This window comes from Prionailurus viverrinus, chromosome E1, assembly GCF_022837055.1.
Source record: "Prionailurus viverrinus isolate Anna chromosome E1, UM_Priviv_1.0, whole genome shotgun sequence".
In the NCBI taxonomy this organism is placed as follows: Eukaryota; Metazoa; Chordata; class Mammalia; order Carnivora; family Felidae; genus Prionailurus; species Prionailurus viverrinus.
This window is the reverse complement of record NC_062574.1, coordinates 49,078,152-49,147,368: the sequence shown is the minus strand read 5'-3', so window position 1 is coordinate 49,147,368 and position 69,217 is coordinate 49,078,152. Positions and strand designations below refer to the sequence as shown.

At 58.5% G+C, this 69,217-nt stretch overlaps 3 long non-coding RNA genes across 13 annotated transcripts; 2 read left to right on the top strand and 1 right to left on the bottom strand.

The window, feature by feature from the left end:
- The first annotated feature begins 29,703 nt into the window (after positions 1-29,703).
- LOC125152030 (uncharacterized) lies at positions 29,704-37,745 on the top strand. 9 transcript variants are annotated; one of them, XR_007147019.1, is made up of 8 exons: positions 29,704-29,760; positions 32,381-32,422; positions 32,982-33,116; positions 33,458-34,033; positions 34,970-35,115; positions 35,868-36,309; positions 36,433-37,007; positions 37,598-37,745. It is a non-coding gene; the product is annotated as an uncharacterized LOC125152030 (long non-coding RNA). The 9 variants fall into 9 exon arrangements; XR_007147020.1 differs by having other exon boundaries at positions 33,658-34,033; positions 35,868-37,007; XR_007147012.1 differs by having other exon boundaries at positions 35,868-37,007.
- Positions 32,272-36,904, bottom strand: LOC125152034 (uncharacterized). Of its 3 annotated transcripts, XR_007147024.1 has the most exons (3): positions 36,236-36,368; positions 34,254-34,424; positions 32,272-33,987 (listed from the first exon to the last, which is right to left on the bottom strand). It is a non-coding gene; the product is annotated as an uncharacterized LOC125152034 (long non-coding RNA). The 3 variants fall into 3 exon arrangements; XR_007147025.1 differs by lacking the exon at positions 36,236-36,368 and adding an exon at positions 36,770-36,904 and having other exon boundaries at positions 32,272-34,424; XR_007147023.1 differs by having other exon boundaries at positions 32,272-34,424.
- A 9,159-nt stretch (positions 37,746-46,904) lies between the features above and the next one.
- LOC125152029 (uncharacterized) lies at positions 46,905-48,432 on the top strand. The gene is made up of 3 exons (XR_007147011.1): positions 46,905-46,996; positions 47,167-47,372; positions 48,184-48,432. It is a non-coding gene; the product is annotated as an uncharacterized LOC125152029 (long non-coding RNA).
- The last annotated feature ends 20,785 nt before the right edge of the window (positions 48,433-69,217 follow it).

The window sequence follows — 69,217 nt, the reverse complement described above, 5'->3', positions numbered from 1 at the left end:
CTGCTTCCGTGGCTTTCCACGCCACCCGCGTGCAGGGTGGGCCACGGGCCAGTCCAGAGACCCTGAGCGAACCCTTCCTTCTCTGGGCCTCCGTTTACTCACCTGGGAAATACGGGGCTGGACTACATCCTTGCTCCCCATGTCAGGAGCCCCAGAGATCGTGGATCTCGTACCGTGAGGTTGAAGTTCCCTTCTTTTTAAAATTTTTATTAGTTTTTTTTTTATTTCAGAGAGAGAAAGAGAGAGAGAACAAGGGAGAGGGGCCGAGGGAGAGAGAGAGAGAATCCTAAGTAAGCTCTATGCTCGGTGCTTGATCCCAGAACCCTGGGATCCCGATCGGAGCTGAAATCAAGAGTTGGACGTTCAACTGACGGGGCCACCCAGGCGCCCCTGAAGTCCCCTTCTGTTTAGAGTTTTTTGGTGCTGTCTTGAAACTAAGCCAGGGTCACCTTCCCAGCTGGGGTCCTGGGTGGGGACACTGCCTCAGCTGTACCGGCCCCCAGGCCACCGCTGTTTCCACATGTGGGTCTTATTATTGTTTAAGTATGGGGAGCCGGCAGATCCGGGGACAATGGCCATTGAAAAGATAGTTTGTGACTCATAGATCCCAAGAGGAGGGGGCACGCCCTACCTCGCAGGGCCATGGGGGAAGCACCAGAATTGGTCAGGAGGCAGAGGGACAGAGGGAGGGCGTGACCAGCAACCTGTGTTGTGGTTTTCAGGGGGAAGGAATGGGCGAGGCAGGGCAAGCGGACTTAGGATCAGTTAGCCGGGATCACATCAGGGGACTCTGGGGGGGTACCCTGGAGCAGGTTGTTGTCTGGTCCTCGGCCCCGGGGTGATTAGAACAGGGGAACATTGGCCTGTGAGACCCTGTGAGACCTTGTGAGACCCTGAGAGAGTGGCTGGGGTGTGGGCTCTGGGTTGGTTTGTACACGAAAGACGGGCTCCCTGTGAGCAGAGGGGCCTGACCCCTCTGGGAATTCACCAGCCCTGGTTGGGGGGCGGGGGTCAGTCCCTCCAGGGTCAGCAAGGGCCTGGGCGCCAGACCACAGAGAATATAGAACATGACAGAGTAAATAAGGGCACATATAAAATGTGTGCTGCGTGCAGTTTGTCATTATTTTTTTAAATGATTTCTTTTTTTAAAAAATTTTTAAACGTTTTATTTATTTTTGAGACAGAGAGAGACAGAACATGAACGGGGGAGGGGCAGAGAGAGAGGGAGACACAAAATCGGAAGCAGGCTCCGGGCTCTGAGCCGTCAGCCCAGAGCCCGATGTGGGGCTCGAACTCACGGACCGCGAGATCGTGACCTGAGCCAAAGTTGGACGCTTAACCGACTGAGCCACATAGGCGCCCCATTATTTTTTTAATTAATAGACCTTTTTTTTTTGGAGCAGTTCTAGAAAAAATTGAACAGACAGTACAGAGTTCCCATATACCCTCCATTTCTAACACACACACACACACACACACACACACACACACAGAGAGTTTCCTCTATTATCAACATCTTACATTAGGGAGACACATTTGTTATCACTGAACCAATGTTGACACGTTATTAGTAGCTAAAGTCCACCGTTTCCATCATGGTTAGGTTCGTGCGCTTTCGTGGGTTTAGACAAACGTACAATGAATGACACACGTCCGCCACTGTAGTGTCCTACAGAGTAGTTTCCCTGCCCTAAAAATCCCGTGTTTCCGGGTCATCCCTCCCTCCCCCGTCCCCACGGGCGGCCACTGGTCCTCTTACTGTCCGCATAGCTCTGCCTTTTCCAGAATGCCATACAGTTGGAATCACACAGCCTGTGGCCTTTTCAGACCGACTTCTTTCACTTAGTGATGTGTGTTTAAGGTTCCCGCGTGTCTTTTCATGGCTCGATAGCTCCTTTCTTCAACGTTTATTTATTTTTGGGACAGAGAGAGACAGAGCATGAACAGGGGAGGGGCAGAGAGAGAGAGAGAGGGAGACACAGAATCGGAAACAGGCTCCAGGCTCTGAGCCATCAGCCCAGAGCCTGACGCGGGGCTCGAACCCATGGACCGTGAGATCGTGACCTGGCTGAAGTCGGACGTAGATAGCTCCTTTCTTTACAACGCTGAATAATATTCTGTCGTCTGGATGGACCGCAACTGACGTATGATGTTGATCCATTATTTATTTATTTAAAAAAAATTTTTTTTTAAAATTCGTTTTCTTTATTTTTGAGAGGCAGAGAGAGACAGAGCGTGTGTGGGGGAGGGGCAGAGAGAGAGGGAGACACAGAATCCGAAGCAGGCTCCAGGCTCCGAGCCGTCAGCCCAGAGCCCAACGCGGGGCTCGAACTCACGGACCGCGAGATCGTGACCTGAGCTGAAGTTGGACGCTCAACTGACTGAGCCCCCCAGGCGCCCCATCCATTATTATTATTTTTTTTAAAGAAAGGCAGTGGGTTTCGTCGCCAGGCCAGGCTCACAGATGGGCCTGGACAAGGAGGCGGCAGGGGTGGGGTGGGGGTGGGGCTCCTGGGCTTGCAGGTTCCGGGCCGTGCGTGCCGTCTCCTCCTCCTGGGCTGGCACAGACGGCTGGCTGTCCGGGCTCTTTCTCGGGGAAGCCTTTCAGGCTGTGCCCTTGGCTTCTCATCCCCAGACTTGCAGGCAGACAAATCCAAGGGGGGCAGGGGATCCCCAGGTTGGCCGGGCGGCCTCGAGTCTCAACACAGTCCAAGCGCTTACCTGACGAGCCGTCCACGGCTTCGAGAGGTCAGCCACCCAGGAGAAGGTGCTGCTGAGGCCGCAGGGGATGCGGGTCTCCCCGGGGCCCTGCTCCCAGAGCCCGCCTCCCCCTGCGGCTGGTCGGGGCCCGCCAAGCTTCCCGGCCCGGACGGCAGGCTGAGGGCCGCGGGGAGGCGAGCCGGGTGGGCTCCAAGAGCTCTGGCCCTCCTCGGAGCCCCTTTTCTCTCCAGACTGAAGTGAGGTCCACCCAGTGCCCGGGACGTGGTTTGCTGCTCTTACGCAGGCTCCTGGCAGAGGCGATTTCCAGACACGGTCTCCGCCCTCCCTTTTCTCCTTGGCCAAGGCGCTGTTGGCAGCCGGGTGAGCCCGGAATGTGCCTGTGTGCGCATGTGCTGTTTCTGTGGGGTGTGTGCTCTGTGTGTGTGTGTGTGTGTGTGTGTGTGCGTGTGTGTGTGTGAAGATGCTGCCGACGTCGTGGGCGGTCCCTGCTCCCCAGATGGGCGGGTCCGGGGCCCAGAGATTTGGGGGGGAACCCGCAGTATTGACAGGGGCTGACAGGAAGGGGGCGCCCAGCCCTGGGGCCCCTGATTTCTGCCCCACCCACTTGCGGTGTTTGGTGTGGCCCCGCCTCCTGGAGTCTCAAACTGCCCGAGGCCACGAGAAGGTCACCGTGGAAAAGCGACAGGGGCTCAGAGGAAAAGAGCACCCATTTCGTGTCACCCGGGACACTCAGAGACGCTCTAGAAACCTCCCGAACGCAGGCCCTGCCCCAGCTTGGTTTGCATGGGACACCTCAGAGGTCACCTCATCGCCCGGAGGCCGTGGCCATGGAACAACATCCGGCAGGTGGATTCCTCCAGGCAAGCCGGCCTAGAAAAGCAGCTTTAAGACCAGGAGTTAGGCTGTTCCCACACATCTTCTTCCAAAGCTGACTCACAGTCGGCCTCTTCCAGGCAGCCCTGACTCCGGGCAAGAGGGCCCTCACCTGTGCGTGATGCTCTGGAATGTTCTTCCGTTATGTTCCTGCCCGGGTGCGGTTGGCCGACCTTGTCCTTAAGGCAGGAGGGCAGGGAGGCCATGAATGCAGCCAACTCCTGCCTCCAGGCCCTGTTTCCTGAGGGCAGGGTGCTGGGGGGGGGGGGAGCACCCGCCCCGCTTCCCACCTTCATCTCAAGCGAGATCAAGTCCCTGAAAGTGCACCTTCCGTCCCCTCATTGGTCCACACAGAAGAAACGCGGTTCCCCAGGTGCTTCTGCTGTCCCTGTCCCTGTGGCCTCAGGCCCCGGGAACCACAGAAGGTGCCAGGGAGGGGCGTTGGGACAGAGTCTCTCTGTGACTTCTGTTTGGCGACAGCTGTCTGCGGTGGGGCAGGCTCCCAAGGGCCTCTGCGCGAGTGAAGGCAGCTCGGGGCCGCTCAGCTCTGGCGGGGAGAGGCGGGCTGGCCCCAGGGACCCAGGGACCCAGACTCCGGGCTGGGGCAGCCTGACCTCCACACCGGGTGGATGTGGCCACTTGTGCTCACAGTCACTCCATGTCTGTCCCTGTGCCCTGTCCCACGCCCGTCCCGTCCCTGACTCCGGTTAATGTCTTCTCCAGCAGAGTCTCGAGGAGGAGGAGGGACGTGGGCCTGAGACCGTTGTATGCAGACAACAGGAGGTGTGCGAGCCGCTCTCAGGAGGCTCGGGGTGGGGGGTGGGGGGGGGAAGGCAGGAGGGGTTTGTCATATTTACCGAGGGCCCATTTCACCCTCCGTCATTAGGACGTGAAGCTCAGTTCTCAACGAGCTCGTGGAGCAGACCCAAGGCTGGAACTCAGAACCCCGAGAGCCTTCTGCCGCTGCCTTGCTGTGAGTCTCGGGGCAGCTTGCTTACCCTCTCTGGGCTCATCAGTAAATGGAGCCGGCCGGGATGGGGGGGACTAGAGGGCGGGCGAGTGGGACCCTTTCTTCTTCCCAGGGAAGGGCAGTCCCTTCCGGGGGGGCACGTGGGCAGCCCCGGAAGGAAACTGGTCCCTTCAACACAACCTCAGTGTGTGTCCGGAGAAATGCATGTCTGAGGCTGGGTGCCTACGGGTTGAGGCAGGTAGGACGTGGGTGTGCAACGGCACCTGAGGGTGCGGAGGAGGCAGTCAGGGGGGTGGACCAGGCCAGAGCGGAGGCCTCGCTCTGGGCGGCAGGACGGCTGCCGAGTGGGCGGGGCTGGAAGTTGGCCTCAACCCAAGTCATCGTCCGGTTACAGTTCTACCATTGACCTGAATAGACTCCTTCGGTTCCCTATTTAATACGCTGTAAATAAACGTGGCAATGACATCTTCCTTATTGACCCCTTACTCTGCGTGGGGCCGCGAGCCGATCGCCGTACGTGGGCCCTGCCATTCACCCTGCACAGCAACTCGAGGAGGCAGCATGGACGTTATCCGCATTCCGTATACGCCGGAGACAATGGGGCCCAGAGAGGTTAAGTAACTTGCCCCAAGCCACACAGCTAGAAAGCGGCAGAGCAGAATTGGAACCCAGGCCTGTGGGAGCCAAAGTCCCGGCTTTCATCATGCAGGCCACACTCCCTTTTAATAATAATGGTGAAAAGCCTGGAGGGATGTTCACCCCCCAGATTTCTCTCAGGCCCTTCGTCGGAGGCTGACCGGCCAAGTCCAGCTGGAGGTGGTTGGTTGGTCCCTAAAGGGGCCTCCTCGAGCCTCCCAGCTGGGAAGAGGAGAAATCCGCCCCTCCGGTGCCGGCCGCCCCTGCTCCAGCGTCTGGCCTGAGCCCAGCGTGCAGGCTGGCACTGCCCACAGCCAGGCGACGAGAGGGGCCCCCGGGGAGACTTGGGGGGGGCGCGGGGGGGGTGGCAGCTTTCTCGTCTTTCATTCTTCAGTGGGAGCTCTGGCCAGGGGCGTCAAGCTTGGGCGGGCACTCGTTTTGGTATTTTTCTTTTCTCCGGGGGAAGAAATGACCAAAAGCGTAGTGTGTGCTACACGCACACTAGACGTCGGGTCTGTGGCAAGAGAGAGGAGGGAGGGCCTGGTGATTCCCTAAATGCTGTAAATACCGCGCCTTGCCTCCACTCTGTCCGCTGCTGCTCACACCAGCCGGCCCCTGCCCGGCCAGACCGGCTGTCCGTCCCCTCCCGTCTAAGGCGCCTCCGCCAGGGTCGGGGAGTCTGGGGAGCCCATCGGCAGGGCTCGAGTGCCTCCCTGGAGGAGTAGCTGCGGGGGGCTCCTGGGGCAGCCATCCCTACCCGCGGGTGTGGCCCAGCGTGCCCATCATCGATGGGAAGATCCAAACCCTTAAAGAGGGTCTCGGTGACGTAGGTGGGCTTCTCCTCTGGGCCCGGGGCTGTGCAGGCCACGGAGCCCCTGCCTTCACTGACCCGCTCGAAGGCGTCCTCTGGGGACAGCTTGGCCTCCGTGCGTCCCGCAGCTCCCACCGTCAACACTCCTGTCCGTCGCCCTGCGACTTCCACCCCGGCCTGGTCAGTGGACTCCACCCGTGCCCAGCTGAATGACGGGTGGGTGACAAGTGTGCACAGAAAGAGTTTTTTGGCTTTACTCTAGGATCTGCTCAGGGTTTTCTTTGCAGAAAAAGGGGTTTGATTTTCAAACTCGGATGTCAGTGCAGGCAAGTCAGAGACAAGTTTCTGGGTAAAACAGGGGACGCGGGTCAGTGGAGGTGGGTGATGTGCAAGGGGCGGGGCTTGGAGCGGGGGGGGGGGGGGGGGGAGGAGGAGCAGGGCCTTGGCCAGGGAATGGTCACCTGGTGGGCATGTGCACACAAAAGTGCATGCGTGAGAGTGTGCATGTGTGTGTGCACACTTCAGTGTGTGCCTGTGTGTGCGTGTGCAAGTGTGTGCATACGTGTGCGTCGGTGTGTGCATGTGCCAGTGTGTGTGCACACATGCACATGTGTGCACGCTTCAGTGTGTGTCCGTGTGCATGTGCGAGCATGTGCACACATGTGTGCATCCCTCAGTGTGTGAGTGTGCATGTGCAAGTGTGTGCATATGTGTCTGTGTTTCAGTGTGCGTGTCTATGTGCATGTGCAAGCGTGTGCACACATGTGCGCACACTTCAGCGTGTGCCTGTGTGTGCAAGTGTGTGCATACGTATGAATCTGTGTGTGCATGTGCCAGTGTGTGTGTGCACACGTGCACACGTGTGCACGCTTCAGTGTGAGTGTGCACGTGTGAGTGTGCACACACGTGTGCGTGTCTCAGCGTGTGTGAGTGTGCACGTGTGAGTGTGTGCATATGTGTCTGTGCTTCAGTATGTGTGTCTGTGTGCATGTGTGTGTGCACGCTTCAGTGTGTGTGCATGTGCGAGCGTGTGCACACATGTGGCCACGCTTCAGTGTGTGTGAGTGTGTGCACACATGTGGGCGCGCTTCAGTGTGTGTGTGCATGTGTGAGTGTGTGCACGCTTCAGTGTGTGTGCATGTGCGAGCGTGTGCGCACATGTGTGCACGCTTCAGTGTGAGTGTGCACGTGTGAGTGTGCACACACGTGTGCGTGTCTCAGTGTGTGTGAGTGTGCACGTGTGTGTGCATATGTGTCTGTGCTTCAGTATGTGTGTCTGTGTGCATGTGTGTGTGCACGCTTCAGTGTGTGTGCATGTGCGAGCGTGTGCACACATGTGGGCACGCTTCAGTGTGTGTGTGCATGTGTGAGTGTGTGCACGCTTCAGTGTGTGTGCATGTGCGAGTGTGTGCACACATGTGGCCACGCTTCAGTGTGTGTGCATGTGTGAGTGTGTGCACGCTTCAGTGTGTGTGCATGTGCGAGCGTGTGCACACATGTGGGCATGCTTCAGTGTGTGTGTGCATGTGTGAGTGTGTGCACGCTTCAGTGTGTGTGCATGTGCGAGCGTGTGCACACATGTGTGCACGCTTCAGTGTGAGTGTGCACGTGTGAGTGTGCACACACGTGTGCGTGTCTCAGAGTGTGTGTGTGCACGTGTGAGTGTGTGCATATGTGTCTGTGCTTCAGTATGTGTGTCTGTGTGCATGTGTGTGTGCACGCTTCAGTGTGTGTGCATGTGCGAGCGTGTGCGCACATGTGGGCGCGCCTCAGTGTGTGTGTGTGTGAGTGTGTGTATACGGGTGGCCTTCTGTTGTCACCACCAAGGTGGGGTCCTCGGCAGTGGCAGTATCCAAGGCCAGGCAGCCGTGTTCCTTCCGGCAGAACAAAGCACATGGGACCTTGGGAGGCAGAAGCCAAAAAACCCCCAATAAATAAGGCAAGGGGCGCAGGTTATAAATAGACGCAGGCTCGGGGAGCTCTCGGCGGCCACCCGCTCCGTCCCCAAGTGGGAGCAGCAGCGTGGGGCCGGCCGTGCAGCCCCAGATGGCCGCCCTCGGCCCTGGGCTGCTGGGGGGAGAGGCCCACCTCCGACCTTTGTCCAGGGCCAGGGCCAGCGCCTGGACGTCCTTCTCAGACAAAACGCTTCCTCCAGCGGCGCCGGCCGCGTTGTCCAGACAGCCCCGACGTCTCTCCCTCCCGGGCCCAGCGGGCCTGGCCTCCTCGCCGCGTGTTCCTACCGCTCAGGGCGGAAGGTGGTTTGCTCCTTTGAGCTGAGGGCTCGTACGTTCTTTCTGTTCCCCATTCAGACCCCGATCCTCCTCTCAAGGCAGCGCTGACCCAACTCTGGGCCGCTGCTTGGTGGTGTTACACTCCCTGTAAATGTCCTCTGGCGACCGCACGGAGGACCATGCCTGGCGCCTTCGCCGTCTCACCCGGTGCTTTGCTGGCGGCGGTTTCAGAGAGTATCCGGAGAAGATGGGCCACTCATCTACCTACCCATCCTTCCATCCGTCCGTCCTTCCATGCCCGGCCCCCTGACCCACTGGTTGATTCCTCTCTGAAGCCTCGCTGCTAAACAGTGAACCGTTCATCCGGGTTTTCAGTCTGACTTTCTTGCTCTTTGCCGCCGCGGGACACAGACCTGCCCCCAGGGAGGGGCCATTGCGGGGGGCGGAGCCATGGCGGGGACAGTCCCCGCGGCTTGGGAGCTCCTGGCCAGGGCTCCCTGCCGACGGATGTTGCTTTCTCAGCTCCCACTCGCAGGCAGGATGGTGGAACACGCGACGGGGCTGTACCACGTGGGCCCGGCCCCCCAGTGTGTGAGCCCGCGACTCACGGGGTCCGAGCGGAAGTAGGCCAGACAGCAGGCTGCCAGAGCAGTAGCCACGACTGGTGGCGCTTTTCATCAGGTTTTGGGTCCTACTGCGTGCGGGGCACTGTGCCAACCACTGCGCCCGGATCTTTTCGCCGAATCCACTCCCCGGTGCCGGTCCGTAGGGGACTGGGAATTCAGAGTGAAGCACTCGTGCTGGTCCTGGGTCAGATCCTGGGTCAGCTGCGTGACTCTGGCCAAGCCTCTTGACCTCCCCGGACCGTATTTTCTTGCGCAAAAGGAAACGGTTTGCCGCGCATTCGAGGCTCCCCATCTTTCCAGGTCTGCGAGCGGCGTTTTCACGTCGACCACTCTGAGGATCTCTTCACGCTCGCGAAAACTCACAATGACGACAACGCTCCTCTGAATTCCGCAGGGGTTTCAAATCAATTTGTATTTGATTATCCACGACTGCATGTACGTGCATCTGAAAAATAACCCCAGTGTGGGCATTATTTATTGAGTCTACGCGTGCAGGTTGGGTGCGGGGATCTTGGTCTCTGTGTTAAGACTCGGCAGCAACCAGCGGTCGGGCCACATCCGCCTTCTAAGTTGAGCAAAACCTCAACTCTTGCTCCCCCACCCTTCTCGGATAACAGGAAGAAAACGCAAAATTGGACAGGACGGTGAGCGGAGACACAGACCCTAATGGAAACTGTTGGTTGCAAACAAGACAAAAGCCCAAGGGCGAGAGGGTCAGACCGCCCCGGATGCACCCCCACAGTGTGGCCGGTGCCCGCGTGGCCATCACCCTTGCGCTCGAGGGAGGTTACAGGGGCTTACGCCAGGGAACCACTTCTCAAAATGCCTTCTAGATCCCCACACAGAACATGCAGAAGGCTGGCAAACAGGTCGGACCTTTCCTTTTTTTCATTGTTCCTTCGTGAGATTCGATTTGGGTTAACTGCATACATCAGCATTCTGGCTTCCCTGGGGAAGGAGGACGAATGCTCTCTTCCCACCCCGCCTCCCTCCCTCGCTCCCTCCTCCTCCTCCTCCTCCTCCTCCTCCTCCGGGCTCCCCCTCCCTGCTGGCACAGAGGGCTCAGCTCTTCAGGCAACTGCCTGCAGAGGAGGCCGTTGGCGGGGCCTCCCCGAGTCTGGAGAGGCTGCCTCCGGCCAGCAGCTGGCCCTTGTTGGGAAGGGAGGCCAGCCTTGCCTCTGAGAGCTGCTGGCGAGCTGGGGTTTCACTCTGGGTCTTGCAAACTGTTCACTGGGTGATTTCAGGGTCACGTAAGCATTTGGATAAAGGAGGGTTGGAAATGCAGGTTTGCTTCTACTGGATCTCATGTCAGCACCCCGATGCTCTGAAGTAGCCAGCCAGCCCTCCCACCCGGTCCGAGTGCTCCCCACGGTGCTCCCCTCACAGCCCCTGGGGCTTCCCCCTCGTGTACATCTCGAGGTTTGTGGCTATTTGTCCCCGAGGGACTTGGGTCTGGTAAGGGACAGGGCGGTCTCTGACCCAATGGGGGCAGCTCCCCGGAAGAGGCGAGGGTTACCGTGGAAAGTGAAGAATGTTCAGGAGAGGAGCAGAGGGTCCAGTGCGTGCCCAGGCCAGGCGAGGGCAGGCTCCCAGGATCCCAGGGGTCAGGGGACACACAGGGGTGGGTGCCAGCCGCGACGCTGGAGAGGTGAGCAGAGGCCTGGGCACGCGGCCTCTGTGGCACCCTCTGCGGGGACAGGGAAGCGTCCTGGGGATGCCACGGGGGTCCCTTAGGGGCCGTGACGGTGGATTGTGTGTGTCCACTGGACCGGGTGCCCAGAGAGCTGGTCGAGCGCTGTTCCTCAGTGTGTCCGTGCGGGTGCTTCTAGAAGGGGCTGGCGTATGGGTCCGTGGACTGAGTAAAGCAGAAAGTCCTTCCCAGTGCGAGCGGGCGTGGTCCGACCCACCAGAACAAAGAGGCGGAGGAAGGGAGAATTCTCTCCACCTGATGGTTGAGCTACGATATCTTCTCCTGCCCTTGGAATGGAATTCACACCATCCGCTTTCCTGGGCTCCAGCTGGCACTCGGCGGGGACCGCTTAGTCTCTCCACCGGCGTGTGCCAAGACCTGGATAGGAAACATCTTAACATCTCTCTCTCTCTCCGCCCCCACCCCAACCCCCACCCCCACCCCACTCCCACCCCCAGTCTCTCCTGTGGGTCCTGCCTCACACAGACTCTGGGCCCCACCCTGCTGTCCGCTGCCCCCCGAGTGGACCTGACTGTTCACAGCGGTGCAGAACTCACTCCTTGCTCAGGCAGCCCTTCCGTGACGTCAGTTCACCTCGTTGCTAGAAGGCTCCTGACATCACGATAACTCCCTTTGCTGTGGTACCAGCCTGCCCGCCGCCCCCCCTCCCCGGCCCCGCGTGTCCCGAGGGCCCCGGGGCCAAAGAACTCGTCTCCTTCTCCCCGGGCAGTCCTTCAAGTTTCTGAGCGCTGTCCACGGCCCCTGTAAGCCTTTCCTCTGCTTCTTGGGCCGAGCTTCCCCTTCCATGCCTCACAGGATGTGAAACAACAGACACTTCTGGGGGGGAAAGACCACTCTCGAACTGGCCACTCGCTACCTCGGGTCGCGTCGGTGTGATTCCTCCCCCTGGTGCCTGGGTGATGGGTGAACTGGACCCAGATGCCCCCCCATCCCCCGGCTTTTCTCTCTCGGGCACTTGGGCTGATGTTGTGAAATCGCCATCGGGTCAGCCTGGGCTTTGGGGCGGAGCTGATGAAGGCAGGCACTTCCTGCCAGGCGGCTGGGTAGTGGGGAGCAGGTGCGGCCAGCAGGCGGAGGAGAGAGAGCATCGCCTGGATGCCGGACACTGGCTAAGCCCACTTTTCATGCTCCCCGAGGGCCCCGTAGGCTCCGCCGGTGGGCTTTACGCAAACCAGTCCTCGCCCTTGCGGGAGTCAAGGCTCCCTTCCCAGTGACCAAAGCTTGGTCAGCACAGAACGGCTTCTCTGACCCTTTCTCCTTCCCTGTCCTTCCCTCCCTCTCTCTCACCACCTCCAGCTGGGGCAAACTCTGGTTTGTTAGTAACACTTTCGACATGAGGCTCCCAGGGCAGAGGCCAGGAGGAGGTGGCCCCTGAGGGCGCAGGGGACAGCCAGTCTTGGCATCCCGCAGCACATGGGACTTCCAGGAACGAGAGCCCCCAGCCAGGGCAGGTGCGCAGCTCCTGAGCTCAGAAGGGAAACCCTCCTGCTTCCCGGGCCCCGACGAGGGTCTCCCTGCACAGGTGCCAACCCAGGGCCACCGATTACAGCCCAGGGTTCATTTCCGTCCCGTCCCTTCCCAGCCGTCTGGAGCCTGGGGAGTCCCTCTAGTTTCTAGGAATATCCGTCTCCTTCGTGTTAATGATTCCCTTAAGGCAGCCGCCATCCCACTCAGCCAGGCTGTGAACAGGACGATCACTATTCTCGTTATTGTAATTAACAAGAATGATGAACATGACTTCTAAGAGCCCGTGGTGCCCCTGGCTTGGGGGAAGCCCATGGAGACCCTTCTCTGGGACTGTAGGGACCCCGGTGCCCACGGGCGACATCCCACCCTGCCCTGTGGCCTCGGGGGTCACCGGTGCCACGTGCCTGCTTCACTTATCCCGGGTCCCATGGAGTTACGTGCTGCTGGGGGCAGAGAGGGACGGTCCGTGTCGCCCAGAGTGATTCTGTCCTTTCGCAGAGAGGCCCACGGGCCCCAGAGAGGAAGGCATGTGCTCGAACGTAACACAGGAGCTAGCAGCGGCCCTGGGCCAGACCTCAGGCCGGCTCCAGCCCCAGACTGGCTGAGCTCTCTCCTGTTCCTGGTACACCCAGGGCTGGTGGCTCAGGTGGCCACAAGGGCCAGCAAGAGGGGAAGGTAAAAGCTTGAGCAGCAGGAGCAGGATCCTCTTGCCAGATGGCTTGCTCTCGCCGGCCTCTTGGCTTGGGGTCTGGCTGAGGCTTGTGGGTCCGGCTCCCCGGCAGGGCCGGCTGGGAGCCGGGGTGAGGTTCTGGGGTCAGAGCTTGGCTGAAGTGTTGGGCTGGGTGAGCAAGCCGGGGGAGGAGGGGACGGGGGGACCATTCCGTCGGGATTGTCACTTGTCATCACAGCTCACCGGGTCAGCACGGAAGGTTCTGGAACATGTGCCCTTTTGTAGGCCGCCCGTTCCCAGAACAGCCATCCACCCACTTGCTTTGCTGCCCCCCTCGGCACATCCTTGAGACGGGAGAGCTGCATTTTCCCCGACACTCAGGTGTTTGGATGCCTGCGCGCGCTGGCTTGCTGACCTTCAAGTGGCCTTAAGCGACCCCCTCCCGCCCCACCCCCCCCCCCCCCCCCCCCGCCCCGAAGGCAGTAAGCTGTCTGGGCAGCCCTTCCAGGCCAGCCAGTCAACGCCTGGCCAGGGCCATGCGTGATTTAGATCTTGTGTCTGAGCAAATGGGACACTCTCCTGTGGCAGGGCGCCCCTCCCCCTCCTCCCTTGGTGGCGATGTGCTGACTTTGGGGCCAGGGCGGTGAGGCGCCCCCCTTCTGTGGCCGGGGTCAGTGCCAGACTGCCCTCCCCAACTCCCTGCCCATAGGCCAGGGCGCGCCCTCTTGGCTGTGCCCCCTCCCTCCCCCCTGCCACCCTGGAGCCCAGCGCCTGCCTTCCCCAGCAGCCCTCACGAACCTTTCATGGCTCCCCAGAAGTGTTCAAGCCTACGCCATAGGGCCACTGCAGGCGGCCCGTCCCAGCGGCACAGCCAGGACCTGGAGAGGGCAGGGGCCCAGCGGCCATGAGGCAGGGGTGCGGGGGGTGGGGCATGCCCCAGAGAGGCTCGGGCCTGAGTCCCGGCCACAGCGGCCACAGCAAGTGAGTGACCCGGGCAGGGGGAGCAGCTCCCAGCAGCGGGCACTGCCTCCGGCCCCCCCATATGCCCCTACACACCCCTACCCACCCATATACACCTGTACTCCCCACCCTCTGCATCTACACACATACCCACACCCCCGCACCCACCCTCCCCTACACCCACCCCACTCACACGTGACCCACACCCTACCCTTACTCCCCACCCCCACCCCTTCATACCACCCCCATATCCACAACCACACACCCATGTACCCCTACCCACATACACCCACCCTCCCACCCCTCTATCCTCCCCATACACCTCTTACATCCATACACACCTGTCCACGCACCCTCACACCCCCACACCTACCCTCACCCCCACCGCACTGGGGAGGGGTCTACGGGAGTCTTGGCAGAGAGAGGGAGAGGAAGGGGGAGGGAAGGAGGGGGAACAGAGGAAGGGAAGCAGGAAGAGAGCAGGAGAGACAGGCAAGGAGGACAGCAGGGAGCACTGGGAGCAGAGAGGGAGAAAAGCTGAAAAGGGACAGACAGAAAGGCAGAGCAGAGCCCCCAGAGGGACCCTGGTTGCAGCCCCTGCCTCCCGCTTGAGCCTATTTCGGCGTTGGTCAGGTGAGACCACGCTCTGGAGGCAGATGAGGCCTCAGCCACAGGATCCCAGACATAGTCCCCAGGCCTGGCTGTGCGGGTCTGTCCCCAAATCAGCCACTGACGTGCCCAGCAAACCAGCTTCCCACTAACTCTGGCAGAGAACGGAGAGGGAGGGACACGTCCTCACGGATGCAGCTGTCCAGCCTTGGTGCCCACACCTTACAGGGACATGTCCAGAAGAGGAAATTATGAGCTGACCTCTCTTGTGAACATGAGCCCAAGAGTCCTTCATTTATTTTTTTTTAAGTTCATTTATTTTTGAGAGAGAGAGAGAGAGAGAGCAAGTGGGGGAGGGTCAGAGAGAGAGGGAGACGCAGAATCTGAAGCAGCCTCTGAGCCGTCAGCACAGAGCCCGACGCGGGGCTCGGGGCTCGAACCCACGAACCGCGTGATCGTGACCTGAGCTGAAGTCGGACGCTTAACCGACTGAGCCACCCAGGCGTCCCTACATGAGTCCGAGAGTCTTAAACCAAACACTAGTAGGTCAGACCCACCACTGGCGGGGTGGACACGTCGCGATGACGCGGGCTTCATCCCTGGAAGGGAGAGTCCATTTAACAACTGAGATTCGATCGGTGTAACTCATTACATTAGCAGAAAAAAGGAGAAAAATCGTCTCGATAGAATCTGAGAGGACATTGGTAATCTCTACGTGTATATATCTCTGCGTCTATCTCTATGAGCATATCTACAGCTATATTTAGTGGCCAGAATATATAAAGAACTTCTACGAATCGATGTGAAAAAGACACATGATAAGCGTATACAAAGGTGCTCAATTTCACTAATCATCGTGGAAACACAAATTAAAATCACACGGGGACACCATTACACGTGACACAGAGTGGCTACCATGAAAAGGACGGACCCCCCCCCTGGGGCGCCTGGGTGGCTCGTTGAGCGTCAGACTTTAGCTCAGGTCATGATCTCACGGTCTACGACAGGCTGATCGTGGCTTGTTCCCACGATGGGAGGCAGTACCAGGAACGAGGAAGGACAGCGACCCCACACGGACAGGGACCCCGGAATCTGCACACGCCATGTTGGTGCAAGAAGCAACGTGTCCTGTGTAACTCCATTTATATGGAGAGCATCTCTGGTATATAAGTCAAGACAGTGGTTGTCTGGCTGGGGGGGTGGTGACAGGAAGGGGAAGGAGGGGGCCTCTGTGGAGTGGAGTTGGCAATGTTCTCTTCTTTTTTTTAGAGAGAGAGAGAAAGGGCACAAGTGAGCGAGGGAGAGAGAGAAGCGGGGCTCGAGCTCACGAACCGCGAGATCATGACCTGAGCCCAGGTCAGATGCTTAACCGACTGAGCCACCCGGGAGGCCCCCGCAATGTTCTCTTCTTTTTTTTTTTTTAAATGTTTATTTTTGACAGAGAGAGAGACAGAGCATGAGCGGGGGAGGGGCAGAGAGAGAGGGAGACAGAACCTGAAGCAGTTTCCAGGCTCTGAGCTGTCAGCCCAGAGCCCGATGCGGGGCTCGAACCCACAGACCGCGAGATCGTGACCTGAGCCGAAGTCGGCCGCTCAACCGACGGAGCCACCCAGGCGCCCCGCAAGGTCCTCTTCTTGATCTGGGTGTTGATCGCATTTGTGACAGTTCCTGGAGTTGGACATACAGCATCACGCTTTCCTTTGTGCATGTTATATTTTAATGTTTCCTTTAAAAAGCTGATATGCCCGACCTCCCTAGGAACCTTGGAGAAGGGGGTCTGTAGCCCAGCTGAGGGTGCCCGCTCTGGGTTTGCATGCGTGCACTGGGAAGCCCACCCTAAAAGCGGGCAGAGGCCTCCTCGCTTCCACAAGGTGGCCACGGTCAGGGACCATCCCAGCCACGGAGGACCTCAGAGGGCGCGATGTTTCTGAACTTCAGTCTTCAGAGGAGGAAACGGAGCCCGATGGGGAGGCCGCTTGTCCGAGGTTGCCTGATACCCCTGCCTGGTGCTCATTCGGGTGCCCGTTACCACGTGTCTGGTGGCTCTGCCCGGGGACGGTGATGGTTTTCTTCCCTCTTCTGGCCGACTCTGAGGTCTCCACCCTTCCTTGCCGTCAGGTGGGGGGCCGGCCTAGGACTCTGCATCCTCCCCGTGCCCCAGCAGATTCTCGGGCAGGTGGGCGTCATTCTCAGTTGCAAGCACCTGCTTCCTCGTCCTCGCCCACAGATCTGTGTCCTCCTCGTCCCTGAATTCCCGTGGGGCGTGGACAGGACCTGCCTCCCCTGCCCTTATGTGCTCATTGCTTCCCTGTTACTCGGGCTGGAGGAGAGGAGAGCGAACCAGAGGACCCTGGGTGCCGTAGCCGAGCGGCAGGAACTGTGGCCTCGTCCCCCGTCCCCCGTTAGCCCTCGCTGTCACCGCACACATGTCCTGCAGCCCCCAGGAAGAAGGCTGTCAGAGGGACCCCGTCCTCAACGTCACGTCCTCACCCAGGGGGCCGCTTGGGGCAGGCTTGTGGATCCTCTCCCCTCCTCTGTTTCTCCTTAACGTTTTTACAAACAGAAAAGACAGGAGGTTCCTCTGGCGGGACCAGCATCCCCACTGTCCCCAGCTCTCCGGCTGCTGAGGGCTTTGAGTGAACCGCAGTTAGAGTCTCTTACTGCCGGCTTCCGGGGACGGCGGCATCATTATCTGACTGCAGCTCTGTTGACACGCGCGCGCACACACACACACGCACACACGCACACACGCACAGGCAGGGAGCCATGCTTCCCCAGCCCCGGAGAGCCTCTGGCTGTGTCTGAGCCAAGGTAGGAGTAGCAAAGGGAAGCGGGGAGCACCAGGCAGCGTCTGGGGATGACTCGGGGGCAGGAGAGAGGAGTGGGGAGGACCACCCGGTGCCAGCGAAGGACCTTAGGAGATGACCTGGCGGGGGTCCGCCCCCCCCCCCCCACCCCGGGGGCAGCCAGCTGGGCCTCACTCGGTAATTTCACGAAAGGCACTTTGCTTTGGGGGAAAAGATTGGCAAACATCCCCTAATGGCGTTCCGTGGCCTGATGGCGGCTGGTGGGAGAGCCACGCGGGGTAGGAGGTGGCCTCGGTGATGAGCAAGAGTGCACGTGTGGAGGGGCTCTGCGGAAATGTGGCCAGAGGGAACGTGGGGGGGGGGTGCTGCTGGTCAGCATGGCATGGGCTCCCGTGGTCAGGGAAGGTGGGGACAGGCTCACGGGGTGGCTGGAACGCCCTTAAATGCCAGCTGTGATGCTCATCGACAGTGTGACCCGAGGCATGGGTTTGATTTTTAAGTGAGATCTCCATAATATACAATTAACCACTGGAAAGTTTTTTTTTTTAATTAGTTTGAGAGAGAGAGAATGAGTGGGGGAGGGGCAGAGAGAGAGAGAGAGAGAGAGCAAGCAGGGGAGGGGCAGAGGGAGAGGGAGACACAGAATCCCAAGCAGGCTCCAGCGTCCGAGCCATCAGCACAGAGCCCGATGCGGGGCTCGAACCCACAGACCGCGAGATCACGACCTGAGCCAAAGTCGGCCGCTTAACCGACTGAGCCACCCAGGCGCCCCCTAATCGGGGCATTTTGTATGGATGGCGTCATCCGGTGTGTGGTCTCCGTGGCTGGCTTTCTTCACGTTCTCAGGGGTCGCCCCACATCGTAGCGGGTGTCCGTGCTTCCCTCCTTTTTAAGGGCTCAGCGATATTCCACCGGATGGATGAACCTCACTTGGCTTATCCATTCCTTGGCGGATGGGCCTTTGGATTGTTTCCAGCTCTGGGCGATTGTGCTGCTGGGAAGGTGGGTGCCCGAGTACTTGTTTGAGTATCTGTTTTCAGTTTGGGGCTATACCTACGAGTGGAATCCTGAGTCATATGGAAATTTTATGATTAACTGGGGAACCATCAAACTTTTATTTCATGGTGGCCTCAACGTTTTACATTTCCACCGGCAGGATATGAGGGTTCCGATTTCTCCACATCCCACTGCTTGCTATGTCCTTAAAAAAAAAAAAAGCTCCCTCTCTCTCTGCCCCACCCCTGCTTGCACTCTGTCTCTCAAAAATGAATAAATGTTGGGGCGTCTGGGTGGTTCCGTCGGTTGAGCGTCCGACTTCGGCTCGGGTCACAATCTCACCGTTTGTGGGTTCGAGCCCCGCGTCGGGCTCTGTGCTGACAGCTCGGAGCCTGGAGCCTGCTTCGGATTCTGTGTCTCCCTCTCTCTCTCTGCCCCTCCCCTGCTCACGCTCTGTCTCTCTCTGTCTCTTAAAATTAAATAAAAATGTTAAAAAAATTCTTTTAAGCGAATAAATGTTAAAAAAAATAATAAAAAAGCTACAGCCATCCCAGGGGGTGCAAAGCGGTACCCTTTTGGGGTCTGGATTTGCACTCACTAATGACTAATGATGGTGAGCATCTCTCCACATACCTCCTGATCATTTGCCTGTTTTCTCTGCAGAGGTGTCTATTCAAGTTCTTTGCTCGTTTTCTGGAAAGGTTCTGAAGCAGAGCTGTATGCCCCTTTAAGCCTCAGCTTTACTATCTGTAGGATGGGGGAACACAGGAGTGCCTCCTCCGTGGAGGGCAACCAAGCGTCCCGGTTTCCCGGGACCGTCTGGTGTCAGCAGTCCCACGAAACCCCTCTGGCAGGGGCAGCCTGGGGACCCTCCCGAGGAGGGGTGTGGGAAGCTCGTGGCGGGAGTAAATGTCAGCTGTTATGACTTAATCATTTCAGTACGCGCTTATGGTCGCGAAGTCTGAATGCAGAGAGCCCGAGTCAGGAGTAAAAGTGACCTCAAGCCGACCACGTGGAAAGTTTCTGAAGGTTTACAGATTGGTTTAGGTGGCAGGACCTTGGGGATGTTGATATGCGGAGGAGAAAGGAACAGTGATCATCCTAATACTTTATTTTTTACAATTTTTAAAAAAGTTTTTATTTATTTTGAGAGAGAGAGAGAGAGAGAGTGCGAGCGAGTGCATAAGTGGGGGAGGGGCAGGGAGAGAGAGAGAGAGAGAGAGAGAGGAGGATCCCAAGCGGGCTCCACACGGTCAGCGCAGAACCCGATTCAGGGATTGAACTCACGAACCGTGAGCTCATGACCTGAGCTGAGATCAAGAGCCGGACACTTCTCTGACTGAGCCCCCGTCCTAATCCTTTCATTAGTAATATTTATCGAGCCATCATCGAGTACCAGCCGCAGAAGGGGAAGAGAAGGCTGGTGGGAGGGGCCCCTTTGGAGGCCGCAGAGCCGAAGGGGCTGGAAGAATGACGATGTGGGTGGTGAAGAAGTGTCCAAGGAAGGAGACGGGCTCGTGGGTCCCGCTTCTCCTCGTGGGGTCTCTGCTTCCGGAGAACCTCAGGCACGGCCTCAGCCGGTGGCTCAGAGGCCCAGGCCCCAGCGGGAGCCTCCTGGGATCCCCTCAGTCTTGCTGCCTCTCCTTGCAGGGGCCGGGGGGACCTCCCATCGGAGATTCCCAGCCAGGCCCCTGAGCCCTTTCTATCTACTCAATCGTCCATTCAACGCTTGCCGGGTGTCCCCACGGGTCAGAGCCTGTGCTGGAAGGGGAAATGGGGGCCCTCCCGAGCAGCTCCGGAGCAAACAGAGCCTGGAGGCGGGGTCCGGCTGTCAGTTCTGGGAAGGCCCCGATGCCCCGGGGAACGCACTGGGATGTGGTTCCCGGTGCAAGAGGCCACCGGGTTCTGGAAGGCACAGCAGGGGCTCGGTAAGCAGCACTGGTTCCTGGAGCCCCGTTACAGCTGCGACCCACTGCCAGCCTGCTTTCAGTTAGGAGGATGTGATGGGCCTCATCTGCTCTGTCTCGCCGGGGACCGAGACAGCTCACAGAAAGTGGGGAAGCAGTCTGGACGCTTCCTGGGGAAGCAGTCTCCCAGGACGCAGGGTCCAGGCCAGCTTTGTGTCCTCCATGTCTGAAGGCAGAGGCAGAGGGACGCCAGGAGACAAGGGGCCCGGCTCCGGGGACCGACTCTTCCGCTCACCGGCTGTGCGGCCTTGGGCCAGTAATGATTTTTCTAGTGACAGGATTGGACGGGATCCTGTAAAAGTGACATGCTCCCAAGGGTCCTCGGGAAGACGGTGATGGTCTGTCCTCCAAGGCCTACGGGTGAGCAAGCTCCCTACCTGTGTCTCAGGCACTACCCCTGTTGAGTCAATCTGTGTTCTCGACTCTCTTGGCGCATATTCGCTAAACACCTCTGATGTGCCTGGAACCCTCTGGTAACCCTGCCCTTTGAGAGTCCAGACGGTACCTGCCCACCTGGAGCTCAACTTCTACCACAGCAGACGTGTTCTGTGTCATTCCGGATCGCGGGGGCCCTGGCGGATGAGCAAACGTCACAGGGAGGTGGGTTTGGTTACCTGAGTGGTGACCTCTGTGTTACATCTCACCGAGAGACTTTCTCTCTGGCTGGTGTTGGGCACATGGCTGTTGGGGGGGGGGGGGTGGCCCACACAGCAAGGAGCTAAAGGCAAGCCGCGGCCAGCTACCAGCTAGGAATTGAAGATGACCTCTGGCCGACAGCCGGCAGGAAGCTGAGTCCCTCCGTCCGACAGGCCACGGACAATTCAATTCTGCCGGCAACTCCAGGATTTTTGAAACAGATCCTTCCCCAGTTGAACCTCAGATAAGCCCACAGCCCGGACCTCAATGGCAGCTTGCAGGTGAGATTAAAGCAGAGGACCCAGCCAAGCTCGGCCAGACTCTTTAAAAAAATTTTTTTTAAACATTTTTATTTATTTTCGAGAGAGAGAGAGTGAGAGAGAGTAAGAGAGAGAGAGAGAGGAAGGGGCAGAGAGAGAGGGAGACACAGAATCCGAAGCAGGCTCCAGGCTCTGAGCTGTCAGCGCAAAGCCCGACACGGGGCTCGAACTCACGGACCCTGAGATCATGACCTGAGCCCAAGTCGGACGCTCAACCGACCGAGCCTCCCAGGCACCCCAGTGTGCCGGAATCTTGACCCACAGAGGGCTAGTCTTCCGCTGCTAGGTTGTGGTGATATTGTTACGCAGGCGTGGGTAAGTGGCCCAAACCTTGGAAAGGAGGCCAGCCTGGCTTTCCAGTGGAGCCTCTTCTGACCTGGAGATTCTGCAACCGTGTTTTCTTCGCCTTCGTCTCCAGCCTTATGCTTGGTTCGGTTTCTGGCCAATGCGCATTTCTTAAGTGATAGCACTGCTTTCTGCGTCGAAGAAGCAGGAGGCTTGGCCTCTGAGGGGCAGGTGCCTGACCGGCGCTGGGGTGGAAGCCGAGGCCCGGATTCTGCTCTCGCTCTAGCCGCTCCCTCCCAGCGTGACCTTGGGCCAGGCCGGCTGGGCTTCGTGCGCCTCCTTGATGAAGCATCGGACCTACCCACTCGCAGGTTTGAGCAGGTGAAATGAGCTAACGTGACGGCCTGTGAAGAAGCCCTCGGAGGTAAGGAGTCATGATTTGTTATGAGATGTCACAAGCATTCCTGCTGGGTGACTCAGGAGGCTCACACACTTGGAGAGTTCCCTTCCAAATAAGGCTTGGAGAGCCTCTCGTTTGAGCCCGGAGCCTCCCGGAGCCGGTCTGAGGACCTGGCCCACCCTACCAGCACCGCCTCCTCTGTTGTGAGAGAACCCGCCCAAAGAGCCGTGATCACGGACCCTGCGTGTGTGTGTGTGTGTGTGTGTGTGTGTGGAAACCGACGGATGGCATCCCTGCAGCCTACGAGGCCACCCCTCCGCACTGAGCAGGTGCGGGGGCATCTCGAGCTCGCCTTCATGGGTGCGGGTGGGGACCGCAGGCTGGTCGGCGGGTAAAGAGACGGAGAGGAAGACGGAGAGGACAGTAACCAGGGGGCACGAACCATCTTCTCGACAGACCGTCTCACCTTCGTTCACCACCCTTTGTAGCGAGTCGGTGCTAAAACCAAAACTTCGATCTCATTTTCTGCGGCAAATTTGCTTTAAAAGCCACCAGCGTTCTTTTCTCGTCCCGAGCTGAAGTCCTCACGACTTTTCAGCGGCTCCAGGAGGAGCCAGGAGAGCCCAGGGAGCAGGCAGATGCCTGGCCCGGTGGCCCGGGGGGCGGGGAGCGAGACAGATTGCTCTGCTGGCCCTTTCCGGGTCAGCCGGGGAAAGAAGCACCAAGTACCTGCTGACCCGTTGCCAATGCCACCTAGAGGGCCGGGCCGGAGGCCCAGGTGGGTGCAGACTCCGCAGGAGACGGGGCTGTCGTTGAGCAGGGCGTCTGCCGCTGGAGGTGGGGGGTGACGTGTGGTGTCAGGAGTGCAGACCGTGGGCCAGTCCCACCCTTCATTTCCCGGGGAAGGGTCTGGAACCGGGTTTGTCCAGCTCTGCCCCTCCCAGCCCTGTGACCTTGAGCACGCTACTTTATGCCTCCTCGGCTCTGTTTCCCTATTAGCTTGACAAATGAGCACTAAAGATATGTGTACACATGCATATACACATATCCACCTGACACACACATTATATATTACACGTACAATGTACGTAACACACGTAATACAAACGTGCATAAGGACGTAATATACGCATGTATTTATATATGTTAGCTACGATTTTGCGTTGATTTCAGTGAATTTTTAAAAAATTTTTTAATGTTTATTTACTTTTGAGAGAGAGAGAGAGAGAGAGAGAGAGAGAGACAGAGCGTGAGCAGGGGAGGGGCAGAGAGAGAGGGAGACACAGAATCCCAAGCAGGCTCTAGGCTCCGAGTGGTCCGCACAGAGCCCGATGGGGGGCTCGAACTCATGCAAGATCACGTGAGATCATGCGAGATCACGCGAGGTCACACGAGAGCATGGCCTGAGCCGGAGTCAGACGCTTACCCAAAGTAGACAGATACATGTGTCCTCGTAGGGTGAGGAGGGCCACCGGGCAAAGCCAAGCAGAGGGGAGAGACTAGAGGCTGATGGGAGCTGTTCTTTTAGATCAGCCTGGGGCCAGATCTGGCTCGCTGTCACCTGGATTTATAAATAAAGTTTTATTGGGACACAGCCATGACTCTCCCTCACGTGCTGTCTACGACTGCTTTCGAGTTGAATAGTTGCCACAGACACCGTCTGTCTCATAAAGCTGGGACTACCTACTTTCTGGCCCCTTATAGCAAGTTGGCTGACTCGTGTGGATGGTGCGGTTGGGGCAGGTCTCGCGGACAAGGCGAGAAGTGCGCTGAGCTCTCAGTGTCCGTGGAAAGAGGGTTCCGGGCCCAGGGGACGGCAGGTGGCACGGCCTTGAGACAGTGAAATGTGTCAGGGGTGGCTGAGGACCTCAAGGAGGCCGGGCTTTGTCAGCGTGCTGGCTCTTACTCGGACAGGATGGAAGTCGAGGAGAGGGTCTGTGCTATACTGCACAGGTGCGTGTGTGTGTGTGTGTGTGTGTGTGTGTCAGGGAGCAGGCGGAGGCGCGGGGACTCGGTGGGAGGCCAGTGCAGTGATCGAGGTGTCTGGGACACGGTGACAGGTTGGAGAAGATAAGACGCGGCCTATTCTGGATAAATCTAGAAGGCAAGAGAGCCACGATTTGCTGATGAGATGGGCGCCTCGGGCTTTGATGCCTTGGAGGCTTTGTTGAACGGATGGATGGATGGACGGATGAACGGGGTGACTGTGCCCACGTGGTGGGCAAGCGGTGCCCTAGCAGGGCCCAAAACCAGCCCCCCAGACCCCTGCCCACCCTGCCCCTCGGCTGTCGTTCTGGAGGCCCCAAGCGTAGGGTCGTCCCTGGCACCGGGCGGGTGCTGACCTCTGGGCACTCCCATGTCATCGGTTCCCTGACGCCCCGTAGCCACGGCGAATGGGCCACATCTCTGGTCTCCCGTGGTCCAGGCCGAGGCTCCCTCCCGAGCAGCTGTCACCATGCCGGTCCCTTCATGAGCAGTGGCCCTGAGCCCGGACTTGCCCGGAGAGGAGCCACATCCCGGAAGGGCTCTCACCCCCTCTAATGACCCAACAGCACCAGCGGCCGCTGGCGGGTGGCGTGGGTTCCCGTGCTGACGTCCATCAGTCCATCCCCGCGCAGGGCTCTGGGGGCGTGGGGCTGACACAGAGCCAAGGGGAGGGATCCACGACGAAACAACAGGGGCTCTGACTCAAGGCCGCCCCCTCCTCACGTGTCGCACAGGGTGGAGGGCCGCGGGCTGCAAGTTTCTCTAGGTGGGGAGCCGGCCCTCTGGGGGCTGCTGCTCTTCTCTGCTCTGCCCTGCATTCAGGTGTTCTCCGCGGAGCCCCCGAGGGGGACAGGGGAGAGGAGAGAGGACGGAACCGCCCGCACGCCCCAGCCTCCAGCTCCGGTGCCCCGGTGGCCGCAGGGGCGGGGTGCCCCCTTGCCTGGTGCTGCCTCTCCCTCCTCCCTACTCAGCAGAGCTCTGTACGCGTCTGTGGGCTTGAGTCGGGGGGCGTTTGGAGGGACCCCTGTCACCTTGGCTCCTGGAGACACATCAGCCCTGCCTCTACCTCCCCAGCTGGGTTGAAACCAAGTGTGTTAGATTCCCACCTGGCGTGCTCTGCCTGTGCCCCCCTGTGTGCCTGCTTGAGAGCAGGCCAGCGAGAGAGTCACGGTCTGGTTCAGCATCGAGACAAATGAGGGGGTTCACCTGTGGCTTCTGTTGGGAGAAGTCAGATATCATTCTTTGCTGAAGGCTGTGGGGATTTGTCATATATATATATATTTTTAAGAAACGGCTTTATTGAGATACAAGTCATATATTATGGGCTGAATTATGTCTCCCCCAAAGTTTGTATGTGGGAGCCCTAAGCCCCAGCACCTTGGGCTGTGAGTGCGTCTGGACACAGGGCCCGGAGGAGGTGAATGAGCTGAGACAAGGTGGCGGGGGGTCCTGCCATCTGTCTGCTGCCCTTTTTTTTTTTAATGTTTATTTTTGAGAGAAACATTGCGAGCAGAGGAGGGGCAGAGAAGAGAGGGAGACACAGAATGGGAAGCAGGCTGCAGGCTCTGAGCTGTCAGCATGGAGCCCGACGCAGGGCTCGAACCCACGAGCCGTGAGATCATGACCTGAGCCGAAGTCGGAGGGGGCTCATCCGACTGAGCCCCCCAGGCGCCTGTCTCGTGTCCTTCAAGGAGGTGGGTCTGGGAGGCATTAGGGGTGCGTGTGGTCCCAGGAGAGGCCCCGTGAGGACGTGGTGAGAAGGTGGCCCCTGCAAGCCGGGGAGAGAGGCCTCGGGAGAGACCCACCCTGCCCCCGCCTGGATCTCGGACGCGCCGCCTCGAGGATGTGAGTGTAACTGTCTGGTTAGGGCCCCCCCAACCGGCCACCCGCGGTCTGTCCTACTTTGCGTGGCCGCCCCAGCGAACTAACACACCGTATAATCCACCCACCGAAATTGTGCAGATCCGTGGATTGTGAGATATTCACAGATCCCTGCGGTCATCGCCACGGAGGACTTCAGAGCATTTTCATCACCCTGGAAAGAAGGCTTGTACCCGTCAGCTGTCACCCCCCATCTCCGTCCCCCCCGCCCCCGGCAACCGGGAATCAGCTTCTTGTGTCTGTGGATTTGCCTGTCCTGGACGGTTCACATCATCGGAATCACGCGGCGGGCGGCCGTTTGCTACCGACCTTGGTCATTCCGCATCACGATTTGCGTCCGAGGGGAGGCCTGTCTGTCAGCACTTCCTTCTTGTTCATGGCCGTGTAGTAGTCTGCTGTAGGGACAGAGCGCCTAGGGCATCCGCTCGGCACCAAGGGACACTGATACAGTTCGCCTCCTTGTCGTGCGTGGCGCTGCTGTGACCATCGGTGGACGAGGTTGCGTTCGAACGCAGTATTCTCGTTTCTCTTGGACGGAGGCCGAGGGCTGGACCCGGTGAGCCACGCGCTAACTCTGTGCGTAACCATTTGAGCGACTCTTTGAGGCGTGGCTACACCGTGGGATGCACCCCCCGCAGCGTGGCGAGGGTCCCGGTCCTGGTCCTCGCCAACGCCCGCCCTTTGGCTTTGCTCCTGCTGCCGTGGGCACATTTCTGTCGACCGCGAGGGGCGAGAAAAGGCCGAGTCTCCGCCCCCGTCCTAACGCTGAGGCCCGAGATCTCCCTGCGACACCCGCTCTGAGGCAACAACTGGGACCTTCCTGTCTCGTCCGTGGTCCTGCTGGGAGCATCCAGTTCCTTGTGGCACTGCGTGCCGCAGGCCTGGCCCCCGATGAGCCTCGGTCCCGTGGGCCACCTGTGCCGGAAGCGCTGTAAGTCATTTCAGGGGAGAGGTGGCCTTAGCAGTGGCGACACGGGGATCTAAATGTCACTCGGTAACTGCAGAAATGGCGGGTCGCTTGGAGCAGAGCCGGGTGCACAGCCGGAGCACAGCAGGATGAGGGCTACAGGGACCGACGTACCCTTCTCCTTTCTAGGACCAGAGAAGAAACCCTTGCGTGCCCCCCTCCCCCCGAATCTTGCCCACAGAGCTTCACCTCCGGGCCCCCGAGAGACCCACGCCTGTTAAGGGGTCGTTTTGCTGAAAGGCAAGCTCACGACTCTGCTCTGAATACCGAGGAAGTACGTGCAAAGAGCTCATTCAACGCACGGGTTGGTGAAGACGTCGGTGTGGTGTTACAGCTGGTGCCAGGAGCCGGACGGCCACAGGCCGGGACCACTGCTGCGACTTCACACTCTCCGCGGGGCGGCGGTCAGCCACGTTCCAGGGAACACAGTTCACGTGCCTTCCGTGGACGAGGCCGCGTGCATTATTGTGCGTGTTCTCCAACTTGCAGAGTGGCAAAATGCTCGCGGACAGCAAAAAGGGGAAGATAGCCCGGAAGGTGTGCTGGGCATTCTAGGACACCCCTGCATCTCGTTTGGCCGTTTCAAATCCCCCAGTGTCCCCGACGGGCCCCCGGGCAGGGGATGGGACCGTTGGCCTTCCTCTGGGCCTCCAATTACAGGACCTGTGTGAAGAAATGGGGGGGGGGGGAGGACAGAAGGGGGTGACTGGGAGGCGTGTGTGGCCCCTGGGGGAGCGAGAGCCGGTGGGGGTGTTGGGCTCAGGGGGACACTCGGGGACAGAGTTGTTCTGGACGGCAAGAGGGTGGTAGGGGCCGGCAGGAGAGGACGGGGAACCAGGACCACCCTTCCACTACTCCCTCGGTTTACCCCCGGTCAGCCATCCTTCTGTCCTAGAAGAGGCCGGTCACAGTGGAGCCCGGGGCCCCTCCTCAGCGCACAGTAGAGCTGCCACAGCGCCCGGGCCTCAGCAGCATCCATTCTTGAGGAGCGCTGAGCACCGGGCTTTCCTTTCCTGGGGTCCTAGACACCTGGGCAGGAATGCCTTGGCGGGGGTTGGGGGGGTGGTCTCAGGGGGAGGAGGGAGAGTCCCCGGGTCCTCGAGGAGGCTCGACCACCTACACGATCCTCCAAATGGGCCTGGGGTTTTGCTCAGAGAGCCCGACCAGGGAAGATGCCTCCCCAGGACAGGAGGGCAGCTGGGAGGTCGCCGTCGGAGGGACAAGGGGCGCGGCCTGCAGTTCTGTCGGGCAGCCTGGGGGGAGTGATGAGCAGCAAAACGTCATCTGATCTCAGGGGCGGGAACAGGCCAGCTGGGCGGGGGCACCACGTCGAGGGGGCGTCCGACCCGACTCCGCGTTGCCACAAACGGAAAATGCTGTTTCCCAGACTTTCCCGACGGGACTTTTCAGATTGCTGTTTTTTGACAAGCTGCTGGGGGTGGGGTGGAGTGGGGGGGCCCCAGGGAGCAAGGGTGAGGAGGAAGACATGTGGGGTGAGCTGCCTTCTGTGGGGGACGGTCCAGTCACCTGCTGATAAGAGACAGGCTGCTACCCCCGCCCACCTTCCTGCATCTTGTGCAACGCCCCCCCCCCTTTGATGTTCAAGAATGTTATCAAATGTCAGATCAAAGGGGCTGTAGTCCGTTAGCTGGTCCATGGGGCCAAATGATAAATTTGCTGGTCGTACCCCCAACACTGGTTTTCCAGCATTTGAATGCCTCCAGGGACGGGGAGTTCAGTACTTTACGGTGGCAGCCATTGCCATCTTGAGGCTGAAAAATCTGTTTTCCGGGGCTTGCAGCCCCTCGTCTTAATTTTGCCACTCGGGGCCACACAAGAATGAGTCTATTTTTCTTTCAAAAAAGGTTTTTTTTAATTGTAAAACTCTTTAAAAAGTTTATTTATTTATTTTTGAGAGAGAGAGAGAGAGAACGCGGAAGGGGCAGAGAGAGAGGGAGAGAGAGAAAATCCCAAGCAGGCTCCGCACCGTCAGAGCGGACCCTGATGTGGGGCTCGAACTCACAAACTGTGAGATCGTGACCCGAGCTGAAGTTGGACGCTGGACCGACTGAGCCCCCCAGGCGCCCCGAGTCTCTTTTCTTTGGAGCAGCACAGACCTTCAGAATTCTTGCTCAGCGGCTTTTGTCCCTGCGTTTGTCTTCTGCGGTCCTAACCATTTCTCAAGGCGCTTGGATTCAAGATCCCTTCCCTTCCTGGTTAGTTCACAGAAAACTAGCTTGGTCTCTGCACAAACACCTCCCCCCGACCCAAAACTAAATAAGAGGCCAGGATGTCAGGCCAGTGTGGAGGACAGTGAGTTATAATCACCTCCCTTCTTCAGGGGACAATACCTTTAATAATGGAGCCGGAGACGGTATTATTAGCTTTCTGAGGCAGCCCCATGGCACTGCTGACTGAGAGGGCACTGACCGCTGAGCAGTCCCCTTATTTGTGTGGTTTGTGTGAATGGGGGCCGGGGAAAGGGGGGTGCTCTGGCATCGCCTTTCCCCATCGACAGGGCAGTGGGGAATGACGGGCTGTTGGGACACAATGTGGAACTGGGTGTGTGACGCCGGGGCGGATGACCCAGGGGAGCCGGAGCACGTCGCCGCCACGTCTCGTGGGGTTTTGACCATGGGCTGCCTTCTTGGGAGGAAGGCGCTAGCCCCCCGGCCCTCCTGCTCTGCTGTGCTCACGGCCAAGGGAGAGGTCAGGTGCTGGTGCTGGGAAGCCGGTGGGTGAGGCCACAGTGAAAGGCTGCCGGGACGTGGATGGGCCACCGTGGGCATCTCCGACCCTGTGCCCTTATGTGAAGCCGTGCCAGCCTTTGTCCCTCTTCCCTGGGGTTCTCCGGAGGTGACGGGAGGAGGTGGATTTTCCCCTCGTGCGTGGAGGAACTGTTATTTCGATCGCCGTTGGTCCGGGTGCCCTTCCTACCCCTTCTTCTGACCTCGCGGGGGGCAGCGAGCCGAGCTCACGGACACAGCCCGCCCGGGACAGATGGGCAGAGGGCCCGGCTTCGAGGGCCGGGGCGGGGCTGGGCCCTGGCGGGGGTGCCACGAGCTGGGGTGGGGGGCATGCAGACCTAGTTACCCCAGGATCTTCCCAGGAGGGGCAAGAGAAGGCCCACCCCCGAGGGCTGCTCCCCACCACCCCCCTTCGCCCAGCATGTGAGTCAGAGGAAACCGGAAAGGGAATATACACCACCCACAGCTCAGCGGGGTTTAATGGTGAGCGCAGTGGCGGGCTGGGAGCTGGGATCTGGGGGACGTCTCCAAGGAGAGGGAGTCGGGTGTAGATGGCGGGAAAGAGGGACACACTCCGGGATTGAGGCCTCGGGGCTGGAGAAGCTCACGGATGGGGTTTTCGAAACCAGAACCCTAACCTGCGTGTCCAGAGCGGCTGGCCTCATTGTGGCGGGGGGGGGGGGGGGGGGTGGTGAGATGGTCTGGGGTCTGGAGTGGCCCCTGCCTGTCGCTCCCTTCTTTCTCTCCCCTCCCACCGGATCCTCCCGGCTCGTCTCTCCTCTTTTCTTGCCTCCAATCCAAGCGGAGGGGCCCTGGGCCGTCACAGAAGGGCGGGGGGGGGGGGGGGGGGGGTGGGAGGGGGAGGCTTCCTCAGCCAAAGAGGAGAAAAATCTCCTTGGCCCAGGGTTGGTGGCCGGCCAAGCCAGACCAGAGGGTTTAATGAAGAGAAAACAATTCTCAGGGGGGAAGAAGGCTGTTCCCATTTTAATTTTTTTTCCTTTTGGCAGAAACTAACTTTTCTGTAAAAACAATGAAAAATCAGGGTGGAGTTTTCCTCCCCTGAGCCACTCAGCACCCCAGGGAGGAAAGGTTTGTGGCCAGGGACGGGGACAGAGGGCCTGGCTCCCGCGAGCGGTGCCCCGAGGGCGGGCAGGGGACCGGCAACGGTGGGCACTGGACCCGTCCTTCCGGACACAGGGTCCAGCAGGCCTGAGTCCTCGGCTGACCTGAGCCCCGCTGGCCCTCCAGACGGCCACAGGGTGGCCTACACCATGGTTTGCGTTCCATGAAGTTACGGTTCCTTCCCAGGGACCGGCCGCTGGGAGCAAAGGTCCTGGGGTGACACGGGGAGAGGCAGGCTGGGCCCGTGCTGACGAGGGAGGGACCTTGTCCCAGGGACCGTCCCTCTTTGTGCCGGGAAGGCACACCCTACGCGCTGTTTCTGGCACAGCTAGAACCCTAAATCCGAGGGTAGTCGATGCATCATGTATAATCCTAGAGCTCGCTGCTCTCTGACCACGTCCCTGGGACCCCGCTTGGAGCTTCCTCGCCCACTGGTTTCTTTCTGAGCTCCCCCGGCTCTTAGCGCAGGCCTTTGCGTTGGCCTCTCGACTCCCCTCGGAAAGAACCATTCAAACGTCTGGCCTAAAGGGGCGCCTGGGTGGCTCAGTGGGTGGAGCGTCTGACTTTCGATTTCGGCTCGGGTCCTGATCCCAGGGTCGTGGGATCGAGCCCCGCATCGGGCGCCGTGCTGAGTGTGGAGCCTGCTTGGGATTCTTTCTCTCCCTCTGTCCCTTTCCCCCATGCATTCTCTTTCTCTCTCTCTCTCTCTCTCTTTCAAAAAAAAAAAAAAAAAGTCTGGCCTGGGAAGTCCCAGGCGGTGGGACCATTTTGCTGCCTGGAACCATCAGACAGGCCTGAATGAACACCTCCTTGTGCACCTCCAGTCCTGTGTTTGCCAGGGAAGGCGGCCTGAGTGGGCCAGGTAGCATTAGGGAAAGCTCAGCGTAAAATCCGTCCAATGAAAGATGCTTCCAAGAAACAGGGGCCCACGAGTAGCTTGGGGTTAGGGGCAGAAAGAAACCCAGAGGTTGGGGCCCTGAGAGAAGGGGGTTTAGCAACATGGAGACTGTGGTTGGGAACGTAAGACATGAAAATTGCCAAGTCAGAATTAAGTGGCCAAGGTATCCAGAGCCTCCCGCAGAGGGGACTCACCAGGGGACAGGCTCCTGCCCAAGCGAGAGGGGCGGGGCAGAGTCTGAAGACCCAGAACTCGCGGCCGCACAGGTCGGGGTGGGCTTTGTCATCCCCTAGCCTTTGTCTGCCCGCCCTTCTGTCCCTCAAGTCCTGATGTTAAGTACCCAGAGGGCGGGACCTGCCAGTATTCTCCTGTTTGTGTGCCATGCTTGGTGGAAGCTTCTGGAAAGTGGCTTGTGGAGGGTGGGGACACAGGACCTGCTCCCCCTTGTGACACATTGAGTGCACGTCACAACCCTGAGGGAGTCCCCGAGGACCCGGCATTGCCTGACTGAGCTGAGGCCTTGAGAGACCCTGGCATTTTACAGGTGAGGAAACCGAGGCACAGGGAGGGCAAGGTGCCCGAGGTCACTCCCCTGGTTAATTGTAGAGTCAGACTAAACGTCCAGAGCTCCTGGCTCACGGATCACATCTCTCCTGTGCACCACCCCATCCTTCTGGATCCGGGCAATAAAGGAACGGAGACAAATAGACACACACACGCACACACACATGTGCACACACCCCCCACCCGCCTGCACCTGCTGTCAGACGGAGGGCAGAAGCCACCGGAGACGGAGGGCCCCGGGGGCCTGGGCGCTGAGGCAGGAAACGGGGTGCCGCTGCACCCGTGGCCTCCCCAGAAGCCGATTCTCCCACATACAGTGTTCTTTGTTTTCATTAGGGAGAATCTCACTTAAAATAATTACAGCTACAACAACAACAACAAAAAAATCACAGAAGAGAGAAAAAACGGAGTTCAGTTAAATGCAGATTTATTCAGGATGATGTTATGAACTCTGCTCAACGCCTCTAAAAGTACCCATTAATGACTACACACTAATTACCCACCTTTGTATTGTTCTAGAAAGGAAGAGATTCATTCTCCCTGGAGCGGAATAGGTATCCGGTGAGAGGATGCCCCGCGCGTGCTTTAGGGCGGACCAAAACAGCCCTCCTTTTTGGCAAAATCATGAAGAGGCCGGGACGGCTCCACAGAGCTTTGCCCTAAAACGCCACCTCGAAAATGAACGCTCTTTTCCCTTCTGGAGGTTTTCCCTGCCTTCATCAGAACAGGGTAGTTTGTAGCCGAAGCCTGGCACCTGCGGGCTGCTCGGGTCTGGCGAGGGTCTCATGCCCATGGTATTTGCGTCCTTTTGCTCCTGGGGGCGGGAGGGGACACTTGTTCCCTCCGAGGGCCGCTGTTGGCACCGGCTCCGTGCTGAGCCACCGATGTTCAGGCCACAGCTGTTCCCCGTGTCAAGGACAGGGCAAGGTCGTGGCCAAGGCAACAGGTGAAGCAGGAGGGTGTGTGTCCCTGGGGTCGGGCGCGTCTGTCCATGTGTCTGTCCCGGGGGGGGGGGGCGGCGAGGTCGCATCGTCTCCACAGAATAGACAGGAAATCTCTGTCCCGGGAGGTAGACGTGTCCAAATGTCACTTAGGTGCAAGCTCTGGTTTTCAAATACAGGTCTGGAAAGCCCCAGCGTTCAAGATTTCCGTCCCTGCCAGGAATGAAGAAGACCGTCTCGTGGCCTGGGAAATGGGGGTCGGGTGTTCGAGGAGCACCCGAGTCCCTGGAAGACCGGGGGGTCGTCCCCAGCAGGTGCCAAGGACTGAAGGCCCCAAGGAGTCAGCAGTGAGGTCCTTGTCCTGGGAGGAGGGAGATACAGACAGAAAGGATCCCAGCTGGTCTAGGAGTTGGGAATTCCCTGGGGGGGGGGGGTGGAAGTCCATCAGCTCAGTGGGTGGTCCCAGATGTGGGGGGGGCTTGCGAGGGGCGGGGTTGGGACTACCCCAATGGAGCTGCAGTCAAACGGTCCCCAGACCACTGACTGCTTAGGAGTGACCCTGGGCCTTCTGCCCCAACCTGTCCTGCGGTCTCAGCCCCTCCCCCACTCCCCGCTGCCCCCCTGATGCCCGGACTCGCCCTGCCCGGTTCTGCAGGCAGATTATTCCACTTGGCACCCCAGTGGCCATGACGGCCCTACCGCGTCTTGGCCGAAGCCTCGAGGTCTTCTGACCCAGACACGTACCATTTTCCTTGCGCCCTGGCCGACGATCGCCGGCCGCCAGGGAGAGTTAGAACACCTGAGACGTGAGATTTTTAAGTTTATTGCATTTGGGGGGTTTATTCATTCCTTCAGCTGCTAGCGTGCATTTCCGGAGCATCTCGCAGGTGAGGGCGCCGTGCGTGGCACGGGGCGAGGACCAGGGAAGGAACACGCGCGGGGCCGGCGGCTTTGGGGAACTTGGAGCCTGGCGGGGAGCTCACCACAGCGCAGTCACCTCATTCTGGCTCTGCTGGGAGGGAGGCCGTGTGTCTGCTGGTGGGTCATTCCATCGGAGTCCTCCAAGATCCAGGAGGGGACGGAGACCTGACTGTTCGGTCCCAAGAGCCAGGAGGCACTCAATGGCAGGTGCACGCACGAGCACGCAACATGGAGAGAGCAGGACATCTGGGAGTCACATGGTCTCTGTGCCCAGGAAGTCACCCAGGAGGCAGCCCGGGATTAGGGCACGGTCAGTGTGCCCAGAGGGATAAGGCGAGGGTGCCAGGCGGGGGGAGGGCATCCCGCAGCGAGCGCCCACGAAGACGCGATGGCGGGGAGGACCAAACCCTCCACGTGCGAGCTCCCAAAGGCCAGAACGGGCACAGGGACACGCACAGGGCAGTGCTGTCCTGTGTGCGGGGACGGGGGCTTGCGTTTGGCGGGAGAGCGCTAACCAGAGTTCGGCTCACCACTGTCAAAGCGGCTTGTTCTTCCCCGAGCTGGGTCGGTCCTGGTGCAGCAAGGGTGGGCTTTTCCCGGACCGGGAGGGAGGAAGTGACCGGGGGAGAGCAGCCGGCTTGTTTGCCCTAAGTTTGGGTGGTGGGGGGATTTCCTTGCTACGGTCACCAGTCTGCCGATTCCTAGGGAAGGAACAAGTCCTGGGGTCCCTGGGGGGCTCAGTCGGTTGAGCGTCCGACTTCGGCTCAGGTCATGATCTCGCGGGTCATGGGTTCGAGCCCCGCGTCGGGCTCTGTGCTGACAGCTCGGAGCCTGGAGCCTGCTTCGGACTCTGCGTCTCCCTCTCTCTCTCTGCCCCTCCCCCCGCTCAAGCTCTATCTCTGTCTCTCTCTCAAAAATAAATAAACATTATAAAAAAAAAAAAAAAGAAGAAGGAGCAAGTCCTGGAGGAGGGAAGCTGGGTACGAGACACCGGGGGGAGGTCAGATGGCAGATGGCAGGCACTGAGCTGCCGAGGGGACTCGGCCCCGTCTGCCCTCCCTGCCTGTCTGGGCGACTCTAACAGAGCACCCCAGACCGCGTGCTTACAGCCAAAAGACATTAATTTCTCACGGTTCCGGAGGGTGGTTGGCCTGGTTCATAGCCGGTATTGTGTCCTCGGGTCGCAGAATGGGGGCTCTTTCTGCGTAAGGACACTGATCCCTCGTAACCTGACCGCCTCCCAAAGGCCCCGCCTCCTGACACCATCCCCCTGGGGCTGGAGGAGACAACAACTCGGGTCAATGACATCGTCTTCCTACTTCACTGCTGTCCTGATGTCCCCGGAGGATGTGCACCTGGTGTGGAGCTGGACGGGGCTCAGAATTCCCGAAAGTATTTTCACTTTCCGTACGGTTTCTCATCCCACCCATTTCTTTTTTCTTTTTTTTTTTTGAAGTTAAATTTTTTTAACTGTTTGTTTATTTTGAGAGAGAGAGAGAGAGAGAGAGAGACAGAGCATGAACGGGGGAGGGCAGAGAGAGAGGGAGACACAGAATCCAAAGCAGGCTCCGGGCTCCGAGCTGTCAGCACAGAGCCCGACCTGGGGCTCGAACTCACGAACCCCGAGATCACGACCTGAGCCGAAGTCGGACGCTCAACCCGCTGAGCCCCCCAGGGACCCCAGGACTTGTTTCACCCATTTCTGGTTGCGACTTTGGTTGCTTTCTTGTGAAACCAGCTCACCACCCCACTGTGCCTCAGTTGTGCCGAGGAGGGGGTGGGGGAAGGGTGGTTTCCCTGGAGGGGGCCACCCGGTCACACTGGCCTGGCGAAGCCCGGGCAGAAGCGGTGGAGGGTTCCGGCCGGGAGCCCTGGGCACAAAAAGGGCATATCAGCTTGCCCCCTGGGGCCCCTCCCACTGACCTCAGCAGGGTGGGTGTCATCTTACAGAGGAGGAAACTGAGTCCCCGAGCCGGTCGCTGACTTGCCTAAGGCCACACGGCTCGCCACGGAGCAGCAGCCCGGGCTGGAACCTGGGCAGTCTGGCTCCGGAGCTCGGGACACCGGTCGGCCTCCTGGGGTTGTGGGGCCCAACCCCGCCCCTCCTCAGCGTGACCCCTCCTGACCTCGTTTCCTTCCTCTAGGCCTGCCCTTTGTCATCCTGGTGAAGTCTGTCTCGGGACTCGGGACTCGGGCGTCCCAGAGCTGAGAACTGGGCGGAGCTCTGGTCCCGCCACCCCACCCCCGTGACCCACACCCGCGATTCGCTCCCTGTGCTTTTCGCCACTGGTATCAGTTCAGGCCTCCCCACCTCCCCTCGATGGTGGCCCTGCCTCCCGGCTGGTCGCCTGGCTTTCCATCCCGCCTGCGTCCGCCACGTGCCAGTGTGACTGAGCTCTCCCCGCCGCGCACAGGCCAAGAGCACCCTCCTTGAAGGGCACCCTCCCCATCTTGCCCCGCCCACCTCCCTCCCTTCCCCATCAGGGCTCTGCACTGGGCACGGCTCACCTACCTGTGGTTCTCATACCCACGACCCCGCTCCGTGAGCACCTTCTCCTCCGCCCAGAGAGCCCGTTTCCATCCCTGGTGTGTTTGGGGGGGGGGGTTGCGGGGGGGGCGCGCTTCCCTCCCGAACCCGCCTCTGACCCGAGGACCCCCTCTCTTGAAGCCTGAGTCTCCCTGCCTGCTTTTCCATTTCTTCCCTCAAAGCTCCGGTTATGAGGGAGGTGAACACCCAAGAGGTGGTTTTTGCTCTGTAGAAGAGATGTGTTCCAACCAAGTTGGCTGATAAGTGATTTTCTGCAAGCAAAGTGATTGGACGGGTGTTCCCATGGCAACCGAGACCTTCCTGGAAACGTCTGGAGGGGGTACAGGAGGAGAGGGGCCGGCTCTGGATCTGCTGGGCCGGCCAGGCGGGAAGGCGGTGCCGCCTGGAGATCCCCCCCCCACCGCCCTGACTCTGGGTCCTCCCTCTCTCTCTGTCCCCTCCTGTTCCTCGGGCCACAGAGATCATTTCACGCTGGAACGCGTCCTGAGCGACACTCACCGTTCCCGGGATCTGTCCTCTGTCTCTCTGTCTCTCTGTCTCTCCATTAACAGAAACTGTGCTTTCCGACACCGTGATGTTTTACAACGCAGCCGGTGACAATTTACAAACCGCGAGCGCTGCCATGGGATGCTCTGAAAACGCCCTTTGGAGGCGGATGATGTACACATCCCATTTCACAGATGTGGGGACTGAGGCCGGCACCGGAGAAGGGACTGGCGGTGCAGAGAGGCCAGAGGTATGGCGAGACGAGACGCCGGGCCGGCTGTGACCCCAAACTGCCCTGCGCGCAGACGCTCCCCTTACCCCATCAGCAGGGGTGGGGCTGAGAGAGAGAGAGCGCGCGCGAGAGAGACAGAGACAGGGAGAGACGGAGAGAGATGACCTTCCCTTAACCTCCCTCCCTCCCTCCCTCCCTCCTCCACACGGGGACTTCTAGCGCCGCTCCCCCGCTCCCCTGCAGCAGAGGTGGGCAGGAGGGGGGCTGCCTCCAGAAGTGGGAGGTTCCCGGCTGCTGTTTCTAACGAGTGTCATTGTGAGATTTCATCAGTGCCTCCCCGCCTCTCTCCGTCACCCGAAGGGGCCTGGGCCCCATAAAAGTGGCAGCTGGGTAAAGAAGAGTCAGTCCTCTGCTTTTCATTGCTCGCCCTTTGAACCGGGAGGGGCCCCCAAGCGCTTGCAAGGGCATGAGTGAGTGTGCGTGCGTGCGTGCGTGCGTGTGCACGCACAGGCGAGGGCATCCGGAAGTGCGGGTGGGGTCCCTCCAGGGGGCAACAGGCTCTGTACTTAAACTTGCTATAATAATTACGTATTCCTTTTGTTTGTTAGGAAAACACTTAGGTCTATTGTACGAAGACCCAAGAGTCATTGCTTAGAGAAAAGCCAGAAAAGTCGGGAATCTGGAGCCTTGCCTCCGGGAGTTCCTCACGCTTTGGAAAAGGATTCGCAACCTACTGTGTGTTTGGCAGTAAAATTTGCTTTTCCTCTAGCGTTTGTCTCGTAAACCTTGTGCTTTCGCTTTCGTTTTTATACGTTGATCATTTGTTTAATTATTTGGAAGTTTATTTATTTATTTTGAGAGAGGGAGAGAGAGCACGAGCGGAGGAGGGGCAGAGGGAGAGGGAGAGAGAAACCCAAGCAGGCTCTGCGCTGTCAGCTCGGAGCCCCACGCAGGGCTTGAACGCAGGAACCGGGAGATCACGACCTGAGCCGAAACCAGGAGTCGGATGCTTAACCCCCTGAGCGACCCAGGCGCCCCATACGTGAATCATTTATTAAAGCCTCATATACGTACAGACTGAGCAGACCGAAAATAACACCCATCATAAATGCACAGCTTGATACATTTTTACTGAGTGATCTTATCGGGGTAACCTGAACCCAAATCAAGAAACAGGCTACCAGGGGCACCTGGCTGGCTCAGTCCGTAGACCATCTGACTCTCGATCTCCGGGTTGTGAGTTCAAGCCCCACGTCGGGTGTGGAGGCTACTAAAATAAAGATACTTTTCAGGCGCCTGGGTGGCTCAGTCAGTTAAGCATGGGACTTCGGCTCAGGTCATTTGAACCCCACATCCTTTTATTTCTTTATTTCTTTAAATTTTAATTTTACATGGGGAATGAGCGAGTGCCGGGGAGGGTCAGAAGTAGTGAGAGAGAGAGAGAGAGAGAGAGAGAGAGAGAATCTCAAGCAGGTTCCACGCCCAGTATGGAGCCCAATATGGGGCTCGATCCCATGACCCTGGGGTCACTGCCTGAGCCGAAATCGAGAGTCGGACGGATGCTCAACCGACTGAGCCACCCAGGTGCCCCTATCTCGTTCTTTTTAAAATTTTTTTTTTTCAACACTTATTTATTTTTGGGACAGAGAGAGACAGAGCATGAACGGGGGAGGGGCAGAGAGAGAGGGAGACACAGAATCGGAAACAGGCTCCATCCAGGCTCTGAGCCGTCAGCCCAGAGCCCGACGCGGGGCTCGAACTCACGGACCGCGAGATCGTGACCTGGCTGAAGTCGGACGCTTCACCGACTGCGCCACCCAGGCGCCCCTCTCGTTCTTTTTTAAAAACGGTATCGTGGGGCGCCTGGGTGGCGCAGTCGGTGAAGCGTCCGACTTCAGCTCAGGTCACGATCTCGCGGTCCGTGAGTTCGAGCCCCGCGTCGGGCTCTGGGCTGACAGCTCAGAGCCTGGAGCCTGTTTCGGCTTCTGTGTCTCCCTCTCTCTCTGCCCCTCCCCCGTTCATGCTCTGTCTCTCTCTGTCCCCAAAATAAATAAATGTTGAAAAAAAAATTAAAAAAAAAATAAATAAAAACGGTATCGTTTTCCACTGTACGGATGCATCGTAACTAAGTAAGGGAATCCCTTGATAGACACTTGTGTATGATTTGATACGAGGCAATATTGTTTTAAAAAAACAGGTATTCTTTTACATTTCATGGACTAGACTTCAATCAACGCTGTTGTAAACAAGGCTTTAAGCAGTGACTGAAAATACAATTCAAGTGACGACCCGTGGGAAGTACGAATGCGCCCCTACAGGATGAATGAGCATAACCCGATGGGGCGTTGTCCTCAGGGGGAGGGTGGGGGCCCCCGTGGCCCAGGATAAAATGTCCGGTGGCCTGATGCCTTCTGAAAAGCGTGCTGTGACCCCAAAGGGGACGCGGTGGGGACGTGGACACCTGGTTGCTAAAAGGACACCTTTTTTTTCGCGTCTTTTCCTTTGGTTCACTGGATACTTGGGTTTGCCTTGGGTTTGGGCACAGACGGTCAGTTGCTCAAAATTTCTTTTACTGTGACAAACAATACTGAACTAAACAATCTTAAACTTTGTATACTTGAGGGCACACCGTGGACAGTGCTATGCCAGAGTGTATGGCCACTTAAAAATCTTATATATGGGGGCGCCTGGGTGGCTCAGTCGGTTGGGCATCTGACTCTTGATTTTGGCTCAGGTCACGATCTCGTGGTTTGGGGGAGCGAGCCCTGCGTGGGGCTCCGCGCTGCCGGTGTGGAGCCTGCTTGGGATTCTGTCTCTCCCCTTCTCTCTGCCCCTCCCCTGCTCGTGCTCTCTCTCTCTCTCTCTCTCTCTCTCTCAAAATAAGTAAGTAAACTTAAAAAAAAAAGAATAAAATGACCCCCAGGTTAGGTGACTGACAATAAATGACCCCCCGATTGGGTGGCTGAGAACCGTGTTCGTTACTTCTCGGTTTTCTGTGGATCAGCCGGGCGGGTCAGGCAGGCGGCAGGCTGGCTGGGCTCAGGGTCCCGGCTGAGAGCGCCCACGTGGCCTCGCAGCCTCGGGGAGGTGAGCCTGGGCTTCTCCCTCGGTGGTCCCGGGGTTCCAAAGGCCACGGGCGCTTCCCAAGTCGGCGCTGCGTCACATCTCTCGTTGGCAAAGCCAGCCGGGCGGCTGAGCTCAGAGCGAGCCACCCAGGGGCACAGACTGAGGCAGGCAGGAGCAAGTTGGAGCCGTTATTACAACAACCTGACCCGGAAGGACACGAAGAGGGAACGTTGTGGCAGGCAGCAGAATAAAAATAAAATTCTAACAGGCCACCATCTTAAAAAAAAAAAAAAAAAGTCCCACTTAACTCCCAAGTTAAACCAGAGGTGGCCAATTCGGGAATTAACCTTCTGGTAGGACCCTCCTCCTTTTCGGTTCAATCAGTCTCCAACATGGAAAGAACACTTGGCACTCAAAGGTTTAATTACGGGCTTTCCTTCCCACTTCCCGCTCCCCTCTCCCCCACAGGGCTCGGCTGCAGGGTAATTAGCTGCCTATGGATCAAGGTGGCCGTGCGCAGCTCCCATAAAGGGGGTGCATGTGTGGCAGCGTTGGGGGCGGGCGTACTGAGCACACCCAACCAGGTCTCTAGTTGTATCGGCTCGCTGTTTAATGTGGTCTGCTGCTAACAGCTACCTTCCAGCACTTTCCAGGGCTTTGGAGGCATGGTGGGGCAGTTGGTCATTAAGCGCCTGCCGTGACTGAGAGTCCCGGGGAACCGGGCGTCCCGGCTGCCCCGCGCTCTGCCGATACCGCACGCAGGGGAGAGCGAGGAGGGGGCAGGTGTGGGGGCAGCTGGCAGCCGGCTCTGACCTGAGGGCGGACACTGTCACGGCTGGCTGTTCAGGGCTGGAGGGTCCCGGGGCGCTGGGCACGGAGGCACTGGCCCCAGGTGGGCCAGTGGCCAGCCACCTCTGGCCACCTTCTTGTTTTAGGGCCCCACCCCACCCCAAATCTCCTTCCCTGTCCCTTGCTCCACACCGACCACAGTTGGGTAGACGATTTTCAAGGAGGCTAAGTGTTGGGGGGGGGATGCCTCAGGGAGAAGGAGGAGGCAGACTCCACGGGGGGGTGCTCATGCATGGGAAGGGACATCTAGCCCGTCAGTTCTAGACACAGCAGGACAGATCTCCTTGAGAGCCCAATGGGGACCCAGTAGCACCTTACTCCTCAGCACAGACCCGGCTCCTTTCCCCCGGGTCCTCCGCGTGCCTGCTCCTGCCGGCTCTGCACCCCGAGGGGGTCTCCTGGAATAAAGTCAGGGATTGAAAAGAATCCTGATTCATCGCAGGGCCTTGGCTGCCGAGAAAATTCTCTTGAAGGCTTTCTTTTCTTCAGCTGCTGCTTCCCAGGGGTGAGGGCTTACAGAGTTGGCTTTTCAGCCAACTGTCCATGACTCAGAGCCCTGAGGGGCCCAGGAAGGAGAGGGGCCAGAGACCCAGATGTGGGGCGGGGATGGGGTAAGTGAGGTCCCACGTTGGGAGAGCAGAGCCGGGGTCGGACACAGTAACTAACAATGCGCGTTAATCCGTGACCACGCGCGCCTCTCCGGCCAGGCATCGGGCGGGCGGTCTTACGTATTTGCATTCCCTTAACTCACATCCCCTTTGGGGGCATCTGCTAATGCCCTCGTTTAGATGAGGAGGAAGCACAGGTTGCCTGAGCCGGTTGCCAATTGCAGGCAGAGTCTCATTTCTTCCAGATGCTGCGTCTCGGCCCCCGGGGTGGAGGCGAGAGTGGAGACAGAAGGGTGCAAGGCGTTCCCAGGGCAGGGTGCCGGGCTCGAGGCCGGCTGGGGCGTCAGGAGAGGAGGGGTGGCCACGGCCCCGTCTTGCTCATCTTGGGTGAGGCTGGTGCCCTGTGGATCTCTCCAGCAGCCCGCTCTCCACGGGGGCCACACGGAGGGTCCAGTGTATCAGGGACCCTCAGACGCATCCGGGCGTTATCCGGGAGGCTCTCACGGCGGCTGCAAGGCTGGTCTGAGCTGGACGGTGGTGGAAGTGGCACAAAAGACCATAAACAAGCACTGAGATCTACCCCTCTCACAAGGTAACACCCCGAGAAGCGGAGCAGAGGAAGGACGCAAAGAAATGCTGCGAAAGGTTTCTTGGCAACTGCAGAGTTGTGCCCTGAGGGTGTGGCTGACAGCCCGGAGCCCTGGGTCCTGTCCAGACCCCTCGGTCCCGTCTGGACATCTCTCTCTCTCTCTCTCTCTCTCTCTCTCTCCCTCTGCCCCTTCTGAAGCTGTGTGCGAGCTCCTGCTTGCTCTCAGGCCTTCGGCCCGTGCTGGCACCCTGGCCTGACTCCAAAGAGCAGAGAGGCCACGCAGAGTTCTTTCTGTCTTCCATCTTCAGAAGCTGTGAGTCAGTGTTCATATTTTTAGCAGCATACACGAATCTGCTGCATGGAAAAGATTTGGAGGGACGCTTGCACCGTTAAAGTAACAAAGGCAATTAATTTGGATCCAGTACCTAGGGCTGGGGCCGGCCAGCCAGTGTTCTTTGATCCAGGAAAGGAAAGAGACGGAAGGTCTCCTGGTTCTCCGGGGATGAAGGCACCCATGGATGGGGGCGTCCCAGGGATGGAGACACTCCGTGGATGGAGACACCCTGGAGAAGGAGACATCCTTAGACTTCCCCAAGCAGCAGAGTGGCGCTCCCTGTCCTGGTGGGTGGCTGGCATGGCCTGGAGCCCGGGGCATTGTGGACGTAGGCCTGGCTCAGGGCAAGCCTGTACCACCCGCAGAGGTCAAAGAGCGTGGCTTCCTTCGCGTTGACTCCTCAGGCCCCCGAAAAAGCCGCATGGTCTCCCGGGCACCCAGTTCACCACGACCACCCCGTGCTGGAGAGACGGCGGGTCCCTCCTGCTCTTGGGAAAAGCTGAAACTTTTGCCCTTGGCTTCGGAGGTCCTCCTCAGTCAGTTCCTGGCACCCCCCACCCCCACCGCCCCCCGCCCACCTCATGCATTGTAAGCGTACGAAGCACAGATCTGTGACCAGACCGTCGGCGTCTACACTGACATCTTTGCCATGACCATCCCTGAGGACCCTTCCGGGAGGCGCTGTTGTCCAAGAAGAGTCTCAACTCAGAAGTTACAAGGCACCGGGTCTGGCCTGACTGTGGCCCCTTGGACAGCTGCTCTAACGTTTCTGGGCCTCAGTTTCCCTGTATTATCATTTGACAATGCATGTAATGGGTGGAGACAGCATCACGCACATAAGGGGAGGGTGAAGCCAGGTTTTCCCTGCTTGTCTTGCAGGGTTGCTGAGAGGACAAAGTAAACTGAAAGGGGGGGGAACGCTCTCCAGCAAATTAAAGGCGGTGACGCATATGAGACGCCTGGTAATCCTCTCCCTGGGGTTCGGCCGCCTGGACCCGGGATCGGTCCAGCCTCCTGGGATGAACTCGTCATTCGTGACAGATCAGTTGCCTTTGCTCCTGGAAAGAAAGCAGGAGGTTTCTGGGGGTCGGAATCATGCACAGAGGTGGGTGGGCCCTCGTAATCCCTGCGTCATCAGCTCAGACGGTTTCACCCCTCTCTGGATGCCTCGCATTCTCGGGAGGCCCACGGGACAACCCTGACCCCCCAGCACACACACAGACCTTGTGCTGAGATGCCCCATCACAGACACCCGGGGAGGGGGGCTTCAGGTCCGAGCCGGACCCCACAGCGAGCCTCTGCCCAAGGAGCAGACCGCCGGGAAAGGGTGGCTGGGGCCCCAGAGACTCTCTGGGTTACCCCCAAACCACCGACTCAGAACTCACTCGCTCTGTCATTCAACAGTGTTGGGCATCGCAGGAGAAGTTGCCGATTGCCCGCCGCTTGGCCAGGCCCGGCCTGAATCCCCGCGAGATGATGAGGCGGGAACTGGTGGCTGGTCCTCGAGGGCCTCCTCCAACGCGATCCACACCGTGGTCAGGCTGTCCCAGCACCACCTCCCCACATCCTCCGAGCCGCCTGGTCCCGGGGGTAGACACTGCACCTGGCCTCTGTCGGGTGTGCATATTCACATCGGCACGCCTGTCCCCGACCTGGTTCGGGCCCTCGGCCTCTTGCACCTGATCTCACAACGGTTCTATTGCGACGGTCCTGAGGTTTAAAACCATTTATAAATAGCATAACAACATGAAGTTGAAACACTCACGAGCCCTCTGCCCAACGCAAGTGTTTCCTGCCCTCCCCGGCTTACCTGCCACTCACAACCTCTCAGGGTCGCCTGGCTGCCTCTTTTCAGCCTCCTTTGTCTTGATCAAGTGAGATTTTCCCCAACTACGCTGTGCACTTAGCAGCTTTCTGGCTCCCAGATGCAGAAACTTGAGCGCTCCCGTCTCCCTGCCTGGTAGCTGTCTCCTTCCGCCCCCCAGCCGGCTCAGGCTCTGGGGACACCCCTCCCTCGGGCCAGTGCCACCGCTGCCCATGTCCGGCGTCCCCTCTCGCGTATGCTTCAGTCCGTTCGCCCGCCGCTGGGCCACGTTGCAAACAATCCCGGGCCGCTTCCCCTGTGTCTGGAGACTGACCATCTCTCAACACGTGCTGTGAATTCGCTTTTTAAGGGGAATTGCTCCTTTTCAAGAAACATCTGAAAGGGGCATCTGGGTTGTGGGGTTGTGGACCACGTGTTATTCTCCTCCTCCTCCTTGCTGTTAATGAAGAAAGCCGAATCCATTTTGAACGCTTTAAAATGTTTCCAACATTTCACCATGAAGATGTTCAGCAGAGGCATTTCAAGGAGGCTTGCCTCTCAACTCGACGATCGTCTGTCATGCGGGGACGTTGTCCTACGCGTGGACAGGCGAGCCACGTGCGGGTGCTGTTCAAGATGCTACCACGGGGCCTCTCTGTTACAAGGAGGTCTGTCTTCGCCCTCCAGGGGCCCATCCTGGGGACAAAGAAAGGACAGGCATATGCACCTCTATGCACATAGCATTTGTGTTATTGGGTGTAGGTCAATTGTCAGCCCGCAAATGGTCTTCAGCCCTTCGAGGACACAACAAACCTGGGCCGGACCTCAGGGGAGGCTCTACAGAAGAGGTGAGGGCAGCACGGAGGGGGTCCCAATTTGACCTGGGAGGGCAGGTGAGACTCTGGTCGGAGGTGGCATTTCAAGGGTGGGCGTTGCTAAGCAGAGCCAGGATAAGGAGGCGGAAACTTCCAGGCTGGAGCAACGGAGGTGTGAAAGGGTGAGGGGCCAGGGCACAGGCAGGAGAAGGATCCGGGAGGCTGAGTCAAGGTCAGAAGGCAAAGGGTGATGAGTGCCTGGCTAAGGAGTTTGCATCAGGTGCTCTCAAGTACGAATTTCCAGGGGTGGGGGCAGGTTCGTGTGAGGAGAGATCCCATGGGTGGCAGCGGCCTTGGTGGACAGGAAGGAGACGGGATGCTGGTGAGGCAGCCGTCATAACTCAGGGAAAATGCTAGAAGCAGGAGGGGTGGTGATAGGAGAGGGGGTCAGAAACACTCAAGAGACAGAATCCAAAGTTGACAGATGTGCTGACAGTCCCTTCGAGCTAAGGGGGCGGGGGAGGAGGATGGGCCACCCTGAGGCTTTGACTTAGGGACTTCCGGGGAAGGGAGTGGGAGACAGCGAGCTCCGGTCTGAGTCTACAGAGTGTAGAGGACCAGGGCGCATCCAGGAGGAAAGGTCTGGACCTGAAACCCAGAGAGGGGAGGGCATTTGAAATCATTAAAAACAGGATAGAAAGATGTTTAATGATACACGTTTAATGCCGTCGAAACAAGGAGCGACAAGCAGAGAACAAACAGTAGCTAACGATTATTCATCATGGAGGGAAATTCGGCTTATCCGTGCACCAGTGCTTGGTTAACTGGGCGTGTGGGTGGGACAGAGGCTTCTGGGTGGACACAGGTACAGGCTGGTGAAGAGCAGCCAACTGTCACTCCTGTGCTGGGGTCGGGGTGAGGGTGGAGGGGAAGGAGACACTGGAGGGAAACCAGAGGGCGCTGCCTTGGGCGGTCTGCAGATAAACAGTCTTCTCCCCAAGCCTGCAGAGGGCTGGGTCCACCGAGACTCGCTCACGCGAACCTCCATGGTTAGGCTCACGCACCACACGCGTGTGTACAAACAACGAGGCTGGGGAAGTGGCTGCTTTGAGGAGGTGTCTCTGTCTTACTCAAATCCCAGCTGGCTTCCTGAAAGAGGGGGCGCCCTCCCCTCTGCCCCCTTGCTCTTCGGCCATTTTCTCCCAAACGCCTGCCCCTCGACCCCCATTTATGCAGAAGCAAGGGTGCCCTGAGAAGCAAGAACCCCTAACCTTCCCCCGAGGCTAGGTCTGCATGGCCCCTCCTGCCTCCGGAAAAGCATCTTTTCAGCCCGAGGATTTCCACCCCCGCCCCCACAGCTCATTGGAGCCACAGTCCCGAGTAGGTTTCTGGTCTCAGCGAAGACGTCAGGGCTGGGGGCCAGGTGTCTGCTTTTCTGGACATCAAGGAGAGCAGCAGACCTTTCGGGAAGGTGGCTGGTTTTGTCCAGAAGAGTGTGCATCTCTCTGGGATCTGTCTTCCATCCTTAGCTCTCCCATTAACCCGGTGGTGGTTGGGGGGTGGGGGGAGGAACCCTTCCCCCCCGACTTCTTTTTTTCCACGTTAGCCCCCTCTTCTGTATTGTTTTGTGTTTTTAAACCTCTGTGCCCGGCTCCCATGATGGGAAGTGCTGTTTATGTCCAGGGCCCCTTAAAAGGGCCGCTAACGGCTCCCTGGCTGCTTGTTTCCTTGGCAACCGGAGGCAGGGAAAACAGAACCTGTCACATGGAAAATGTCAGTTACAGCAGCTCTGGGGAGAGGAAAGGAGGGGTGGGGCAGAGGGAGGAGAGAGGGGAGGAGTGGAGGGGGAGGGGAGGGAGAGCAGGCAGGGGACCCCGGGGCCTGCCGCCACCCCAGGCTGGCGCCCCGGCCCTGCCCAGCTGATCATCATATTGTTTCAGAGGTAATTCGGTGGCTTTGGGCACAGAGCAGTGCATCCTAGCAGCAAAGCCCCTCCAGCCGCTCGCTTGAAGCCCGGTCTGGGCAGGCGGACCAGGAGGTTCGGGGGAGAAAAAAGATATCAAATCTCGGCCACCCAAAGACCCCAGCATCTGCTCCTTCCGCCCTCCATAGTGATGCCCATCCTTGCTTTATGCCAATTGATCCATGCCTCTGCCGAGAAGAGGAAAGAGGTTCGGGCAGAGCGTTAATATTAATCAACACCGGCCTCTCTCCAAAGGACAGCGGGGAAGCAGAAACAAAAGAAGGAGGTTTGCTGAAACAGCCCAGAATATTACGGCGGGAGAAGCAATCAGTTAATGGGACTGGATGCCAATGAGGTGTGTGGGGGCTCCCGAGAGTAGAGAGGGCTGGAGAGAATGTGCGTGCGTGCGTGTGCGTGTGTGTGTGTGTGTGTGTGTGTGTGTGAGGGTGTGGGTGGTGGGCATGCGCTGTCTGCAACCTTCTGCTGTTGTCCTCGGAAATTCCCGCAGCCTCCCCAGTATTCTGATTTCCCGGGAGAAACTTGGCCGGCCTCCCGGGACCCGGAGGGAGTGGGGACGAGACAGGCTGCTTGCTTGTGCGTGCCTTGCCGGACCGGTTCTGTTCGTTCTGAGAAGAGTAAGCCTCCACACGATCCAGGAAGGGGCGAAGGAGGGTTGCCCCGTCTTGCACGGGGATGTCTGGGGGAGTCTCCGGGGAGGCTCTGTCTGCAACTCGGGACACCGGACGTACCGGGGACGTCCTGCTTCGAGGATCTCTCTCGCCCGGGGTTGCCTCTGGCTGAAGTCGCATTGCCTTTTGGCAGTACATCCTCGAGCCCCGGCTGAGTACAGGTTCCCCCTTTAATGCCCGGTCCCCTGTAAGCATCCTTGCAAAACCAAACAAACTTCCCGATATCAGACGGAACAAACAAACAAAAAAACCAAAACAAGAAACAAAACGCAACCACAGCAATGCAGCGATGGCAAAACCGGATGCAACTGACCCCCAGACTTCCAGGCTGTATTATTTGCTCCCAAGGTTCCAGCTTTAGGCAGCTGCAGGGGAGAAAAGGGGAAATCAATTATTTTCCCATGTTCTGTCACTGTAATCTCTCCCCCCAGGGTTCGCTGGGTGGGGATGCTCCTCCTTTCTTTCATCTTTTTCCAGGACTCGTCCAAGTGACCATCCGGTCCACGTGGTCCCCGAAGGTCCAGGAGGAAGCTGGTCTGCCGGCGACTATGTCAATCACGGCTCCACGTGCCTGCCACCACGCGCCTCGCTTAGAGACCCATATGGACCTTCCCGTCAGGCTGGGACAGACTTAAATTATGACACTTTTCATCTTGATTGACAATAACCTTCCCCTGGAAGTTGGGGAACAGCCCAGCTACAATTACGTCTTGTACAATAAAATGAAGGAAATAATTTTATGATTCATTATTTTATGAATATGGTCTCTGGCAGTTGGCTAAGGAGATAATCCTCATTCCCACTGCTCCTGCGTTTTATTTTATTAAGAGTTAACTCTCGATTATCCACATGTGAGCCAAAGAGACGATTTTATTCCCACAGCTGTTAGGTCTTATTATTTTATTATTATTGGTTTGGGTTTGTCCCCGGGCTCTGTTCCGGGTGTGAAAAAGAATCATGGTTTCTCATTCTGAATTACGTGCAGTAAATGTTTATAATCTCACTGCCACCTCTCCCTTCTTCTGGGGTGGGTGGCTATTTTTTTTTTTTTTTATTGCGGTAAAAGACACATTACGCAAAATTACCATGTTGACGATTTAAAATACCTTGCAGTGGTATTTAGTACGCTCATGATGTTGCGCCACCATCACCCCTGCCTAGGTCCCAAACGTTTTCACCCCCCGAAGAGGAAACCCCGCGATAAAGGGGTCCCCCTCCAGCCCCGGCAACCAGGAATCTGCCCTCTGTCTCCATAGATTTCTCCCACTCTAGACACTTCATACAAATGGGGTCGTACAACAGGGGCCGTTACTGCCCGTAAAGGAGCCAAGGTCCATCCATGTGGCCGCAGGGACCAGAACTCCGCTCTTCTCCGTGGCCGAAACAACACTCCAGTGTGTGGACTGGCCGCACTCTGCTTATCCATTCTTTCGTGGATGGACCTTTGGGGCGTTTCCATCTTTGGCCGTTGTCCATGGTGCTGCTGTGAACACCCGTTTTCAATTCTTTTCAACTGGTTTCGCCAGCGGCCGTGCCCCCTTTTCAGTCCCTGGCAGCAGGTGTGAGGGCTCCAGTTCTCCAGGATGTTTCTTCCAGCCGGCCTTCGTTGTGTCAATGGAAAAAACCAGTATTTTCAAGGTCAATCTCTCTCCATGTCCCTGGCCTTCGACCTTGGTGCTGTGATGTCATCCCTTGGCGCCACGAGGGGTGACGGAGCAACGGGAGAGTCAGCAGGAATGCTGCTGTGCCCTCTGACCCGGGAGCTGCGTGTCGTGGGGAGCCCACAGAAGCAGGCCCACCGGGGACACCGCCGGGCAGGGGATCCTCATGGTGTGGGGGGCGGGGGTGGTGCTGGGCTTTGGAGAAGGCTCTCCATCTGCCATTAGCTGCATGGCCTTGGGAATAATTTCCTATTAAAATGGTGTAGCAGACCCTGTTGGTGCCCCACTCAGAGCCCCTTGACATTGACCTCTGTTTGCTCTTATGCCCGGACTCGCTGCCTGAGTCAGGATCCTTCTAGGTAGAGGCATCGGCCAGAAGTGCTGAGGACTGATGCCCCGGAAGCAGCCCTCCACCCAGGGTGTGCAGGGAGTTGGTGGATAACCTCTCGGGCTCCAGGACGGGCCTCTCTGTCTCCTGGAACTTGCTGCTGGAGCTCTGTTCGCCCTCGGTGACAATCGTGACAATCGTATGAATGAGGTATTTCCATAGGCTCCCTCCGGTCCTCGCTCCCCACTGCTACCCTCTGCCCTCCCCTCTTGATTAAGTGACTTGCTGTCCTTTCCTGGCCTCGGAGTCCCCTCCCTGAGGATCCAGCCACAATGTGTGGGTTCTGTCTTTCTGTCTCCATAGATTTTCACCTCCTGAACGGGCTCGGTCCCGCAGTGGACACCAGCAGGTCCTCGTGGTTGTGAACACGGACAGAAGCAGTTTGCAATCATCAGTCTGTTTTGGGGGGCTGTCTCCCCACGGGGAGAAGCGAAGTGGAAGCAATATGGAGGCAGCTTCATTTTAGCACGCTGTTCTTATCCTGTTAACGGGGATCAGCAAGGCGCGTGAGGCAAAATCCCAGGTGTTTATCTCGTGGGAACAGCACCCATGTTCCGCCGCTGTGGTTTGGGTCCCTCTCCGAAATGCTTTTTTTTTTTTTTCTCCTTCTGAGGCTGAGTCGCAGATGAGCAGACTTCCCCTTTGAGTATTTCCCCTTCAGGTGGGGCGGGGAGGGCCGGTGGGTGCGATAATGCTGGTCTAGAAGCAAAAAATTGGCTTTAGATAATCCACAAAGTGGATAATCAGCCGTGGAAAATTGAGAGGTGGCCATGGTTATTTATCCCTACCCTGATAGGGACCATCTCGAGGGAGAGGGTGGGATGAAACCTGATGAGGGAGAGAACCAGGACCTGGAAGAGAGAAGGGGCGGGGGGTGCTCAGTTCAGCAGGGTCCTCAGTAGCCTCCTCTGGAATGGGCAGCTGCCAGCTGGAGCTGACGGCTGGGAGGGCCACACGTTCTCGGCCCCTCTCACAATCCACCCTTCCTTCGGGAGGTGCGATCCACTGTCACGTGTCATGAGCTGCGTCCTCAGAGCCTCACACCCTAAAGATCAAATCTTCTTTAACAGGACTTCCAGAACTCACCCTCTTAGCAGGCTCCCCTGACTCCAGGTTTTACCAGATTTTCTTCCCGTGAGAACTCAGTTTACCCAGGACCAGAGCAACACAATGGAAGCAGAGAAACCAGTGGTTTTCTCTGGACCCAGTTCTCAGTACTGGCTTCTTGGGGGGTGGGGCTCTCCAAGAGGACGGGGGCGGGGCGGGGGGAGAGGTGGAAAGAGGTCTGAGGGCAGGGAGGATGGAGGAACTGATGGGCGGCCCACGTTGGCCGTAGTCCCCTGCTCACCCTTTCCTTGCCGTCGGGCTGGGGAGTGCTGGGGCCAACTCACCAATTATCTTGGGCAAACAGAAGGAAGATCAAGTTTCTACCTGCGCTGGCTTCCCGCCTAAATCCTCGGAGCCCCTGCCTCCCAGACCCCGTCGTCCCATCGCTATGTGTTGGCATCTTTCCCAGGGAGACAGAGAAACAGGTGCTCCTGGTGCTCTGGCTGACCTCCGCCCTGGGGTTGCCCCCTGCTCTGCCCACCAGCCCGTCATCTCTCAGCCCTGTCGGCCCCCACCCCTCACCATTGCCCCCTGGCCAGCAGGCAAGGCGTGCGTGTGTGTTTGGAGGAGGAGAGAAATCGCGTGTAGGGTCGGGTCAGGAAGTGCGTGGAGGGACTCTAAAATGTGTAGACTCTTGCCCGTTCTGACAGCTCCCGCTTCGGATGCCTCTTAAAACCCGGGAATCCAGGCTCCTGCCCGCTGACCCTCCAGAGGGTCCAAGGCCGCACCTGCCCTGGCTGTTCGCAGCTGGCCTCTCCCGGGCCAGAGTGCCCGTGCTGGTGCCTGGCTGGCCACCGGTCTGCTCCAGCAGGCTGGGACTATGACGTTCCGGACTGCGGGGCTGAATTTTTCTCCGCACTTGCCCTGAGTTCTTTGTAATAATAGCTGCTCCTGGGCCATCACCTTCTCCATCAGAGAGACCCATCAAATGAACCAGCCGAGCCCATAAATTATAGCACAAACCATTCCAAACAATAAAGGCATTTTACTTACTGAACCATTAAATTTACATACTTAAATTAGACCCAACCAGACGTCGCACGGGGATGTCTTGGGGCCAGGCAAACAGTGAGTTTCGGGAAGCGCGACCCGGCGGTCCCCACCCCGCACATGAAATTAATGAGGTGCTTCAACTCAATCATCATTAAAATCACATCTTTATTTAGGTACTTAGCTGGGTTTGACCTGCTGCTGTGGGCAGTCCCAGAGTCACCCCTGTGCCCTGGGCCGCCTGACCGCCAGCCAGAGGTCAGCGGGCGGCCGGTGGGTGGCTGCGAGGCGGTTCGAGCCCGGGACGCATCATTGGCGGACGTGGTTTCTGCCTCCGGGTTTTATTGGAGGCTTGACTCTGCTTTTCTCTTGTTTGGAAACCAGAGCCAACCTCTAGGAGACGCCCCCAAGGTGGGCTCCTTTGACCCCCACGTTGAATCTGACATCAAGTCTGACCAATTACATCTTGGGAAAAAATTTTTTTTTTACATTTATTTATTTTTGAGAGACAGAGAGAGACAGAGTACAAGTGGGGGAAGGGCAGAGAGAGAAGGAGACACAGAATCCGAAGCCGGCTCCAGGCTCCGAGCCATCAGCACAGAGCCCGACGCGGGGCTCAAACCCACAAACAGTGAGATCATGACCCGAGCCGAAGTCAGACGCTTAACCGACTGAGCCACCCAGGCGCCCCCCCCCCCCGACCCTTTTTATTTTATTTTATTCTTTTACATCAATTACATCTTTTAAATATTTCTTGGACCTTTGCCTCTTCTCTATTCCTAATTCCTAACTCCAGTGTCCGAGTTCAGGCACCTACATTGTCCCTTTGGTGTTAATTCAACTCCAAGCGCCTGCCACCAGAACAGTTCATGGAAAATTCTAAATCTGGCCTCCTCTGCCCCAGCTCAGAGCCCCTCAGTGCTGCCTCTTTGCCTCCAGGGGAAAGGTGGATCCCTGGGTGTGGCGTTCAAGGTCCCCCTGCCCCTGCGTCCCAACCCCCATCTCTTCCAGCTTTGTCTCCTGCCACTCCCTGCCTTGACCGTTCTAGTCCACTGAAGCCAAACTTCTCGGGGTCTCCCGGCCGCCCCGCTTGTACTCCCCACAGTTAACTTTGCCACATTCCTCCGAGATGGGCTCCCAGAACGCCCTGGCCCAGAATGTCCTTCCCGCCCCTACCTTCCTGTGTGCTTGTAATTGGTCTTTTCAAAGATCCTCAGGTGGGGCTAAATACCCCCACGTAGCTCATGGGCCTCCCGTCACGAACCCCCGTGTTTGCAATGATCAGTTAACATGCCCTGCCGGGGCAGGGTGGGCATCTCTGTGTCTGTACCCTCAGCACGCAGAAAGTTGGGCAATCGGGGACGCTCCAAAAAGCCTGCCAGGCAAATCCCTCAGAGAGAGCGGACAGCAGGCCCCCCACCACGGGTAAGCCCAGCAGCCCTCGGCCCTGGAAGGCGCTTCCCCTCTGTTTGGGCGTGAGTCGGCCCCAGCGTGACCCCGGTGGAGAAACGCTGTCATGGTCACAGGGCGGGGACCCCAAGCACTTTTTTGGACGGTGATGGAAACTGGGTTATACTTGGATGTGGCCTGGGAAACATCCAGGACGCGTCAGGAAGCTCCTCGTCTCGGTCGTCCAGCAGCTGAGTGTTCGTCTCCTGGTCATTTTAAGAACTGGCCCAGGACAGGTGTATGCATCAAAATGCCAGGCAGGGGAGAGCTGAACATCTCCCGGAGGGGCGCTGCTGGTTGCTTGGGGTGGACACCCACTGTCTGCTCCCTGCCGAGGTCATCTCCCGTCCCTTCCAAAGGAGAACTCAGCGGGGCGGCGGGGGGCTGGCCCTCTCTTCTGTTCCCCATCTGTCTTCCCCACACCCAGGCCAGGTCTCTGCCTGGAGCCTGGGTTTGGCCTATAGCTGCGCGCCTGACAGCGGTAGACGCGAGCCACGTCTGGGGTTTTAAACGTTCGAGTAGCCACGTTCAACACGCAAAAAGAAAGAGGTGAAATTAAATCTGATACTATGCTTTATTTCACCCAACGTATCCGAAACACTGGCACGTCGACATGGAATCAGCTTGCAAACGCCCTAAGAACATATTTTGCATGTGTTATTGGGACCAGGCTTTGAAATCGGCCCGTGTGTCCCATCACAGCCCCCGTCATTAGGAGAAGCTTTGTTCCGAGGGCTTGCGAGCCACGTGTGGCTGGTGGCTACCTAATTGGACCGCGCAGATGTTCCCGGCTGACATCAGAGAATGTCTTTGTGGAAGCGAATATCCTGAATTCTGTAGCTGGCCCTTCCTCCAATTAGGCGTGCAGGGGGGAGGCAGGAGCCGGCCAGCCCCCCTCCCACCCCAAGCCCTGAACAATACCCAGGCTTCCAGCAGGAGAGGGAGGAACAGGGAGCATCACAGATGCCATTGATGCTCGACACACAGCCTCAGCAGAGGCACCAAGAACGAGGTCTTCGCCAGCTCCGGGGGCACGAAGTCGCTGCCACCGGGGACGTGGAGAACGCGCCCTCGGGGAGTCCTCGCGGCCCAGGACGCCACAGGGCCGTGGCCGCGATAATGGAGCGAAGGCCCGGCATCGGAGGCGGGCTCCAGGATTTCCTAGGCAGCCACGGGCACTCACACGCACCATGATTAATGGCCGGATACCCTGGTGTGAAAACCATTTAAAAGACGGCATTTTTGTCACGGACAGTGTTCCACATACAGTAAAGGTCACACGCGATGAGAGCATTATCCGTATTTCTTGGGCAAACACGCTTAACCTTGTAGAGCACAATTCCTCGGCGGATCAGCCATCCGTCTCTCGCACTTCAGAGGGGCCGAGGGCGCGGATTCTCTGCTGAAAGGCTCGAAGGAGCGTGGCAGTGGCACCACGCAGGGGCTTCGGACAATGCGCCGAATTGGCTGCCGGCCTCTCGCTGTGGCGGCGGGCACAGGGCGCGAGGCCCCGCGGCCTGCGAGTCGCCACCGGGCAAAGAAGCTTCTTCCGAACATCGGCCGCTGCGGAAGACGGCGGGGTCTGGGGACAGAAGAGCATTACAAATCACATTCTGGGGGCTCCTGGGGGGCTCCGTCGGTTGCGCGTCCGACCGGCTCAGGTCACGATCTCGTGGTTCGTGGGTTCGAGCCCCGCGTCGGGCTCCGTGCTGACAGCTCGGAGCCTGGAGTTGCTTCGGATTCTGTGCCTCCCTCTCTCTCTGCCCCTCCCCTGTTCACGCTCGCTGTCTCAAAAAATGGATAATTTTTTCTTTTTTTAAAGCAGGCTCACCGACTGAGCCACCCAGGCGCCCCTTCAGCGATAGCCTCTTAATCCAGCGCAAACCCTCTACACCTAACGCGGTTCCCGGACCGCGGTGTGCTGACGAACGCCTGACAACCTGTTCTCCGAAAAACCAGTGCGTGTGCATGTGTGTGCGCGCGTGTGTGAACGTGTTTATTACACGTTTTACTGAGAAGAATTCTAAGTTTGTGCGAGGCACGAATTTACAGACGATAATAAGGTCTGCGATATTCCTTGTTGCAAATTCCATCCAGCCAAGTGATGCTCGGAATGCTTTGTGCTGATTTTTGCCGAGTTCCTTATATCTGTACTTGTGGTCCAACCGCACCCTCCCCCCCGGACAATCTTTTTTTTGGTGACGTTCACAACGTAATGGCAATAAACCCGTTTAAAGTTGAATCGTCTGATCAACGTTCTCTCGACTGCTTTCTCGAGTCTAGACGATCAGGAACACCGCGTACATCAAGCCCTGACTTGCGGAGTTTGCCAGTTTCCGCGGTGAACATCCTCTCCTCGCAACCAGTTTCAAACTGAGGGCATGACGTCACTGAGCATGGAGTGGAAAGAAAGGTGTGGTGCTCACCATTATTTAATATTTCCACCGTACCGATGCAAGAAATACGAATAAGAAAAAAGAAATATCAGGGCGTAGCTACACATGAAAATGTAGCCAAATAATTAGTAAGTGGGAGAGTTTGGAGTTTTTATGACCATTGTTTTCAACACATTTTATTTAATTGTAAGTTTATGTGATTAAATTTGTTAATGTGTGTTTATTTATTTTGAGAGGGAGCATGAGCGGAGGAGGGGCAGAGACAGAGAGACAGAGAGAGGGAGAGTGAGAGACAGAGAAAATCTCAAGCAGGCTCACAGCTGTCGGCACAGAGCCCGAGGTGGGGCTCGAATGCACGAACTGTGAGATCATGACCTGAGCTGAAGTCAAGAGCCGGACACTTCACCGACTGGGACACCCAGGCGCCCCTATACACTTAAAATTTTTAAAAACGGCTGGGTTTAACCACCAGTGCACAAAATTCCCGGCGGTTCAAGCGTCGGCTCTGGTGAGCTCGTAGAAGCCGGCTGTTGTCTCGGCCCCTGCCGGCTCTCCACTGCCTCGGGCTGCTTGTCCTCTACTCTGGCCACCCTGGATTTCTCCGAGCTCTCTCTGCTCTCTGAGCTTTACACACACTGCTACCGGTCCCGGGGACGCTCCTCTCCTCCCAGACACGTCTGCCTCCCTTCCTTTCCTCTCCCTTCTTAGTGATTGTAGATTCCAACCTGGAGCCTGGGGCGGAAATCTCTCCATTATTATCTTACCTCCTGTCGCAGCAAATAACATCACTGCCTGGTATCTCTGTCACCGAGACCCCTCTCCACTTACCCCTGGATTCCTTCTGCCCTGGCTGAGCCGCCCAGGCTTGGGCAGAGTGGAGACCAAGAGACCCTGCTGAGCTGGCAGGCTCCCTCTCCCTGTCCCTCCCCGGTCCTACCCTGCCATCCAAGAGCTGGACTGCAGGTGGAGAAGGAGGTGGCATTTGAATGGCTTTGTGGTTCCCTCGGCCTTGCCCACTCCACAAAGACATCATCAGAAGGTCACGTCAAGAATGGAAATTTCAAAGGAGAGACACAGAAATGACCAGGAAGAAGGAAGCATGAAGGAGTCCAAGGAAACTAAGATTTTACACGTCCTTGTTCTAGACTGGAAACACATCACCGTGCTCGTAAGGTGCAAATGTGATGATGGACCTGGAAATGCTTATTATTATTATTATTATTTTTGAAAGAGAGACAGTGGGAGAGGAGGGGCAGAGAGAGAGGGAGAGAGAGAATCCCAAGCAGGCTCCGCACTGTCAGCACAGAGCCCGATGTGGGGCTCGAACCCACGAACCGTGAGACCATGACCTGAGCCGAAACCAAGAGTCAGATGCTCAACCAACTGAGCCACCCAGGCGCCCCCGGAAATGCTTATTAATGAGAAAGCGCTGAGTACGCCTTACACCCAGGAGGAGGGGGGAGGTAGGGGACTGCTTGGTTCATTCATTCATTCATTCATTCACTCACTGATTCATTCAGCGTGCACCCGAGAGCCCCTGTTAGGTGCTGAGAAAGGCGTAGGACACGAAGGGCCCAGGAACACGTCAAGTTCCAACCTTCGCTTTGGAAGCGAATTGTGTGACTTGCTCCCGGTGAGCTCTGTTCTTCAGGCAGGAGCACCGAGTGAGACCACGCCCTCTGAAGGTCCAGAGACAAAGCCTGTCTGCACCCCGCCGGGACTGGGTGACCAGGAACAGCGCTGAGCTGCGCGGCAAAGGGGCAGCGGAACGCAGGGGGATCCGAGTGCGGGGTGCACGGGCTCTTGGGAGGGGGGAGATGATGCCTGGTTGTCCCCGCTTCCCCTGGACACCCCATAAGAACCCCTTGCGAGGACGCGCACAGACTTGGGCCAGACGGGGAGGGGGTTTGGCGGTGGAACCTCAGAACCGGTGGCTAAGGCTGCCTTTCAGCCCGGACACCTGTTCCCCAGGCAGAGATGGGGGAGGTCGCTCAGCTCGTGGCGTTGGGTTTCTCATCCTGGTTCCCATGAATCTGGGTGCGTGTGCCTTTGCATCTGTCTGCCAGCGGTGGGGGTTGTGTGTGCCTCTTTCCCACCCACCCCCCACCCCCCGTAGCTGGCACAGATGGGGGCATAGCTCTGAATAGACAGGCGGTGCAGGAGGCCGTGACCCACACGCGCGAGTTATGTGAGAGGCTGTTTCTTCCCAGGGCTGCCCCGTCAGGTGGCCTCAAGCCATCCCGTCACTGTGGTCCTCCCCTCCCCTCCCGAGCCACCCTTCCCTCCTCGTGTCCAGGTAGTCAGGTTCTCTGCCCCTCACTTCCCGTCTGGACCTGGGTCCCGGTCTCTGCCCGCCACCCTCACCTGGAGAGGACCGCGGTGTCCTCCCCGGTTCCTTCCTGCCGGCCGCAAAGGCTCAGCCCCACCTCCTGCCGCGTCGTCCCTGACTCGATGCCCCCGTCCTGCCGAGTGTCCCCCTCATGTCTCTCCTGCGGGGACTTTATCTCCCGGCGCCTACGTACGCGTGGTGCCCACCTGCCCCACAGAAGAGACGGGCACCCTCCGAACCATTCGCGGGCTCTGCCTCCTAGGACGTGGCCGCTGCATCCTGGACGTAACATTCTTGAAGACGGGGCTGCCTCGTTCCGGTCTTACACCCTCACCGGTTAGCAGAGGCGCACGGAAGGCCAGCGTCACGCGTGTGTTGAATAAACCAAGCAAGACTTACGCGGGGTGGGGCGCAGAGCAGAGAGCCCGCTGCATGGGCTGAGGCTTGTTGCACGAACGGATGGATGGGTGGGTCTGTGAGCTCGTGGGTGAGATGCGTGTGGCTGCGGGCATGCGTGGCAGTGGGAAGTGGGTTGCTTGGGCGAGGGGCGCCGTGGGGAGTGTGTGGAGGCCGGCCGGTGCTCCTCGCCACGCGGGGCGGGCATCCCTCATCGTGGCCTTCTTTGGACTTCTGGAACTGCCTGCTGCAGAAACTGTTTTTTGGCTAATCAAGCAAGAGGAGGGTCCTTTCATTCTCCCTGCTTAACTGGATTTTGCTCTGCTAATTAGAATCGTGGAAACTGTTGCTCTGGGGCCCGAAGAGTTGGGGAGACATTTGCCATACTATCCGCGAGGGCTGCCACGGAAACCGGTTATTATTCTAATGAGGTTCTGGTCATCAAAGAGATGGCCCTCTTTGCGGGCTGCTTTCAGGCCCGTGTATGCCCACAATTGTGTGAACACGCGCGCCTGTGCGTGTGTGTGTGCGTGTGCGATGGATCTGCCTTTTTTTTTTTTTTCAGGGAAGCTTCATGCCCAGTGGGGAGCTGGACCCCGGACTTGAACTCACCACCCTGAGATCAAGAGTCAGACGCTTCACCCACTGAGCCACCCACGTGTCCCTGGAGGGTCTGCCTCGTCCTTTGACCTTTGTGCGCTCGGTGGGATGGCAGATTTTGTTGTGTCTCCAGCAGAAGTCCCCTGCCTCAGCCCCTCCTGGTGGACGGAGGAGGGGGCGGGGTCAGGTCAGCGATGCAGAGGTCAAGAGCGCTCAGATTCTGGTCTCCACCGGGCAAGTCTGTTACCAATGTTAATTCAACACCGACTACCCTGTTTCCAGATAGGGGAGGGAAAGAGGGCGCATCTCTCTCTGGAGCCCCCGGGAGGGGGGTCAACGCAGAGGAGAGGGTCTAGTCTCAGCCACCTGGCTCAAAACCGAAGGCCCCTTGTCACAACCTGTCTGTGGCTGCCGCGGCCCGGGGTCTCTGGGGGTGGAAACATCTTGAAAGGCATCTGGAAGAGGCAAGTCTCCGCGGAAAGGACACGCAGAGGGCAGGGAGGTGGCTGCCGGGCTCTGGGTGCTGTCGTCCATTTGCGTGGACCCTTAAGGGGAACCACAGCCCCCTGGCCCTGCCCTGCCCTCACCGTGGACTTCTGGTGGGTGAAGGCGGAGTGTGAGGGCTGATGCAAGGGGGGTGGGGGTGGCCTTTATCCACCAAGGAACCTTCCTCCCCTCCCTCCACCACCTCCAGCCCCTGGATCCATCCCAGGACCAGGGGGCACAGCGGCTCTCACATCCTGGCCGAGTGTCCATTCTCCCCTCCCCCCTCTCCGCACCCAGGGCACCTGCGCAGGGAAGCTCCTGGAAACTCCGCGGGCGTGAAAGCCTCACCAAAGCCCTGGATGTCAACTTTGCCTGATTCTCTAATTTCATCTCTTACAAGCTTTCGGGATGCTAACATGATTAAGTTCTTCACACAATTTATTAGCATCGTGTTGGAAATCCAGTAGTATATTATACTGTCTGAGTAATCCAATTAGCAAAATGTATTTATTTAACGGGAATATTAGCCACACGCGATCCCACACCGAGGCCGTCCCAGCCTTCCCGGTTCTCCTTGGGCTTCGCTTCCGGAGGGAGACTCACGACACAAACTTGTGGGGTGAGTCACGCAGAGTTAGATTTTGTTGGGGGGCGGGGGTGGAAGGGAGGGAAACCGTAAGGCACCGGGTTCAAACTCCAACCTTGCCACTTGCTTCGAGCTCTGTGATCCCTGGGAGGTTTCTTGACCTTGTCTGCACCGGGCTTCGCCGGTTATCGGTGACTTGGGGACCAGAAAGCTCCTCCCTCCCCCCCCCAGCTGGCGATGTGGGTTCGGCGAGGCCACCCAGCAAAGCCTGGAGGGTGCTGGGCACGCTGCAGACACGTGCCCCTCAAGGGTGGGGCCCACCCCAAACACCCTGATCCCGGAGGCACTGCCTTGTACCATCACGGAACCATTATGGTCATGGTGACCAGCGTCAGGAGAAGGTGCCCACAGGGCGCCCGATGAAGGTGGGTGTGGTGGGTGCTGGGGAGGAAGGTGCTGTGTTCGGGTGTTTGCTTTGAGGCCAACAAACTCACCCGCACTCCCCCGCCCTCCTCCCCGCTCCGCCACACCGGTGCCCGGTGCCCGTGCTTCTGTCCCTGATTCTACTCACCGTGGCAGCCGGCTCCGTGACGCAGGCATCCTCTGCGTCCCTTGGGGTCATCACCGTCAAGGCTCTACGACCTGAGCTACCCCGGTCTTCTCCCCAACAGACAGTGGGGGCCCCAGCAACACCCTCATCCTCCGCTGCCTTCCTCTCTTTGGGGAGCACAGGAGCCAGTGCAGCTCAGGGGGAGGAGCGTGGCGAGCCCCGGGCGCTGCCTCGCCTGGCGTGCTGGCCTCCTGCCAGGGAGGACAACAGGAGGAGGACAGCGAGACCCCCTCTGGCAGCAGCTGGCCATCCCGGCTTCAGCCTGGGTCTGTCCGGACCCCCCCGTACCAGCGAGGATCAGCCCCTGAGTGTGGCACAGATTTGGTTCTCGGCGGCCCCGAGACACCCAGCAACGCCCCGGCTGCCCACTCGGGGCTTCCCCTTCTCCCCTCCCCAAGACGGCGTTTTTACGTCTCCTGGTGGAGCTTTCCCGTCCCCCTCGTGTGACTGAGACATCGCCACCGTGTCCCCCCCGCCCCAGACTAATAGCTGCGATGTTCCGCCTTCCACATTAATGACAGGTGCGCCGTGGAAGAAGGCTGCCTGCCTGCTTGAGGTTTCGCTGACATCACGCCCCTCTGTGCCGAGCAGCACACCCTAAGGCGACTGAAATCCTAATAGGCTCCTCTAAGTGCCTCCTGGATCAATTTTGACACCAGGCGTTTCTTCTTCCTCCCCACGGCTCGCCTTATAACTCTGTCATTGTCATTGATTTTGACTAAAAGAGAGAGAACACCCCCCCCCCCCCCCCCCCCCGCTTATGCTAGCTTGTGCTGCTATCACTTGCAGTCAGCGAGGCAGAGAGCTCCGGGGAGAGTGGGGGAGGGGCCGGGAGCCAGGGCTTGGGGGCAGGGGTCCGCACAGCTTGTGCCCCCGCGGATCCTGGAGCACAGAGGAGGGGGGCAGTGGAGGGGACAAGGGGGCTGGGGTGCTGGCTGCAGGTGCGTGAGGTCCCTGGGGGGCCCCTCTGCTCCCTCCTCCTCTCTACCTGCATTTGGGGGAGCTGGCAGAGGGTCACATTTCGAAATGCTTTCCAGGTCAGGGTCAGAGCTAACCTGGGACCCATAGGAGAGGGGCAGTGTGGGTGAGGCCCCCTGGGCCCCCAGCACATTAACCTTGGAGCCTGGGGCCCACGCGGCTGCACCCACCCAATCGGAGCATCCCTGGTTCAGAGATAATCAGCCCCAAGCCTCCCTGGCTGGATCTGAGAGGTCTGAAGGAGCCCTGGGCACAGAGAGGGCTGGTCTGTGACCAAGGGTGGGCGCGAGTGGGAGGGGTGTTCCCTGAGACCCCTGCTGAGCCAAATATCTCTCTCTCCAGCCGGATGCATCACCGGGCTCTGTCTTTGTAACTCTGAGGAGGGGAGAGGAGGGCAGGGTGGGGAGGCTGCCTTCTTACTCTCTCCCTGTCTTTGTCTTTGTGGTCACCACGGAGAGTGAGTCCTTTTCCATTTTCAAGGTGTCCAACCCTCACTGGACCACCAACTGGGTGGCCCCCCTCCCCTTCCAAGTGCAGAGAAAGACACAGAGAAGCCTGAGGCAGGGCCTGCTCTCGGGGACCTCCCGCACAGCAGGGACGCCTGCCATGTCCCATCGGGGGGACAAGGGGCGTGCTGACCCACGGACGAGGCTCCCGGGGCGGTCTGGCCGCAAAGGCAGACACAGGCAGGGGGCTACACGGAGTCCAGGGTGAGGAGCCTCGGTGCGGGCTCTGTCCCTGGCATCCTGTGCCACCCAGGCCCCTCCGTGGGCCCCCGGGGACCCCCGAGAAGCGGGCTCCAGAGTGGGTTTCACGCAGCTGTGGTCATTTCCACGCGCGATTTCCCGAACCCACGGCTTGGCTGCAACGTCTTTACAGTGCTTTTCACATCAGATCAAACCCATCGACGCCTGATGTATCCCAATTTCTAGCTTGGAAATCACATTGACAGCGGGGTGCAGGCCCCTCCAGGTGACAACATCCCCCATGCGCCAGATGTCCCCATCCTGGGTTGGGGGGGGGGTTCCCCGTGGTCCTCTGGGCTGGATGCATCTCCAGGATGGGGATGTGCTGTGGGCCAAGGGTGGAGGCACGATCGGGCTTTTTTGGTTTCTAAACCCATTGCTGGCTGGAATGCGAGCAGTCCTGCTTCGGTGATAAGTCAGGTTCTGGAAGGGACGCATCTGACCCACCCCACCGCCCAGAGCAAGCCCGCCATGCCTGCCTGCACCTTCTGAAGGGGAATGTGATTTTTTTTTAATGTTTATTTATCTTTGAGAGAGAGAGAGAGAGAGAGCATGAGCAGAGGAGAGGCAGAGAGAGAGGGAGGCACAGAATCCGAAGCAGGCTCCAGGCTCTGAGCTGTCAGCCCAGAGCCCGATGTGGGGCTCAAACCCACAAACTGTGAGATCATGACCTGAGCTGAAGTCGGATGCTTAACCGACTGAGCCACCCAGGTGCCCCACCGTCTTAACCATTTTTTTTTATGTTTATTTATTTCTGAGACAGAGACAGAGCATGAGTGGGGGAGGGGCAGAGAGAGAGGGAGACACAGAATCCCAAGCAGGCTCCAGGCCCCGAGCTGTCAGCACAGAGCCCGACGCGGGGCTGGAACCCACGGACCGTGAGATCGTGACCCGAGCCGAAGTCGGACGCTTATCCGACTGAGCCACCCAGGAGCCCCCAGAACGTGATTTTTGATGCTCGTCTGTCCCCAGACCCCTCCCTCATCCAGTGCTGGGTTCTTGCTTTGAGGCTGTCTAGTGTCCATGGACCAAAAACTACTTGGGAGAAAAACTGGGGACAGAGGAGAGTTTTACCCGTGTCCGCAGGCCGTCCGCGGGTCGGGGGGAATGAAGGCTTCCTCTGCTGGTGGTGGGGAGGGGGAGCTCCTGGACACTGAGGCTCCGGCCCTGGACGGCCAAGGGTGGGCCCCTTCCTGGGGGCCCTGCACGGAGGGGAGGGGTCTTTCCTGGGGAGCGTCTTGAGCAGAGCCCCGTGGATGGGCTCCTGCAGGCGGAATCGGCAGCCTGGGGCTGGACGGAAATGGTGACGCTCCCGCCAGCCTTCCAGGCCGCGGATCCACGGGACCAGCAGGCCATGGGCCCTCGGGGGTCGGTTCCTCCCCACCCCCCACCGTGGGCACTGGTGAGTGGGCGTCTCCTGGCCGGACTCAGGGTGCCGCTCCCCGGCGGGTCAGCCACGCACACCGCCGCTCGCTCGCGCCGTCCCACGCGACGAGCCAACTCTTCTTGGCGGGAGCGTGGAGCCCAAGCTGGCAGTTTCCTGCGTTTGCAAAGCCCGGCACTGAGACCGCGTGGGAGGGGCCGCTTCTGGCACCGAGTCTTGGCGGCTGTCGCCAGGCAGGAATCCACCCCCGCCTCCGCCGCCGGCAGAGTGGGGAGCGCGGCCCACATGTGGCGGGGGGGGGGGGGCTGGTCCGTCCCATCACCCAGGCTGCCCGGCGGAGGCCATGGCCACCGGCCTAGGGGGCTCCCTGGGGCCCAGGGCCATCCTGGCCAGCCCCGCACGACCCAGCAGCCACGTCGCTGAGCTACGGGCTTCACTCGTCCTCCCGCTGCTGCTTGCTCGGCTCACCTCCTCCTCCCCCACCCGGGGCTCACCCTCTCCTGCGCCCTAGTCCTGCTGGAGGGGCAGGTGGGCACCGCCGGGTCCCGGCTCTCCCTGCGTCCCGTCTCTTGGACCGCGTGTCTGGCAGCCACGGACAGTCAGGGTCTGCCTCGGGCCGTGGGGGACCGAGCACCCTTCTGGAACACCAGCTCCCTGAAGGCGGGCTCCGCCAGCTTCTTTCCGGCTACACCTCGGGCTCCCAGAACGGCGCCTGGTGCAGCATAGGGGCTTAGGACCCACCGGTGGACAGAGAAGTGATCTGAGAGGTGGCGATAACGCATTCCTGTCACCAGCCAGAGTTGGCCCCTTTGCACCCTTCTCATGGAAACAGGACCTCGAGAGCGGAGGGGCAGATACCAGGGCGACGTGGCTGTGTGGTGGCAGGGCGGATGGCAAAGAGGCAGGGGAGGAAGGGCAGATCCTGAACTCTGGAGAGGCTAGATCAGCAGTGGCCCCCTCCCCCTCCACGTATCCGGTGTCCCCCCCTCCAGCCAGGGTGGCCGGATGTGCCGAGCCGTCAGAGTGGCCACAAGGGTTTGCGGGGTAGGAGGCAGTGTGGTGCAATGGTCAGAGCCACATGCTCTGTGGGGACACAGACCTGGGGCCATAGAGCTGTGTGGCCTTGGAGAGATCTCTCAACCTCTCTGTGCCTATGTCCTCATCTGTTAAATAGGAAAAACAACAACACCGGTTACAATAAACAATGGATTTTGTAGGGCTACTGTGAGGAATCGATATGACGATGGCTGAGGGGTGCCTAGAATAGTGCCTGGCCTATGGTATATCTTTAATAAATTTTAGAGAAAAAATTGCCAGCGATAATAACAGCCAAAGTGTGGATGTTGATACAAGCCCCGGAAGATAAGAGGCCTGGGTCTTAAGCACATGAACACACAGGGCTGCGGGATCTTGGGAAAGTGCAGCTGTCTGTCCAGATGATCTCCCGGCCGCTTAGGGACGGAGGGGCCTGGGGCTGGTGGCTGCCGGGGGCCAGACTCTGTCCTGGGACCTTTCCGTGTGAAATGCTGGTAAGTTTTAGGCTCACGGTGCCCTGGTCCTACCACATTCCATCCTTCCGCCTTCTCTGGACTGTAAACTGGCCGGTGATTACGATCGCCGTGTTTCCAGTGAGGAAGCCGGAGGCCCACGTGGTTAATGACTTGGCCAGGATTGCACCCTCTTGGCCACGGACGGCCAGAACCACAGTGCCGACCTTTGCTTGGAGTTCCTGGGAGGCCTATTTGTTCATTTTTGAACACCCGGCCATCCTCAGTGTTGGGAGCCCAGACGATCGATGCTAATGTGCAAAAGCCCCGCACCAGGGAAGGGGCTGGACTGTAAATAGGAATGTTCTGGAACGTGCCGGTACGATCACGTGATGGCCCTGTTTCACGGGTCTGGAGCCTGAGAGATTACAAAGTATTTGCTTTTATCTCATCTCTTGTCCTCTCTTCTTCCCAGGAACCTGTGATGTCTTCATTCCATTTCACAGACCCCGATGGGGCAGAGAGGCAGGGACTTGCTAAAAAGTCCCAGAGCCAGCACGTGTTGTAAAGGCAGGACTCGCACCCGGATCTCTGGGTTCTGAGCCCAAAGGTGCCCTCTCTGGTATCTTCTGGCGCTCTACAACCTGGCCAGGGCCCAAGGGCCACCAAACCTTTGCTCGTCTGGGAAGAAAGCCCAGGCAGAAGCCGCCTCCCGGTCTCCAGGGAACGAATGCCCTGTCATTGACCATCATAGCCTAGAGGATGCTGGGAAACTCCCTCTCAGGTGCAAAGACCCCCTCCCCCGCCCCACAGTTGTTACAAAAAGGGATTCACCTACCCGGGGCACATTCCCCGGGAATAATTGCTAAATATCTCCTAATTTGGGAGATAGCCACTGTTACAGATGCCTGACTGCTTTCATTAAAGCCTCACCCATCGCCGACGTGCTGTTCCGGGCAGCAAAGGGGGGGGCGGAGCTACAGCCAGTGTGTGCTTCACAGACAGCAGAGTGTGCTTATGCAGCCCCCCACCCCAGCCTTGTGAGGCCCCCAAACCTCTCGCAGAGGCCTGCTTCCTCCCCCACCACCCAGGTGACCCCTGGCCCCGCGGATACCCGGGCGGCCCCGGCGGCACTGGATGAGCCAGACCGTGACTTTGTACAGGAAGAGGTGAGGCCAGCGGCAGCGCCCTGGGGACACGCGCGTTCTGGTGTGGGGGCCCGGGGCGCGCCTGCCACCCCGGGCGTCAAAATAACCTCAGCAGGGTGCTCTTTGTGATGGCTCTTGGGGCATCCGTCCCTGCTCCTGTTTTCCAAGCTTGGAAACCGAGCTCCAAGAGCTCACGGGTGACGTGGGCAGGCTCTGAGGTCTGTGCATCTGACTCCAGACCCTTCCGTACAAGCCCGGATGCCAGAGAAGGGCCAGTCTGGGGAAGGGTGCGGGGCCCACAGGTCACAGGAGGCCTGAGGGCAAGGCCAGGAGGATTACGAGACACGGTCGGAGCAGACCTTGCTGCAGCAGAGGGAGAGGGGGGCGAGGACGGGTTGACGCCAGGCTGGGGCCAGGCTCCCCGCTGGGGTGGGGGTGGGGTCAGGACATCCTGGTAGGAAGCTGTGGGGGAGGTAAGGATGGGCACAGGCCGCCTCTGGAGGGCTTTACTAGGAGCCAGAGACAGGTGCGGTCAGGTGGCAGGAGCCCAGCAGAGGGCTGCCCTTGAACGACCAGTCTGTGGCCCCTGAGAGGTCTTACAAGCACTAGGCGGGACTCTGTGACCCCGGGCACAGGGTGGGGGTGAGTCGCAGGGAGACACATGGACATTCCGAGGTAGGGAAGGGGTCTGAGGTCTAAGCAGGCTTGGACTCAAGGCTGCTGTCTGTGGGGACTGCAGATGCACCTGCGGCCAGGTGGGCTGGGGGTTGGGGGCTGGGTAGTGACGTCTCCTGGAGGACCCGGGAGGAGGAGTGTGGGCGTGGGGGCTATAACAGGTAGACGGGTAGCTCCAGCTAGAAGAAAAAGCCCTGGGGTCTCCCGGTGGAGCAAAGCCGAGGACACCTGGGACAGATTAGGATGGGCTCGAGTGTCAGCCAGGATCATCCTGGGCTCGGGATCCAGATAAAAGGACTCTACTCCCTCCCCCATCCCCCAGACACCCCGACACCACCACCCTGCCATCTCTCCTTTCACAGCTCGCCTTTTCTAGAATCTTCTGTAAACGGAAACTTACGGTATGCAGCCCCTCGAGTCCGGCTATGTTCACTGAGCGCAACGGGCTGGCCATCCACCCGTCGGCCATTGCTTGCGTGTTCGCGGCTCGTGCCTTTTTATTGCTGGGTAGGATCCCACCGAACGGAGAGACCTCCATCTATTTTTCCCCTCCACCTGTTGACGGACAGCTGGGCTGGTTCCAATTTGGGGCTGCGATGAGTAAAGCTGCCATACTGCTGGCCTATGAGTCTCTGTATGAACATAGGTGGTCCTTTCTCTTGGGGAAATGCTGGGGACAAGTGTATATTACACTTTTAAGAAGTTACCGAACTGCTTCCCAAAGTGGCCGTGCTTTGCACCCTCCTTCCCCGTCCCCTCATCTGCCAGCCAGGAGTGCTTTCCAAAAGGTCTTTGCCCCTTATCTTAACAAAAATCATCTTTTTCAGACTTCTTAAAAGTGTTTTCATTTATTTATTTTGAGAGAGAGGGAGGGAGAGACGGGGAGAGAGAGGGAGAGAGAGAATCCCGAGTAGGCTCCACGCTGCCAGCACAGAGCCCGACGAGGGGCTCAGACTCGTAAACCGCAAGATCGTGACCCGAACCGAAACCAAGATTTGGATGCTTACCTGACTGAGCCTCCCAGGCGCCCCTTAACAAAAATCATCTTAAGACATGGAAAAGACTCTGGGCCACATACGTGTGGGCGGTGAGCATACAATGGAGCGAGCACTTGCAAAGCCCCAGAACTGTAGAGCGAGAGCATAGCCAACCCACCCCGGACTCCCCTGTCCCCTCTTCCGCCAGGGGCAGCCCCGAATTCTGTGTTTATCATCCCTGGCCTTCGCAAAGAGTTTTATCCTTAGAAACACATTCATCAGCACTGTGAAATTCATTTTTTTCCCTTTGTCCTTTTTTTTAAATGTTTATTCTTGAGAGAGAGAGAGAGAGGGAGCGAGGGAGAGAATACAAGCAGGGGAAAGGGAGAGAGAGAGGGAGACACAGAATCCGAAGCAGGCTCCACGGCCTGAGCTGTCAGCACAGAGCCCCACGCGGGGCTCGAACTCACCAAATGTGAGACCGTGACCCGAGCCGAAGTCACATGCTTAACCGACTGAGCCACCCAGGCGTCCCCCTCCTTTATTCATTCATTCATTCATTCACTCATTCATTTATTCTTTCTGGTTTTCTTAAAAAAGATAGACTGCATGTTGCATGCTTTGGTCGGGATCTTGGTTTAGGTAAACTCCGCGTTCAATATTCTCTTGCAAGGGAATCGCTCAGATCGTGTACGTGGCAGGAGTCCACGCGTTGTTAAAGCTATTTGATCCTCCCCTGGCTAATATATAGCTATTTATTTATCCGTTCTCCGGGGCACATTTGGCCCCTCCTCCCAGTGTTTTGCCAGAAGTCGCTCTAAATATTTTCGTGTCTGTCTCCGGATCTCCATGCGCAAGGTGTCCCCAGTGTACGTGTTGGGACGGGGCGGCTGGGTCATAGGCAGGGAGACCACCCAGAACGACTTCTCTTTTGCACTCCCCCCCTCCCCTTTTTTTTAAATGTTTTTATTTAAATTCTAGTTAGTTAACATACAGTGTAATAACTTCCTGCATTTTTCCTGTCTCCTGAGCCCTGCCGAATGGCAACCTCTGTGCTGGGCGTCTCGTTCAATTCTCAGAATCACATGGTGAGGAAGGTTGTATGATTATCTGCGTTT